Source organism: Triticum aestivum, chromosome 2A, assembly GCF_018294505.1.
Source record: "Triticum aestivum cultivar Chinese Spring chromosome 2A, IWGSC CS RefSeq v2.1, whole genome shotgun sequence".
NCBI classification, from domain to species: Eukaryota; Viridiplantae; Streptophyta; class Magnoliopsida; order Poales; family Poaceae; genus Triticum; species Triticum aestivum.
In genome coordinates, this window is record NC_057797.1 from 175,430,052 (window position 1) to 175,502,140 (window position 72,089).

Sequence of the window (72,089 nt, forward strand, 5' to 3'; positions counted from 1 at the left end):
CAGTTGGGCCATCGCTGCCAAGACCAACAAGAACCTTCTCCGTTGGCGGGAGGAATTGGTGGCCTCCATCGTCCCAGGCCTCCCACACAAGCAAGAGTAGCTAAGAGCATCTCCAGCCGTTCGGCCCTCCAGGACGCCAAAAAAGCACTGTCTGGGGCGAACCGGCGTTTGTTTTTGGCATGGGGGCAATTGCGTTCCTAGTCGTTGCCCCCGGTCGCCCTCAAAATCACGCAAACTCGGTGATCTGATACGAATTTGGCACAAACTCGATGCTTTTTCGTTGATATTTGTACAAAAACAGAGAAACATACAAACTACGCGCCTAGCCGTACTATGCCGCGGCCATCGCCCGCCTTCTAGATGCCAAGGAGCCTGTAGAAGTGGGTGTAGTCATCGTCGTCGCCACCCTGCACCCCGCCGGAGCCGCCGCCGTCCCTACTGCACCCCCGACCAGGGTCACCGAAGCGCCGGGGGTTGGACGGCCCGGGCTCGTCCTCCTCGTTGTTGTCGAGGAAGACGACGCCACCCTCCTCGCGTCTGCGGCGTGGGCGTTGATCTCCGCGTACGCCCAGCGCTGGCACGCCACCTGCTCGCGGACGTAGTCCGCCTTCGCCCACTTGAGGGCGGTCTCGGCGGCGGCGGCCATCTCTGCGTCCTCCAGCTTCACGGGGAGTAGCCCCGGCTCGGTTTTCGGCCGGACTAGGTGGAGGGAACATGGGGAGGGGCGGCCGCCCTCGTTGATGACGAGGGCGCCGCTGTGGGTGCGGCGCCCAAGCATCGTCTCCTGCGGCTCTGACTTGACGGGGCGAAGCGCCGGTGAGCCGGAGCCCGACGATGAGGTCCCCGCCTCCATTCGCCACGGCGTCCAGGAGTTGCCACGGCGGCGAGATAATGATGAGCGCGGCAAGTACTCGAGGCGCGGCGTATTGTCGGTCTCGATGTGGTCGAGGACGGCCTCAAGGGTGCGGCCGAACACGCCCCACCACTCTCGCCACCCGTCGGCGTTGAGGCAGCCACGGGGGATGATGCCGTTGGCGGAGGCAATCTGGTCTTTGCGGCGGCACTCGAAGTACATCGACCACAACGTGTGGCTGTCGGTGGCGTACCTCGGCTCGTTCCGTTGTGCCTCCGTCAGCGACGAGCGGATGCGGGCGATCTTGGCCCGTGCTCAACTTCCATGAGCCCGGCACCCGCATGTCTGGGGGCGCCGGATAGTCGGCCTCGTAGAGGAGGCGCTCCTCGTCCCCATGGAGATGGTGTCGGTGTCAAAACCGGCAGATCTCGGGGTAGGGGGTCCCGAGTTGTGGATTATCGGATCAATGGTAACAGGAACGAAGGAGACGATGTTTTACCCAGGTTAGGGCCCTCTTGATGGAGGTAAAACCCTACATCCTGCTCTTGTTTATATTGATGGAGTATCAAGTACAGAGTTGATCTACCGCGAGATCATATGTTGTGGTCTAAAACCTGAGGGTATGATGAATAATGTCATAATGATCTATCGACTAGCCTGGCCTCGGCTTATATAATGTACCGAAGGCCTAGGATAACAAGAGTCCTAGTCGAATACGTTGGTGGAGAGGAGTCATTGTCTTGATCATCAAGTCTTGTGGAATATTCCTTGAATGCGGCATGGGCTCCCGAAGTGGCCCATGAGTAAACCGCCATGGGGGTCCTTGGCCTGATCCACCTGGTCGGGTGACGACGTGGTGAGTACCCCCTAGTCCAGGACACCGTTAGTAGCCCCCTGAACCGGTCTTCAAGTTGGGGACGCTCCTCGATTCTTCCGAACAGCTCTTCATCTTCGGTCATCGGTCTTGAAAATTGGTTCAACAAATCTTCCCATCTTCGATCTTGAGGATCGCCGAAGTGAGTCCGAAGAGTTTACATATCGGGTATCCGAGGAGCCCCTTTAAGTTATAGGCCATTATCAATGCCTTGTTATTTTTACGCCCACCTCGGGTTTGAAGTGTTTCCCGTGCGGTGGTGTCCTCTCGCGTCCGAGCTCCAACACTGGACTGCATTCCGAGCTTCAACGCCGGAATGTATCCAAGCTCCAACGTTGGACTGTATCCGAGGTGTCATAGATTACCTTGGTCTTGAAAAAGTTAAAAGGGTTCAAACGAGATTAATGCTGGAGATGCCCTCTATGGAGCCAGCCACTTGCAACCGAGCTTTATGTCGGACTGCTTCCGAGGTATCTTTTGCGGTCAAGCACCAACGTCGGACTGTATCCGAGGTGGTGCACCACCCCGGCTGTCAGTGTCAAAACCGGCGGATCTCGGGTAGGGGGTCCCGAACTGTGCGTCAAGGCCGGATGGTAACAGGAGACAAGGGACACGATGTTTTTACCCAGGTTCGGGCCCTCTCGATGGAGGTAATACCCTACTCCTGCTTGATTAATATTGATGATATGGGTAGTACAAGAGTAGATCTACCACGAGATCAAGGAGGCTAAACCCTAGAAGCTAGCCTATGGTATGATTGTTGTATATGGAGTTGATGTCCTACGGACTACAACCCTCCGGTTTATATAGACACCGGATAGGGTTAGGGTTACACAGAGTCGGTTACAATGGTAGGAGATCTTGAATATCCGCATCGCCAAGCTTGCCTTCCACGCCAAGGAAAGTCCCATCCGGACACGGGACGAAGTCTTCAATCTTGTATCTTCATAGTCCTGGAGTCCGGCTGAAGGTATAGTCCGGCTACCCGAACACCCCCTAATCCAGGACTCCCTCAGTAGCCCCTGAACCAGGCTTCAATGACGACGAGTCCGGCGCGCAGATTGTCTTCGGCATTGCAAGGCCGGTTCCTCCTCCAAGTCCTTCATAGAAGATTGTAAACACCAAGAGTGGTGTCCGGCTCTGCAAGATAAGTTTCCACATATTTCCATAGAGAGAATAATATTAACACAAATCAAATCTGCTGACGTATTCCGTAGTGCGTCATCACACTACGGCCAAGTCCTTTACTCGAATCGTTTTTACTTTTCCACCTCAGCACGTTTTGCGAGGCGGTTTCCTTGGCACGTCTTGTCGAAGCAGAGATCGTGTACCCCCTTTTATGGGATTCTCATCAATACGGACGTGGGTAACCCAACCGCGCCCTTTAACAAGTTTCCTCGATTGAAGATGAGTCCCGAACGGTTACGGGGAGGGCTCTCGGTATTCAACGTCTTATAAAGAGACCAAGGCCTTACTCCTTTTTTCAATCTCAAGCGAGTTCGCCCGTCGCCTCGAGTTCCAACACCCTAGGCTCCAGATTCCAGGCGCTTCGGACCTTCGACAATGTCCGGTTCTGACCTTCAAGGCCGATGGACGCCCTCCTCCGTCACGAAGGAGGGCGTACTAAAGTTGAGGGCGGCTAAGTTCTTGACCGGCAAAATTTCGCATAGGTTGCCTGCTCCAGGGCAGGTCATTCCCAGTCCCCAGCCCGGTGAGAGCGTGGTGTTCATGTCTCACTTCCTTCGGGGGTTGGGCTTCCCGATGGATCCCTTTGTGAGGGACTGCTGTTTTATTACGGGCTGGAATTCCATGACTTAGCTCCGGAGTCCATCCTCCATATCTCCTCGTTTATTGTCGTGTGTGAAGCGTTCCTCCGTGTTACCCCTCACTTGGGATTATGGCTCAAGACCTTCAAAGTGGAGCCGAAGATGATCAAGGGACGGCACGCAGAGTGCGGAGGCGCTGTTATAAGCAAAAATGCTGATGCTCCATGGCCCGAGGGCTCTTTTCAAGAGGAGCTAGGCTTGTGGCAACGAGAGTGGTTTTATATCACCGCTCCCCGGAGCACCAAGTGGGTGGCGCCTCCTGCCTTTCGCCCGGGTCCCCCACCACGGCTAGCGTCATGGGTCAACAGAGGGTTGGATTGGGGTTTGCCCAAAGACGTGCCCTTGTTACAGAGCCGCATTAAGGATCTCTTGGAAGGAGACCTCAGCCTGGTCAAGGTGACGCAGGTCATGCTGATTCGCCGAATATTGCCCGGCAAACGTCGCTCCCTTCGCCTGTGGGAGTTTAATCCAGAGGGACCGCGAGCTCTCCAGAATTTCATGGGCGCAACGCCCACGGAGATGTATAGACTGTTCTTCGGATCACAAGAGATGTGTCCGGATTTAACCGAGGACGCAGGCCTAAGCTGCAATCGCCGGATACTCAAGTAAGCAACCTTGTGCTCGGACTTTCTATCCGTATAATTGTCATACACTTGCCCCTAAAAGAGCCATCCTTTTAAACAGGAGTGGATAGCGAAGGCAAAGCTAATCAGGTGTCCGACTCCCCTTCCCGAAACCAGGCCAGATCCCGTGCTGGTCAGGATGCTGGAGATAATGCCTTTGGAGGGAAGCAAGGGGGAGGATAAGGAAACTATGGCCTCCTCGAAGGAGGCTGCTCCAAAGGGAGGAACCGACAATTCCTCTCCTAAGGGGAAGAAGAGAGCCGCCTCTGACGACCCGGAAACCATGGCCTCGAAGCGGGGGGGGGGGGGGGGGAATCCTCGTCAGAGGGTCCGACGCCAGGGAGTTCCTCGGCCGGACTATGCCCTCAAGGGGATCAGCCCTCCAGTGAGCCGTAAGTAGAGGAAGATTTTCCTTTTGAGGGATGAGGGATGTCTTTGATTTATATCTGAGAAGATTAACCAAATTTTTACCTTGTAGCTCGGACCTCAGCCCTTCTCAGCAAAGCTCGTCTTCGGGGGATCTCCTTCCGGAGATGATGGAGAGCGGGACGCCTCCCCCTACCGTGCCACCTAGCGAGGCGGGCGACCCTGAGGTGCCGTCGCGGAGGGTTTCTCCGAATCTGGCAGGGACGGAAGATAGCTATGTGGCCCCCCGAGGTTCTCCGTGTCCGGCTTTCGAAAGAGGTCATGGGACAAGTCCGACACTGTCTGGTGCTCGGCCGGAGGAGCTAAAGATTCTGCTGGGGAGAGCTTCTATCTCGGAGGAGCACCGTGCATTGATGGGCACGGTGATTGAAAGGATCTCATCCGCAGAGAGCAGATTGCATGAGGCCGTCAAAAGTTTACTGACGGGTTTTGAGGTACATTAGATAATGTACACTTTTGTCAGTTGCGCATGAATAAGATGCGCCCTGTGTAGATAGTAGCCCCTGAGACTCTGCGCGTCGTCAAGAAATGACGGCACGCGGAGGATCATAATCCCAGGTCTAAGATGTCGCCTTTGAATGTAGGCGGCAGGGTGTCCGGAATCGAGCCAAACTGATGATTTTGCCGAACTAAAGCGGCAACTGGACGTGGCAGATGCCGACATCGCGCTTGTCAACAAGCGGCTTGATGAGGCTCAAGGTATGTAATTCCTCGGGCGGCATCAGGTACGAAGAGTTTTATGCCAGTTTCTTACGATGTGTGTGCTTGACGCAGATGGTGCGGCCGCCGTGGAGAGTCTTAGGGCAGAACTTGCCCGAGCTAAAGAACAAGCCAGAGAAAGTGATGCGGCTGCCAAGAAAGCCCTTGAAGAGCTGAGAGCCGAACAGGCTGCTCATTGCCGAAGCAAGGAAGAGATGGCCGAGATGGCCGAAAAGTTAAAGAGCGCTGCAGACCTTCTTGAGAAAGGAGACCAGGCGAAACAGACGTACTTAGAGAAGGCCGTTGCCAATGCCAAGGATGCGTGCTCTGCGATGAGAGCTGCGAAGGAGGAGCTGCGTCAGGCCGAATAGATTGTGGCTGGAAAGCCCTTTATGCTGCGAAGGAAATTTTGCGATCCGAAGTTTGCTCCGTTGGACCGGATGTGGAGTGTGGAGGATACCTATCTGGATTTGGCAACGAGTGCTGCTGATGCGACCGAACACTTTCGAGATCAGAAAGATCGCAAAGTGGAAAAGCTTTTCTGGTCGCAGTTTCACAATCCAGAGCGTCCACTAGCAGTGGACGATCGTTTGGCTCAATGGGCCGAACTGAATAGGTTGTCCAGACTCGCCATGAAGTACGTCATGGGTCATCTGTGGCCGGGGAGATCGGAGCCGAAGAGTTATTTCAGCTTGGTGCAGCAATTCCTTGACGCAGTGTCGCGTATTAATGCAATGAAGAGGTCAGCATGCATAGAGGGCGCAAGGATGGCTCTTGCCTGTGTCAAGACATACTGGGCAGAGATGGAGACCACCGTTGTTGCGTCCCAAGATTTGGACAAAAGCCGAGTACCCTCCGAGCACTATTTTCAGGAAGTCCTTGAAGGCGCTCGTGTAATAGAGACGCAGTGCTCGAAAGATGCTATGTTATGATAGCATATGTAATTATAAAGTAATATTTTGATAAACTGTAGTGGCCTTTTTATACTTGTGCCTTCAAGTATTGGGAACACCTCCTGTGCGGCCGTTTTAAGATATATATATACAAAATCTGAAAGATGGCAGTCGTTGGCTTCAGCCCCCACGCACATAGTGCGGGGGTGCTCGCAGAAGACGCATTTTCACACTTAACCCAACGTCTTGGTCCTACAAAGGAGGTGATAGCACAGCGGGCCAGGCAACTGGACTATAATGCTTTAACACTTTCACTTAGCCATAGGAGCTTGATAGTGAGACTATTTAGGTAGCCCCTTGGTGGCGACTGCGCTCGCCCGAGTTCGGGGCGCGTATGTGCCTGACCGGGAAGCGACCCTTCGTTAAAGTGGAGGAATCCGATAGATTCCGATAGGTCATCGAGTGGCTGACCAGTCTCACGCTACATCATGACAGTCAGTTTTCGGCTTTCTCTACTGAGGTGCTCGCCCGGCCGAACCGGGGCACAATCGCAGTAGTTCTCCTGGTGCTACCTTAGCCGATAGAGCGGAACGTAAGGTAGCCGAACTCAGGAGCCGGGCAACCCAACATTTGACCAAAGACATGATTCAGAGCTGATGCATATAATGCCAAAACTCGCGACGCCGAACACTCCCGAAGGTGTTCGGTCTTTATGAGTGCGGGCGAAACAACACTCTTTATTAAAAAAGCCCCTAGTGTCCAGGTACGTGCAAAAATTCTGACGTGGCCACATGCCAAGACGCCAGCCTCCTCCTTGGTTATATCAGAAAAAATCAGGGGATGTGTAGCAACAAGAGACAGTAAAAAAAGGTTTACGCAGGGTCTTAATCTAAAAAGAATCCTTTAGGATGGGTCCCTACTGCACGTCTGCGCCTGTGTCTCTGTTGTGCCGTATCCTGGACGGGCATCGCACGACGTTCATCTGTAAAAGAGAGGAGCTGAGTTGAAAACGGGTCGTGCCGAACAAAAGTTTAAAATAAACAAAGTATAAAGTAAAATATATAAAATTGAGCTTTATTGTCTCTTATTGTATATGCATGGAGCCCCTAGTGCGGGGGTATATGGCCACTAAGCCTGCATCAATGATGATTTTGTCCCGAACTCGTCTATCCGCGCTCGTGGTCTTTAATGACCTGTTTCGAAGTTTTTTGGCCGGTGAGGCCATTTTACTGTGGGGCTGTCAAAGCGGCCGCACAGTCCTCCGCTTGGGGAGGTGCACTTTAGTGCTTCCCCTTCAAAGAGATGATGCCTCGTGGACCGGGCATCTTAAGCGTGAGAGATGCATAATGCGGTATTGCATTAAAGCGAGCGAAAGCTTCGCGTCCCGGTAGTGCTTGATAGCGACTTGAGAACGGGACGATATGGAAGGTCAGCTTTTCGCGGCGGAAGTTATCGGCAGAGCCGAATATAACTTCGAGCCAGAGAAAACCCATACAATGGGTGTCCGGACCAGGTGTTACCCCTTGAAAGGAGGTTTTGCTGCGGCGGATTCTTGCTGGGTTTATCCCCATGTGATGGATTGTATCCTGATATATCAGGTTTAGTCCACTGCCGCCGTCCATAAGGACATTTGAAAACTGGAGTCCGCCAATTATTGGATCGAGTATCAAGGCAGTCCAGCCTGCATTCTTGATATTTCTAGAATAATCTAGCTGATCGAAGATGATTGGTTTTGACAACCAGTGGCGGGACCCTTTGGGGATAGGTCGTGTGGTGCGTACCTTTATGGGCGCCGCATGTTTTGTTATGTGAAGTAAGTTCACTATTTTTACTTCTTGTGGGAAGTTCTTTTGTTTGCTGGTACTCTGCTTTTGGGGTTCGTCCTCGTCTTCGCTTGGTGTGTCGAGCCCCTTGTGTTCGGCATTGAGTCTGCCGGATTGTTTGAAAACCCAACAATCTCTGTGGGTATGGTTAGCAGGCTTCCCGGGAGTACTGTGTATCTGACATATCCTGTCCAGGATTTTATTTAAGTTGGATGGATCGTCCCTGTTATCCTGGAGGGGCGGTTTTGTCTGATTTTGTCGTGAGCCTTTGAATCCAGCATTGACTGCCGTGCTCTTCGGACTTTTTTCCTTAGTCCGGCGACGGTCCTTGTTGCGTCGCGGTTTTCCGTTTCCATCCCTAGTTTCGGATGTACTTGGGTCGCTGGGGCTGTACCTTGCCAACCAGTTGTCCTCTCCTGCACAAAAGCGGGTCATGAGGCTTGTTAGTGCGACCATTGTTCTTGGCTTTTCTTGGCCGAGGTGTCTGGCGAGCCATTCGTCTTGGACGTTATGCCTGAAAGCTGCTAAGGCTTTGGCGTATGGACAGTCGACTATCTGATTCTTTTTAGTGAGGAATCTATTCCAGAAATGCCGAGCTGATTCTCCGGGCTGTTGAGTTATGTGACTAAGATCGTCTGCGCCCGGAGGGCGGACATAGGTCCCTTGAAAATTTGCTCGGAAAGCCTCCTTGAGCTCTTCCCAACTTCCAATTGTGTTTTCAGGAAGGCTTTTAAGCCAATGCCGGGCTGGCCCTTTAAGCTTAAGGGGTAAATATTTTATGGCGTGGAGATCATCTCCTCTAGCCATGTGTATGTGGAGGATATAATCCTCGATCCAGACTCTAGGGTCTGTTGTTCCATCATATGCCTCTATGTTTACGGGTTTGAATCCCTCTGGAAATTCATAGTCCAGGACCTCATCGGTGAACATAGGGGGTGTGCGGCGCCCCTGTATTTGGATGTGCCGGATTCTGATGATGGCTTTATTGCATTGCTTACGAGAGCTTGCTTTCTTGGCCCATAAATGGACCTAACTGGGCCATGATGCGAATCTTTAGGTGGGTCGCATGCAGATTTAAGTGCGGCGCCGCTTGCCGCTTTATGGGGTCGTCTATCCGACCGTGTGGCTTTCTTATCTTTTGGATGCGAGGGCTCTAGGGCCACTTCGTCGAATTCAGGCAGTAGCTTTCTTTTTGGATAGCTTTTAGTGCGGCGACCGTCGCCGTATTTATCTGCGGTATTGATTACTTTGCTCCATCTAATCCGGAGTGCATCTTCCGCTGTTTTTAGCTTCCGCTTCTGCTTTTTCAGGCTACGTGCAGTTGCAACGAGCCTCTCATGGAGATTCTTCTGCTCCATGGGTTTATCCGGCGTGAGGTCATCCGGAATGCCGTTTTCGTCGGAGGAGGGATGTTCAGTTTCTCTATCTGTGTTGCCCTGTTCGGACGGTTGCTCTAAGGCCTGCTCGTCGTCTACCGGCTCATCCTGCTCTATGGCTGGGTTTTTATCGAGGCGGGGCTTGGGTCGGCTTTTGCGCCGACGCTTTGATTGCTTTTCGAGGGGTCGATCTCCCGTTCCATCCCCTTTTTCCTCGTTGTCGCTTCCTTTAGGGGTATCCACCATGTACACATCGTGAGATGAGGTGGCTGTCCAATGCCCTATGGGCGTTGGTTCATCGGTATCTCCTGCATCGTCATCCATGCTGTCGATGTCTCCGGAGTCGAAGTTGAGCACGTCGTTTAAATTGTCGACAGTGGCTACCAAGTGGGTGGTGGGTGGGCTTTGAATTTCTTCATCGTCCGTATCCCATCCTCGCTGAGCGCAGTTCGGCCAGGGCTCTCCTGATAAAGAGAGAGACTTGAGAGAATTCAGGATATCGCCAAAAGGCGAGTGCTGAAAGATGTCCGCGGCGGTGAACTCCATTATTGGCGCCCAATCGAATTCGATCGGCAGGGGCGCGGGGGGTTCGGAGTCCGGAGAGGAGTCCGGATCCTCGGAGCCGTGAGTCACGCGGAGTGTGGGGCCGACATTCGGCTCGATCGCCTTTGAGATCGCAGCCCCCGAGGTGACGTGCAACCGCTCATCCTCGATTGACACAACTGGCTCCAAATTAAGGGTCAGAGCTGGTGCGTTTGTGGCCTCCGGGATACTGTTCGGTGACAGAGCTAGATCATGCCCCGCGAGACAGTGCAGCGCGCTTGGTTGTGGCTCGAATCCGTCGAAGATCAAATCTCCGCGGATGTCTGCCATGTAGTTTAGGCTTCCAAACCTGACTTGATGGCCAGGGGCGTAGCTTTCGATCTGCTCCAGGTGGCCAAGCGAATTGGCCTGCAGTGCGAAGCCGCCGAAGACGAAGATCTGTCCGGGGAGAAAAGTCTCACCCTGGACTGCATCGTTGTTGATGATCAAAGGAGCCATCGGGCCTAAAGGCGACGACACAGAGGAACTCTCAATGAAAGCACCAATGTCGGTGTCAAAACCGGCGGATCTCGGGTAGGGGGTCCCGAACTGTGCGTCAAGGCCGGATGGTAACAGGAGACAAGGGACACGATGTTTTTACCCAGGTTCGGGCCCTCTCGATGGAGGTAATACCCTACTCCTGCTTGATTAATATTGATGATATGGGTAGTACAAGAGTAGATCTACCACGAGATCAAGGAGGCTAAACCCTAGAAGCTAGCCTATGGTATGATTGTTGTATATGGAGTTGATGTCCTACGGACTACAACCCTCCGGTTTATATAGACACCGGATAGGGTTAGGGTTACACAGAGTCGGTTACAATGGTAGGAGATCTTGAATATCCGCATCGCCAAGCTTGCCTTCCACGCCAAGGAAAGTCCCATCTGGACACGGGATGAAGTCTTCAATCTTGTATCTTCATAGTCCTGGAGTCCGGCTGAAGGTATAGTCCGGCTACCCGAACACCCCCTAATCCAGGACTCCCTCACCGGCCATGGGTTGATTGTTATGAGTTTGATTCCGAATTGTGCAATGTATTCTCTGCCAAGATGTATAGCCAGTAGCCCTCAAGGTGCGTGTTGGCCTAATATCCGGGATGCACCTGAAGGATAAAATCAAACCGCTGACCCTAGTAGCCCCTGAGACTCAGGTCGATTCATAAAATCAGCCTGAGGATCAATTCCCAGCTCGGTGGCATACTTAGGAATAGAAACACGGTGTAATATATTAGAGGAAATAGTAATCGGCGAACGGGCCCTTGAGAGAGGGTTTTGAAAAGTCACTGTAATATATTAGCTTGATGCCAGATAAGTCCCAGATGGTACCTATTGTTGTCCGAAGACGCGTTGGCGCATAGTCCGGTCCAGCCGAACACTGAGCACTTTGAATTTTCTGCATTGAATAGGCAATGCAATAGCCCCCGAGACACTGGTCGGGTGGCAACACCAGAACAAGAGATCGATGTGCCCCTTTAATATTAGTGAATGATAAGCCCGAAGCCCAGTAGCCCCCGAGCCTTAATGCTGGCAAGGGTGGCCGAATTAAGGATCGATATCCAGAGTAAAATAGCAAATTATGTGTAATGATTCTATGTATCCAAGTACTTTACATCATTAATGCTCGGATCCACACTGTGCAAAACTTTGTTCACCGACCATCGGCTTGAACCTCCTCGGACAGAAGCCGGGGAGTGTTTGTCCTACTTTATAAAGCCGCTATAAGGGCAAAGATTTATGGAAAACAAGGCAATCCGGCCATACGGTTTTATAAACAAAGGTATGCAGAGAGATATGAAACATCTTCCAAAGAAAATAATCCCGCTATCGGTTCCTTTCTTTGGGTTGTCATGTTGATCATGACCATGAAACCTCACCTCCAATCAATGTGGGAGGAAAATATTGAGGATTTAGTTCGGGGAAAGTTCTCGAACTGTATGGTATTAATGAACCAAAATTTTCACTTCCGTCGTTGCCGACCAATTATATCCTTTAAGATCGCTAGCTTTCGGCTTCACCCAGTCTGAGGTGCTAACTCAGATGACCTGGTAGTAACAATCACAGAGGTGCTCCCTTTACCGCCTAGTCAAACAATCGGGGACGTAGGGGTAAGCACATGATCTAGGCAACCCAGCTTGGCCAAAATCTTAAGTCAAATTGATGCATATTTTTGGCTTTATAACGATGATTACGGAAGGCAGCCCTCGTATATTAAATGTGAACGCCAATGATATGTTTACTTTGACTCTGTTGTGACCGTTTATCAGTTGAAAGTGGCCCATCGTCGGCTTCCACCCCCTTGTAGATGCTACACAGTGTGTTTCTGCAATAACAAAATAACCCTTAGCTGACGTCTCGGTGCCCGAAGGTGGTTGTGTTAGCAGAAACGAGGCAATCAGATATGCGGGCTTTATAACTTTCACTTAGTCATAGGAGCTTTAAGTTGGGAGGCCAGTAACTAGCCCCTGGTTAGTGTTCGGCGATAGTCGAGGTCAAGCCATAAACACTTCGCCCAATGTTATGAACACCGTCATTTAACACGGGGTGACCTCTATCGATCTTATAGTTTAATACAGTCATGGGATCACTGACCACTTTACGCTTATTGTGACAGTCAGTTTTCGGCTTTCTCCACTGAGGCGCTTAACCATGCTAGCTGGAAGCACAATCGCAGTGGTTCTCCCTTTGTGCACCTAGCCGAACAAAGCGGAACGTAGGAGGCAAGCACAGGAGCCGGGCAACCCAACTACTGACCGAACACACAATTCGAAACTAATGCATATAAAGCAATATCCGAGAACATTTTGCCGAGGACTCCCCGGAGTGCCTTGGCTTTTGGTGGGTTCGGCTCAAGTCGCAGCCCCCTGTTGATATTGTCGATGCTTAAAAAGTGTCCGGCAGTGTACTGCGGGATTTATGCTCGGACCCAACACCGAGGTGCAGGTCGGCAGGAAAAATGCCGAACTATGGGTCGAAAAAGATTTCCCGAGCTGGATTATTACGCAGGGTACCTCGGTCAAGAGGATGTCCCGCCTCATAAAAGAAAAGCACACAAATAGATCAAAAGTGACATAAGCTTAAAAAACCAAAAAACTTATGCGAAAACTTTACATCCAAACTAAATCAAGTTTTTTGTGCCAATCCAAAAATTGGTCTTAAAATTAGTTTGTGCTTCCGTCGTGCTTTAACATGACACATCCGATCTCAAGACTTCGAGTGGGTTAGCCTTCGGCTTCAACCTCCTATCCCTAAGGCGGAGTGCTTCTCGGGCCAGTTTACTGAACTAAACTCGAGCGGCTTTAGAGAGAAACCAGGCTATCCTACTACTGACCACATACTCGAGTCGAGGAAGGAGTGATAGAAAAAGACTTTGCAACGAACAAGAAGAAAACACATTTATTATAAAATGGCTCATATAAATTTTAAGAGCCCCTAGTTAACATGGGTAAGAGAAGTGTTTTTAACAAATAACGTATGAGAGCATGGTCGAACCGAATACAGATAAAAAATTTAATACTTTGAGCATAAAAGCGACTTAGCTGGTTGATGTGTTCGGCATTGATGACGCGGTCCGAGCTTACGGTGGGACGAGGTCCCAGCCCCCAAGCCGGTTCCGAGGTGGCAGAGCGAAGAGCTTGACGCTCCGAAGTGACGACAGAGCACGGCCGATGCAGGCCGGTAGTGTGACGCCGAAGTACCCGGCGTGGGTTAATGAAGTGATGACGAAGCCCCCGGTCTAGCCGAGGTGACAGCGCTGCCCAATCCGGATCATTTACATGTGCACAGAAGATAGTGCAAGCCATAGATAATAGTAATAATAAAAAATTAATAAAAGTTGCAAGATTAATAATTTATGCAAAGTGAGTAATAAAAGAAATATGGCCCGTCGTCGAACACCCGACGAGGTAGGACCCTCTTGATGATGTCGAAATCCCCGAGGCAACCGAACATATCGGTATGGCAATTCAATCAACGAGGTGATCATGCGAGCCGATTTATGCCAATTGGGACGACGATGTTGGCTTGCCGAAGTGACCGCGTGACGCAGTCGAAGTCGATCACCTACACACATAAAATAGTGCGGTCCAAAAAGAATAATATAAATATATATAAAATCCTTGCATAATTGCTTTTCGCAAAAATAATTTATTTAAAAGAGATGTGGCCTGGCGCCGAAGTCAATGTTGATGCAGGGCGTCGGTGTGACGCGATGAAGGCGTGGCAAAGCCTGAATTCACAGGCCGGTCCGAGTTCTGGATTCGGCATTCGCCGAACTGTATACAGAAACTGACCGAACCACCACGCGACCGTCGTTAATGTGGCCACCATTTGACAGACCTGTGTACAGATGATGGAACAAACCAGAGTTATAATTCTTCAAAAAAAACAAGGCAAGAAAAATTACTAGAATTAATAGCACCTGGTTTATCTGTTGTAGCAACATGAAGAAAGATTACTCCTAAAACTGGGACTAAATCCGCACACCCATTGCCTAATGGGCGATGAAGCGACGGCATGGCGATGCTGGCAAAGGTTGGCTCGCCGAGGCAAAGCCCCCGGTCCAGCTAACGTCACGAAGTTGGTCGGCTGGTGACACCGAAGTCTCCAGAGTAGGCTGATGAAGAGATGGCGAAGCCCCCGGTCTAGGCCGAGGTAAAGGAGTGGGTCGGTAAGGAGACATTGCAGCTGCCATGTCAGCCGAGGTATTGAAGTAGTTCGGCGTGATGGACATCAGCTTGAAGAAGCAACAGTGTAGCCATGCCGACGCTGGTCATAACTTATGACGCGGTCAAAGCCGGATTGATGAAGTGACCGAGCGGCGGCGATGTCGGCGCGCTTGACCCATGCAATCCGTGGGGCGATGGTGTTGGTGATAATTTAGTATTCGTCATGTCGAACTCTTGTTCGGCTTGCCGAGCTGATGATCCGATAAGGTCGGGCTCGGCTCGATGAAGCGACGACCTATCTAGCGCAGGTCGGCGGACGTGGAGTAAAGGCTGGTTTGACACCAGTGTGACGGCGAATATTACCTCCGAAAAGGAGCAAAATTTATGAGCATGTGTTCGTAAACAAAACACAATACCCTACAAAGAGATTCTTCCAAAAAGGTTGTCCAATATCCCGTTCATGACGAAAGATGAACTCGGGTTGGATTCGTATTCGCGCAGAAAACAGATTCGAAAAGTGATGCACTAATCGAAAGGTTTCCGGAGTTTGGACGGTCGGATCGAACTGAAATTTTTAGAGGTGGTAGATATAGGAATTCCGCAGCCGATCAACGGTTGGATATTCCAAAGGACGTCCGAGCTAGATGCTGGACACCACGCTCCAAACTCATCCAGATTCCTATCCAGATTCGACAAGGCTCCGATACATCGGCGATCGACGGAGATTGCTCCATCGGAACGCAACGAAATTTTACAGTGTTGTTGTAGACTCAATTCCGCACAATTCCACTGAAGGAATCGTCAAAGCGGTGCTCGAAGAGGTGGTGGTAGCGGATACAAGCCAAGGTGACCAGTCGAGCCGGTGACGAAGACGCCAACGTTGTAGTTGATCTGCAGGCGAGCCATTGATATTTTGTCGATCACACAACGGAACTCTCAATGGAAGCATCATTGTCGGTGTCAAAACCGGCAGATCTCGGGGTATGGGGTCCCTAGCTATGTATTCTCGGATCAATAGTAACATGAACGAAGGAGACGATGTTTTACCCAGGTTCGAGCCCTCTTGATGGAGGTAAAACCCTACGTCCTGCTCTTGTTTATATTGATGGAGTATCAAGTACAGAGTTGATCTACCGCGAGATCATATGTTGTGGTCTAAAACCTGAGGGTATGATGAATAATGTCATAATGATCTATCGACTAGCCTGGCCTCGGTTTATATAATGTACCGGAGGCCTAGGATAACAAGAGTCCTAGTCGAATACGTTGGTGAAGAGGAGTCCTTGTCTTGATCATCAAGTCTTGTGAAATATTCCTTGAATGCGGCATGGGCTGTCCGAACTGGCCCATGAGTAAACCGCTATGTGGGTCCTTGGCCCGATCCACCTGGTTGGGAGACGACGTGGTGAGTACCCCCTAGTCCAGGACACCGTCAGATGGCGTCAGCAGAAGCCGTTCGCTGTCGGGGTACCGCTCAGCCATTGCTCGTTGGCGGGGGAAGAGGGAAGGAGAGGTGGCTTTTGTGGTGAGACGAGGCTAGAGAAGGTGAGTTGTGCGTTCACCGGCGGGGAGGGCGGCTTTTATAGCCGAAGCGGGGCGGTAAGATCCTGCATCCTGGGCGACGCGTGGCGGGAGCGGGCGGGACGCGTGTCACGGCGCCTTCATTGTGCCCCCCGTGAGGCATCAATGGAGGCTGACCGGCACGACAGCTCGGCAGCTTTGGCATTGATTCCCACGGGAACTGAGGCTAAGAGGACGACGAAGCGGCATGTTGCTGACTCGGCGGGCCCATTCTCGTTCGCCCAAAATCGCTTTCCCCGGCGCCCCCCAGCGCGTCGGATTCGGTCTGGGTCCGTCGACGCCAGTTTCGGCCCAAACCAACGAAAAAGGGGCTCCGGGGCCGTTTTTTGGGCGTCGGCGGCTAAAAGTGACCTGGGAGGGCCTGTTGGGGGCGCGGTCGGAGATGCTCTAAGTTTTATAATTAATTTGTGTACTTTAATTAGTTACATTTAGTTTACTACCATTTCAATGTATCTATAGCAACCATCAAATACTCCCTCCGTTTCTAAATATAAGTCTTTTAAAAGATTTCGCTATAGACTATATACGGAGCAAAATAAGTGAACCTATACTTTAAAAGACGTTTATATACATCTGAATGTAGTCTCTATAGTGGAATCTCTAAAAAGACTTATATTTAGGAACAGAATGAGTATATTTAAGTATTTAGCAACAATAAAAAGCGTATGTAAAGCTTTAAAAAACATGAAATGTTCATAGATATAGATTGTGAGATGATTATATTTAGATATGAAAATTTGCGATTTGCAAGAAACCAACTAACATGCTCTGGTTTTTTCACACAAGTGACGATTTTTCATATTTTCATACTAAAATTCATTTGTGCATTTTACATCACAGAAATAGACGACGTATGGATTATTTTTTTGGTAAAAAAAAGGAGCCGTTTTGTCCTTGCATGACTGCCTAGTGGACTAGAGTGCTCCAGATACAAAAGTTTGGGGTCTCGCGATTTAGTTTGGATACATTTAGTTTCTGGTATCCAGTACGGTATTCATTCAATTGACAATGGCTTGGGTTGAGATAAGACTTTCTTTCATGTGCACAATTCGAGCCCAGAGCTCACTAGAGTACAATCAAATCGAGTAAACGAGGAGTAAATTACTCAGCAATCAGGCATATAACATACTCATGTGAAATGACTCACGGGCAGGTTTATGCTTTTGAAGTTCCTCCATGTTCCCTCTCAACATGCTCCACTAGTAACACCGGATCTTGAAATCCCTTGCTACATTTGGGGCAAGCATCAATCGTCACTTTGCCACGGCTCGGTTGCGAGTTGTTCCCATGGGATTTCTCGGCGTGCTCGATTAGGGCCCCAACAGTGGAAAACCTTGCTGGACACTGAACACATTGCTCCACGAGGCCACCACCACTGCTGCTCGGGGTGACCCCATCCTTAGCCTTCTGGACGGCTTCGCTGGTGGCAATGCTCAGTTTCTGCATTCCTGCTTCTGCTGATGATCTGAAACTTGATGCTGCATTCAAAAGGCTGGAGCTCCACCAGGAAGAACCACTGCCACTGCTGTTTGCGCGTGGTTCAACTTTCTGACTTCTTCTTAGCATGTTGGCAAAGGGGAAGGTAGGTTCCGGTTTTCTTGGGCCCGGGCACTTGTGATCAGGACCAAATCTGTGCTTGAGGCAGTGCTCTTTGCTACAATCTTTGCACATGATTGTGTTCGAAAATGTCAGCTGTTCTCTGCACCCAGGAACTGGGCATTTCTTTTTCTTTGTTGCTCTCTGGTAATTTGATGGATCACAATCAGTATTAACATGAGACTCCCAGGTGATGTTTGCATCTTCATTTGGATTCAGGCGAACTCCTTTAGCACATAGTGGGCAGACGACGACAGTGACATCCTTGTTATTAGCCTTTGGACACTTATGTGATGTATGACTTCGGTGCTGAAGGCAAAAGACCTGAACAATCATACAATAGCCATATTAGCACAATGGCTGGCTGCACTCAGTGATGACAGAACTGTTTAGACTTAAGGTGCCCGTGCATTTTAAAAGGCAAATAATTTCAGAATGCAAAATAAACTGAATTTCCATAAGAATAAATACTACACATTCTGTAAAAAAAATCGAATACAATTAACTCAGCAAAAAACTTCATTCTTCACAAATTACTATACATGACTACCATCCTCAATGCAAATGTGCAATCTTATATTTATATTAAGAAAGTCAGGAAGTGCAGAAGGATTGAACACATTTTGGGTGGAAAGAAAAGGATTATTTATCTCTTATATTTAGTCAGTATTCGAAATTCTGCCACACTTCAAAATTTGTAGACAAATACTTCAGGTAAGCATCACCAGGGTAATATATAGGGACTGCATGTTGCAATGAGAATCAAAAGGGGGGGAGGGGGGGGTGGGGGGTCAGGGGGTGCAACTGAAAACAACACTTGGGACTTGGGTGCTACTGCGGTTATGAATACAACTTTCATCATCAATGCCACCCATACGTGAAAATTGAAAACATATCACTCCTAGTCGATTAAGCTTCTTTTCCTTTTTCCCTCTGTTTCCAGTTTGGTTAGAGTCCAACATTTCTTGATACACCAATAGTTGCTTCTTATTAAGTACAGTAATGCATCAAGTAGTGTGCTTCAGGACACTATTGAAAATCTAATATTTCCTTAATTTTAAAAAAGGCTAGCTCTCATGAAATACATAATCCCTCCGTCCCACAATATAAGATTGCTTTTCAAGCTACCATAGCTTAAAAAATGATCTTATATTATGGGACGGAGGGAGTATTTTATACTTAAACCATGCACACATGTTTGCCTGTTGTTTCTTCAATGATATGCTTTACAAAAGGTTCCTTCTACTTTAGTATATGACAATGGCAGTTACGAACTTAGATCAAGTAGGTTTTACATTCGAGTCCAGAAACATGTGTCCATAAACTAACAACCTAGCACAACGGACTTGAAAATAAATGTTTCATTCAACCAAAGCATTCTTTCGGCATCTCCCAAAAGTTCATGCAGAGCATGTCACTATTGATGAAATACTAAGCAGTTAGCAGTGACGCAATAACTCTACTTCAGCAAGAAAGCGAGCAGAAGCACTGCTTCAAGATGGCAGACGTTGACACCCTATTGCATAGAACTGGGGAAAGAAAGGCTCTTCCCTGCTGCCCAGGCAACAACATGAATGGCTAAGGGACATTGACAATGATAATTCGGTTTCCCTTAGCCCCTCACCATCTCCTGAGGTGAGTTCTTACTTCTTAGTAGGCTGCTAGATCAAAATAAGTAAAACCCAGGCAAGGTCTCCCCGCCCAAACTACTAATCCCAGGATCTACTTCAGGAAACCGCGTCTACAGAGAAGGAACGATTCTCGCGTTCCATAATCCACATAACAATACTCAGACGGGCCCAAGCTCTAAACGCAATTAATCCAATTTCCACGCTAATCAATAGTAAAATTCGGTCAACGAACACAACGGCGGCTCAGAGGGACAGGGGAGGCGGAAACGTACGAAGTCGCATCTGTCGCAGGTGAAGGGGAGGAAATCGATCTGGTGGCAGTCGCCGACGCTGCAGTGCCGCCCCAGGTCAGGGAACTCCGGCGTGCCCATGGCCCGCCGGAACCGCGCGCGCTTCGGGGGATCCGAGCAAACTCGGCGACGCGCGCCCCGTCCGCTCCGACGGCTGCCTCGGTCGCTGCCACCGGCAGGGAAGGGGAAGGGGGAGAAGGTCGCTCGCCCGCACGCGGAAGGGGCACGAAATCGCTTACAAAACGTTTTGACGGTGTGTTTTCGGCCAGGCCCTCGGACTTGTGTGCAGTTTATGCCCGGTACTCGTATGACCGCGGGCCCGTGTTAACAGTTGGTACGCGCTTTGTTTGTGTGTGTGTGTGGGGGGGGGGGGGGGGGGGGGGGGGGGGGGGCTGGGGTCGGTGGTGACCGTAGTCAATCCCTCCCCAACCGGCCGTTGGATCGCGCACGATCGAACGGGTGACATGAAGATAAGAGGGGCAGGTCACACGAAGCATCTCGAAAGCTTATCGTCTCATTCGTTTGTAATCCAGTCGTGTGATGTGGTGGTCGTCGTCTCCTTCCCTCTCTCGGCACCGAAGCTCGCGCCTCGTTTGCCATCCCAATACTATCACGCAGAACATATTGCCACAAGATGTTGCAACAACATGTGCTACAGATGCCTCACCGGATCACAAGGCGACACTGTGTGCGAGGACGATCGTTGCTGCTGCTGGCCAGAGCCCGACATTGCATGACCAGTGTCGCTACTGCAAGGCGGCATCCTACCATTGTGGGCTAATTAATGAGGGACATTGTTGCAGGGGGGCACCGGTGTGTGTGTGGGGGGGGGGGGCTACAAGTCGGTGCAAGAACAGCTTTTGGGCGAACAGTAATGTTGTTGCAAGGGATGGTACAAGGCCTGAGTCTGTCGTTCACCGTGGTGCTGCGAGGGCTCTCTCGACCGTTGCAACATGGGGGATGTTACGACTATAAAGTGAGAGGGGGGTGGTGTGATGGTGTGATGGTTGGAACCTTGGCTATGGCTGGAACCTTGGCGAACCGGTTAGCAACATGGTTCATGTTACAAGCTCCCGAGGGGAATAAGGCTCATGTTGCACAACACTAAAGAGGAGGACGAGGTGGGGTATTGTGATGTTGAGGGAATCCAACGACTGATGATGCCGTGACAAATGGTCGACGAAGCGGCAGTTATTTTCTAGTTTATAGTCGGTCGACGCCTAGTGCCTGGAATGGTTAGTCATTGACATGTTTCTATGCAATGTTTTATGGGAAAGTCTTCAATTCCACCCGCCGATTTTGTGGAAGAAATAGATCGCCCACAACACCTGACAGGTGCCCTTTGTGGTTCCACCCACCATTTTGTTAGGGAACGCAATATTTCAAAAAAAATCCTACGATCATGCAAGATCTATCTAGGAGATGCATAGCAACGAGAGGGGAGAGAGTGTCCACGTACCCTCGTAGACAAAAAGCGGAAGCGTTTAGTAACGCGGTTGATGTAGTCGAACGTCTTCGTGATCCAACCGATCCAAGCACCGAACGTACGGCATCTCCGCGTTCAGCACACGTTCAGCTCAATGACGTCCCTCGATCTCTTGATCCAGTTGAGGACGAGGGAGAGTTTCGTCAGCACGACAGCGTGATGACGGTGATGATGAAGTTACCGGCGCAGGGCTTCGCCTAAGCACTACGACGATATGACCGAGGTGTGTAACTGTGGAGGGGGGCACCACACACGGCTAAGAGAAGACTTGGTGTCCTTTGGGGCGCCCCTTCCCACGTATATAAAGGGAGAGGAGAGGTGGCCGGCCCTAGGGCGCGCGCCATGGGGGAGTCCTAGAATTCGGTCCCCCCTTCCTATTCCAAGTATGAGAAGAAGGCAAGGAGGAAGAGGAGAGAACGAAGGAGGGGGGCGCCGTCCCCACCCCCTGTCCAATTCGGACTGGGCAAGGGGGGGCGCGCGCCACCTCCTGGCCGGCCCTCTTTCTTCTTCACGAAGGCCCATGATGGCCCATTAATCTCCCGGGGGGTTCCGGTAACCCCCGGTACTCTGAAATTTATTCGAAACGACCCGAACCATTCTGGTGTCCGAATGTAGCCTTCCAATATATGAATCTTTAGTCTCGACCATTTCGAGATTCCTCGTCATGTCCGTGATCTTATCCGGGACTTCGAACAAACTTTGGTTCATAAAAACACGAAACTCATAATACAAATCGTCATCGAACGTTAAGCGTGCAGACCCTACGGGTTCGAGAACTATGTAGACATGACCGAGACATATCTCCGGTCAATAACCAATAGCGGAACTTGGATGCTCATATTAGCTCCTACATATTCTACGAAGATCTTTATCGGTCAAACCGCATAATAACATACGTTGTTCCCTTTGTCATTGGTATGTTACTTTCCCGAGATTCGATCGTCGGTATCATCATACCTAGTTCAATCTCGTTACCGGCAAGTCTCTTTACTCGTTACGTAATGCATCATCCCGCAACTAACTCATTAGTCACATTGCTTGCAAGGCTTATAGTGATGAGCATTACCGATAGGGCCCAAAGATACCTCTCCGGTACACGGAGTGACAAATCCTAATCTCGATCGATGACAACTCAACAAACACCATCGGAGACACCTATAGAGCATCTTTATAATCACCCAGTTACGTTGTGACGTTTGATAGCACACAAGGTGTTCCTCCGGTATTCGGGAATCACATAATCTCATAGTCAGAGGAAGATGTATAAGTCATGATGAAAGCAATAGCAATAAAACTAAACGATCATTTATGCTAAGCTAAGGATGGGTCATGTCCATCACATCATTCTCTAATGATGTGATCCCGTTCATCAAATGACAACACATGTCTATGGTTAGGAAACTGGATACGCATTTATATTGAATGTTTACGTTGTTCCCTTTGTCATTGGTATGTTACTTGCCCGAGATTCGATCGTCGGTATCATCATACCTAGTTCAATCTCGTCACCGACAAGTCTCTTTACTCGTTCCGTAATGCATCATCCTGTGACTAACTCATTAGTCACATTGCTTGCAAGGCTCATAGTGATGTGCATTACCGAGAGGGCCCAGAGATACCTCTTCGATACACGGAGTGACAAATCCTAATCTCGATCTATGCCAACTCAACAAACACCATCAGAGACACCTGTAGAGCATCTTTATAATCACCCAGTTAGGTTGTGACGTTTGATAGCACACAAGGTGTTCCTCCGGTATTCGGGAGTTGCATAATCTCATAGTCTGAGGATCATGTATAAGTCATGAAGAAAGCAATAACAGAAAAACTAAACGATCATTATGCTAAGCTAACGGGTGGGTCTTGTCCATCACATCATTCTCTAATGATGTGATCCCGTTCATCAAATGACAACACATGTCTATGGTCAGGAAACTTAACCATCTTTGATTAACGAGCTAGTCAAGTAGAGGCATACTAGGGACACTCTGTTTGTCTATGTATTCACACATGTACTAAGTTTCTGGTTAATACAATTCTAGCATGAATAATAAACATTTATCATGATATAAGGAATATATAAATAACAACTTTATTATTGCCTCTAGGGCATATTTTCTTCAGTCTCCCACTTGCACTAGAGTCAATAATCTAGATTACATAGTAATGATTCTAACACCCATGGAGTCTTGGTGTTGATAATGTTTTGCTCGTGAGAGAGGCTTAGTCAACGGGTCTGCAACATTCAGATCCGTATGTATCTTGCAAATCTCTATGTCTCCCTCCTTGACTTGATCGCGGATGAAATTGAAGCGTCTCTTGATGTGCTTGGTTCTCTTGTGAAATTAGGATTCCTTTGCCAAGGCAATTGCACCAGTATTGTCACAAAAGATTTTCATTAGACCTGATGCACTAGGTATTACACCTAGATCGGATATGAACTCCTTCATCCAGACCCCTTCATTTGCTGCTTCTGAAGCAGATATGTACTCTGCTTCACACGTAGATCCTGCCACGACATTCTTCTTGGAACTACGCCAACTGACAGCTCCACCATTCAATATAAATGTGTATCCAGTTTGCGACTTAGAGTCATCCGGATTAGTGTCAAAGCTTGCATCGATGTAACTATTTACGATGACCTCTTTGTCACCTCCATAAACGAGAAACATATCCTTAGTCCTTTTCAGGTATTTCAGGATGTTCTTGACCGCTGTCCAGTGATCCACTCCTAGATTACTTTGGTACCTCCCTGCTAAACTAATAGCAAGGCACACATCAGGTCTGGTACACAACATTGCATACATGATAGAACCTATGGCTGAGGCATAGGGAGTGACTTTCATTTTCTCTCTATCTTCTACAGTGGTCGGGCATTGAGTCTGACTCAACTTCACACCTTGTAACACAGGCAAGAACCCTTTCTTTGAATGATCCATTTTGAACTTCTTCAAAACTTTATCAAGGTATGTGCTTTGTGAAAGTCCAATTAAGCGTCTTGATCTATCTCTATAGATCTTGATGCCCAATATATAAGCAGCTTCACCGAGGTCTTTCATTGAAAAATTCTTATTCAAGTATCCTTTTATGCCATTCAGAAATTCAGTATCATTTTTTATCAACAATATGTCATCCACATATAATATCAGAAATGTTGTAGATCTCCCACTCACTTTCTGGTAAATGCAGGCTTCTCCAGAAGTCTGTATAAAACCATATGCTTTGATCACACTATCAAAGCGTATATTCCAACTCCGAGAGGCTTGCACCAGTCCATAAATGGATCGCTAGAGCTTGCACACTTTGTTAGCACCTTTTGGATCGACAAAACCTTCTGGTTGCATCATATACAACTCTTCTTTAAGATATCCATTAAGGAATGCAGTTTTGACATCCATTTGCCAAATTTCATAATCATAAAATGCGGTAATTGCTAACATGATCTGGACAGACTTAAGCATCACTACGGGTGAGAAGGTCTCATCATAGTCAACTCCTTGAACTTGTTGAAAACCTTTCGCAACAAGTCGAGCTTTGTAGACAGTAACATTACCGTTAGCGTCAGTGTTCTTCTTGAATATCCATTTATTCTCTATTGCTTGCCGATCATCGAGCAAGTCAACCAAAGTCCATACTTTATTCTCATACATGGATCCCATCTCAGATTTCATGGCCTCAAGCCATTTCGCGGAATCTGGACTCATCATCGCTTCCTTGTAGTTCGTAGGTTCGTCATGGTCAAGTAACATGACCTCCAGAACAGGGTTACCTACCACTCTGGTGCGGATCTTACTCTGTTTGACCTACGAGGTTTGGTAGTAACTTGATTAGAAGTTTCATGATCATCATCATTAGCTTCCTCACTAATTGATGTAGTAATCACTAGAACTGATTTATGTGATGAACTACTTTCCAATAAGGGAGAAGGTACAATTACCTCATCAAGTTCTACTTTCCTCCCACTCACTTCTTTCGAGAGAGACTCCTTCTCTAGAAAGGATCCATTCTTAGCAACGAATATCTTGGCTTCGAATATGTGATAGAAGGTGTACCCAACATTCTCCTTTGGGTATCCAATGAAGACACATTTCTCCTATTTGGGTTCGAGCTTATCAGGTTGAAGCTTTTTCACATAAGCATCGCAGCCCCAAACTTTAAGAAACGAAAATTTGGGTTTCTTGCCAAACCACAATTCATATGGTGTCATCTCAATGGATTTTGATGGTGCTCTATTTAATGTGAATGCAGCCGTCTCTAAAGCATAACCCCAAAACGGTAGTGGTGAATCAGTAAGAGACATCATAGATCGCACCATATATAATAAAGTGCGGTTACGACGTTCGGACACCATTACGTTGTGGTGTTCTAGGTGGCGTGCGTTGCGAAACTGTTCCACATTGTTTAAAATGAAGACCAAACTCATAACTCAAATATTCACCTCCATGATCAGATCATACAAACTTTATTTTATTGTTAAAATGATTTTCCACTTCACTCTGAAATTCTTTGAACTTTTCAAATGTTTCAGACTTATGTTTCATCGAGTATATATACCCATATCTGCTCAAATCATCTGTGAAGGTCAGAAAATAACGATACCCGCCGCGAGCATCAACACTCGTCGGACCGCATACATCAGTATGTATTATTTCCAATAAGTCTGTTGCTCGCTCCATTTTTCCGGAGAACGGAGTCTTAGTCATCTTGCCCATGAGGCACGTTAGCAAGCATCAAGTGATTCATAATCAAGTGACTCCAAAAGCCCATCAGCATGGAGTTTCTTCATGCGCTTTACAGCAATATGACCTAAACGACAGTGCCACAAATAAGTTGCACTATCATTATTAAACTTGTATCTTTTGGCTTCAATACTATGAATATGTGTATCACTACTATCGAGATTCAACAAAAATAGACCACTCATCAAGGGTGCATGACCATAAAGGATATTAGTCATATAAATAGAACAACCATTATTCTCTGATTTAAATGAATAACCATCTCGCATCAAACAAGATCTAGATATAATGTTCATGCTTAACGCTAGCACCAAATAACAATTATTCAGGTCTAAAACTAACCCCGAAGGTAGATGTAGAGGTAGCGTGCCGACGGCGATCACATCGAATTTGGAACCATTTCCCACGCGCATCGTCACCTCGTCCTTAGCTAATCTTCGTTTAATCCGTAGCCCCTGTTTCGAGTTGCAAATATGAGCAACAGAACCTATATCAAATACCCAGGCACTACTACGAGCATTAGTAAGGTACACATCAATAACATGTATATCAAATATACCTTTCACTTTGCCATCCTTCTTATCCACCAAATACTTGGGGAAGTTCCGCTTCCAGTGACCAGTCCCTTTGCAGTAGAAGCACTCAGTCTCAGGCTTAGGTCCAGACTTGGGCTTCTTCACTTGAGCAGCAACTTGCTTGCCGTTCTTCTTGAAGTTCCCCTTCTTCCCTTTGCCCTTTTTCTTGAAACTAGTGGTCTTGTTGACCATCAATACTTGATGCTCCTTCTTGATTTCTACCTCCGCAGCCTTTAGCATTACGAAGAGCTCAGGAATTGTCTTATCCAACCCTTGCATATTATAGTTCATCATGAAGCTTTTGTAGCTTGGTGGCAATGATTGAAGAACTCTGTCAATGACACTATCATCAGGAAGATTAACTCCGACTTGAGTCAAGTGGTTGTGGTACCCAGACATTCTGAGTATATGTTCACTGACAAAACTATTCTCCTCCAATTTGCAGTTGTAGAACTTATTCGAGACTTCATATCTCTCAATCCGGGCATTTGCTTGAAATATTAACTTCAACTCCAGGAACATCTCGTATGCTCCATGATGTTCAAAACGTTGTTGAAGTCCCGATTCTAAGCCGTAAAGCATGGCACACTGAACTATCGAGTAGTCATCAGCTTTGCTCTGCCTGACATTCATAACATCTGGTGTCGCTCCTGTAGCGGGCTTTGCACCTAGCGGTGCTTCCAGGACGTAATTCTTGAAGGAAATATGCCCTAGAGGCAATAATGAAGTTGTTACTTATATTTCCTTATATCATGATAAATGTTTATTATTCATGCTAGAATTGTATTAACCGGAAACTTAGTACATGTGTGAATACATAGACAAACAGAGTGTCCCTAGTTTGCCTCTACTTGACTAGCTCGTTAATCAAAGATGGTTAAGTTTCCTAGCCATGGACATGTGTTGTCATTTGATGAACTGGATCACATCACGAGAGAATGATGTGATGGATAAGACCCATCCGTTAGCTTAGCACTATGATCGTTTAGTTTATTTGTATTGCTTTCTTCATGACTTATACATGTTCCTATGACTATGAGATTATGAAACTCCCGAATACCGAAGGAACGCCTTGTGTGCTATCAAATGTCACAACACAACTGGGTGATTATAAAGATGCTCTACAGGTGCCCCGATGGTGTTTGTTGAGTTGGCATAGATCGAGATTAGGATTTGTCACTCCGTGTTTCGGAGAGGTATCTTTGGGCCCTCTCAGTAATGCTCATCACTATAAGCCTTGCAAGCATAGTGAATAATGAGTTAGTTGCGGGATGACGCATTACGGAACAAGTAAAGAGACCTGCCGGTAACGAGATTGAACTAGGTATAATGATACCGACGATCGAATCTTGGGCAAGTAACATACCGATGATAAAGGGAACAACGTATGTTGTTATGCGGTTTGACCGATAAAGATCTTCGTAGAATTTGTAGGAACCAATATGAGCATCCAGGTTTTGCTATTGGTTATTGATCGGAGATTTGTCTTAGTCATGTGTACATAGTTCTCGAACCCGTAGGGTCCGCACGCTTAACGTTCGATGACGATTTATATTATGAGTTATGTGATTTGATGTACCGAAGGTTGTTCGGAGCCTCGTATGAGATCACAGACATGACGAGGAGTCTCGAAATGGTCGAGACATAAATATTCATATATTGGAAGGTTACATTCGGACACCGGAATGGTTCTGGTCGTTTCGGATGAGTTTCGGAGTACCGGGGGTTACCGGAAACCCCTCCGGGAAGTTATTGGGCCTCATGGGCCTAATGGTGGAAGAGAGGAGGCATGACAAGGAGTGGCACGCGCCCCCTAGCCCAAACCAAATTGGACTAGGGCTAGGGGGCCGCCCCCTTTCCTTCTCTTCCCCTATTCCTTCCCCCTTCTCCTTGTGGAAGTAGGAAAGGGGGGGGGCGAATCCTACTTGGAGTAGGACTCCCTCCCTTGGGTGCGCCACCCTTGGACGGCCTCCTCCTCCCTCCCCCCTTTATATACGTGGGAGGGGGGCACCCCATAGACACACAAGTTGATCTTTTAGCCGTGTTCCGTGCCCTCCTCCACAGTTACACACCTCGGTCATATCATTGAAGTGCGTAGGCGAAGCCTTGTGTTGGTAACTTCATCATCACCGTCACCACGCCGTCGTGCTGACGGAACTCTCCCTCGGCCTCAACTGGATCAAGAGTTCGAGGGACATCACCAAGCTGAACGTGTGCATATCGCGGAGGTGTTGTACGTTCGGTACTTGGATCGATTCGATCGCGAAGACGTTCGACTACATCAACCGCGTTACTAAACGCTTCCGCTTTCGGTCTACGTGGGTACGTAGACACACTCTCCCCTCTCGTTGCTATGCATCTCCTAGATAGATCTTGCGTGATCATAGGTAATTTTTTTAAAATACCGCGTTCCCCAGCAGTGGCATCCGAGCCAGGTCTATGTGTAGATGTTATATGCACGAATAGAAGACAAAGAGTTGTGGGCGATAATAGTCATACTGCTTACCAGCATGTCATACTTTGATTCGGCGGTATTGTTGGATGAGGCGGCCCAGACCGACATTACATGACCGCGTTCATGAGACTGGTTATACCGCCGTGCTTCGCACACCGGTGGCTAGTGGGTGTCTGTTTCTCCAGCTTTAGTTGAATCGAGTTTGACCCTGGTCCTTGTTGAAGGTTAAAACAACACACTTGACAAAAAATCGTTATGGTTTTGATGCGTAGGTAAGAACGTTTCTTGCTAGAAGCCCGTAGCAGCCACGTAAAACTTGCAACAACAAAGTAGAGGACATCTAACTTGTTTTTGCAGGGCATGTTGTGATGTGATATGGTCAAGACATGATGTGATACAGTTTGTTGTATGGGATGATCGTGTTTTGTTAAAGTTATCGGCAACTGGCAGGAGCCTTATGGATGTCTCTTTATTGCATAATAGCATCTCCAGCCGCCTTCCGAGAGCCCCGCCAGGAGGCCTTTTTCATCACCGGCACGCATTTTTTAGCCCAGTCACGCCCCCAAAAGCTCAAAATAGCGCCAGATTTAGCTAAAGTTACGTCTGGCGGTCCCAACCCAACCAAAAGCTCAAATAGCGCTGGATTTAGCTAAAGTTACGTCTGGCGGTCCCAACCCAAACCTAGAGAACCGGGGGGGGCAGCTGGGGGAGCCGGCGCTCTTTTTTGCATGCAAAAGCCCCACAAGTCAGCCTCTCTCCTCACTCTCTCTCCTCTTTTCCTCACAGGCCCACCACATGCATGGCCTCACTCCTGAAGCTCCAGCCACGCCGGGAACCCGTCGCCCTTGTTCGTGTCGCCGCAGCCGAAGGCCATGTCGGGGAGCATCGACGAGGAGTGCGATCGTGGTCCAGGCGGCCGGCGAGGCCTGCCACGGGCGGCCCCGACATCGGGCGCACCGAGCACGGGCGGCACCGAGCGCGGAGGCCACGGGCGGCCCCGCCATCGGGCGCACCGGCCCCGAGCGTGGCAATCACGGGCGGACCTGAGCTCGGAGGAGGCCATAGGCACCACGGACGGCCCCGACCCCGGGCGCGCCGGCCACGGGCGGCCCCGGCCACGACGAGCCACACACCGGCGGACGGCCAGGGCGGGAGGTCAGGCGGCATGTGGAGCGGTTCCTGATGGGTATTTCTCCCATGTAGGAACGACGCGGCACGGCCGCCATGGCGCGCTCTCGTCGGGGCTGCTTCACCGGGCCGGCCAAGGGCCATCTCCACCGCGCCGAAGGGCCACCGTCGGCCGACGCCGCTGTTTCACGCTGTGCGCACAGCCGCACCACCATTCACGCAACGGGAACCGCTCCGCGTCAGGGCTGTCCGTGGCAGCGGGCTCCAGGGTTGGCCCCCTGCAGTGCGGCACGGTCTTCCCGAGAGCGGGGCTGGCGGGGGCGCGGAGTCGGCTGTTGCGGCCGCGGGTGGAGGCGACTCGGCGGGGGCTCGTAGGGCGGAGGCCGGGCGACGCACAACCACAGGCCGGAGCGGCGTGGCGGTGAGGTCGGGCATGACGGAGCGATGAAGTGGGCCGCGGCGGAAGCGAGACCGCAGCGGTGGGGGCCGGCTGAGGCGCGGCGTGGCCATGGCCGGAGCGGCGCGGAATTTGCCTGGGCGGTGCGCGCGGTTTGGGCAGGTGTGTGCGTGGGGGGGGGGGATGACGACTGGAACAAATCTCACACGCAAAGCAAAAATACCGCCGGGACAACCCTAGGAGGCTGAAAAAATGCCTCCTAGGGGGGCAACGGCTGGAGATGCTCTAAGATGCAAGCGTTATATAATTGCTTTACTTCTATCGCTATGCGATAGCAATAGTTGCAAAAGCAATAGTTGGCGAGACGACCAAGATGATGGAGATCATGGTGTCATGTCGGTGACGACGGAGATCATGACAGTACTTTGGAGATGGAGATCAAAGGCACAAGATGATGATGGCAATATCATGTCACATATTTTCATTGCATGTGATGCTTATCTTTTATGCATCTTATTTTGCTTAGTATGCCGGTAGCATTATAAGATGATCTCTCACTAAATTTCAAGGTATAAGTGTTCTCCTTGAGTATGCACCGTTGCGACAGTTCATCGTGCCGAGACACCACATGATGATGGGGTGTGATAAGCTCTACGTTCACATACAATGGGTGCAAGCCAGCTTTGCACATGCAGAATACTCGGGTTAAACTTGACGAGCCTAGCATATGCAGATATGGCCTTGGAACACTGAGACCGAAAGGTTGAACATGAGTCATATAGTAGATATGATCAACATAGTGATGTTCACCATTGAAAAGTACTCCATCTCACATGATGATCGAACATGGTTGAGCTGATATGGATCACGTGATCATTTAGATGACTAGAGGGATGTCTATATAAGTGGGTGTTCTTAAGTAATATGATTAATTGAACTTTAATTTATCATGAACTTAGTACTTGATAGTATTTTTCATGTCTATGTTGTTGTAGATAAATGACTCGGGCTACTGTTCCTTTGAAGTTTAATGCGTTCCTAGAGAAAGCTAAGTTGAAAGATGATGGTAGCAACTACACGGACTGGGTTCGTAACTTGAGGGTTATCCTCATTGTTGCATAGAAGAATTACGTCCTGGAAGCACCGCTAGGTGCAAAGCCCGCTGCAGGAGCAACTCCAGATGTTATGAACGTCTGGCAGAGCAAAGCTGATGACTACTCTATAGTTCAGTGTGCCATGCTTTACGACTTAGAATGGGGACTTCAATGACGTTTTGAACGTCATGGAGCATATGAGATGTTCTAGGAGTTGAAGTTAATATTTCAAGCAAATGCCCGGATTGAGAGATAGGAAGTCTCCAGTAAGTTCTACAGCTGCAAAATGCAGGAGAATAATTTTGTCAGTGAACATATACTCAGAATGTATGGGTACCACAACCACTTGACTCAACTGGGAGTTAATCTTCCCGATGATAGTGTCATTGACAGAGTTCTTCAATCACTGCCACCAAGCTACAAAAGCTTCGTGATGAACTATACTGTGCAAGGGATGGATAAGACAATTCCCGAGCTCTTCGCAATGCTAAAGGCTGCGGAGGTAGAAATCAAGAAGGAGCATCAAGTGTTGATGGTCAACAAGACCACTAGTTTCAAGAAGAAGGGCAAAGGGAAGAAGGGGATCTTCAAGAAGAATGGCAAACAAGTTGCTGCTCAAGTAAAGAAACCCAAGTCTGGACCTAAGCCTGAGACTAAGTGCTTCTACTGCAAAGGGACTAGTCACTGGAAGCGGAACTGCCCCAAGTATTTGGCGGATAAGAAGGATGGTGATGTCTACTACACAACCTTCTTCTTGTAGACGTTGTTGGGCCTCCAAGTGCAGAGGTTTGTAGGACACAGTAGCAAATTTCCCTCAAGTGGATGACCTAAGGTTTATCAATCCATAGGAGGCATAGGATGAAGATGGTCTCTCTCAAGCAACCCTACAACCAAATAACAAAGAGTCTCTTGTGTCCCCAACACACCCAATACAATGGTAAATTGTATAGGTGCACTAGTTCGGCGAAGAGATGGTGATACAAGTGGTATATGGATAGTAGATAATGGTTTTTGTAATCTGAAAATATAAAAACAGCAAGGTAACTAATGATAAAAGTGAGCACAAACGGTATTACAATGCGTTGAAACAAGGCCTAGGGTTCATACTTTCACTAGTGCAAGTTCTCTCAACAATAATAACATAATTGGATCATATAACTATCCCTCAACATGCAACAAAGAGTCACTCCAAAGTCACTAATAGCGGAGAATAATTATGCAACTATGTGAAGACTCTCTAACATTTAAGAATTTCAGATCTTGGTATTTTATTCAAACAACAAGCAAAGCAAAATAAAATGACAGTCTAAGAATGGCAAACATCATGTGAAGAAGCAAAAACTTAGGATCAACCGAAACTAACCGATAGTTGTTGAAGAAGAAAGGTGGGATGCCAACCGGGGCATCCCCAAGCTTAGACGCTTGAGAATTCTTGAAATATTATCATGGGATGCCTTGGGCATCCCCAAGCTTGAGCTTTTGTGTCTCCTTAAGTCCTCTCATATCACGGTCTCCCTAAATCTCAAAAGCTTCATCCACACAAAACTCAACAAGGACTCGTGAGATAAGTTAGTATAAACCATTGCAAAAACCTTATCATACTCTACTGTAGCAAATCACTAAAATTATTATTCAACATTGCATACTAAATGCCTCTGCATATTTAATAGTCCTATACTCAAATAGAATCATTAAAGAAGCAAACATATGCAAACAATGTAAACATAACAGCAATCTGCCTAAACAGGACAGTCTGTAAAGAGTGCAGCAAGATCCATACTTCCCTAACTCCAAAAATTATGAAAGAAAATTACCACTGTAGTAAATTTATCAGAGCTTAATATTCAAAAGGTTTCAACATTTTATCACGTTATGACTTTTCTAGGGAATTATTGCAACAGCAGTAAACTTTCTGTTTTCAAACAACAACATGAAGATTTGTAAAGTAGGCATAGTAAATGCTATCAATGCCACTTTTATTGAAATAAAAGATGCAAAACATTTTCCTAAATAACATCAGGCAAATCCTAACAAAATAAATTGACGCTCCAAGCAAAACACATATCATGTGGTGAATAAAAATATAGCTCCAAGTAAAGTTACCGATGAACGAAGACGAAAGAGGGGATGCCTTCCGGGGCATCCCCAAGCTTAGGCTCTTGGTTGTCCTTGAATATTACCTTGGATTGCCTTGGGAATACCAAAGCTTAGGCTCTTGCCACTCCTTATTCCATAGTCCATCGAATCTTCACCCAAAACCTGAAAACTTCACAACACAAAACTTAACAGAAAACTCGTAAGCTCTGTTAGTATAAGAAAGCAAATCACCATCATAAGGTACTGTAATGAACTAATTCTAAATTCATATTGGTGTAATATCTACTGTATTCCAACTTCTCTATGGTTCATACCCTCCGATACTACTCATAGATTCATCAAAATAAGCAAACAACACGATGAAAAATAGAATCTGTCAAAAACAGAACAGTCTGCAGTAATATGTAGGTTTCTACCACTTATGGAACTCATAAAATTCTCAAATAAATTTGTGGACCTGAGGAATTTATCTATTAATCATCTGCAAAAATAATCAACTAAATAGCATTCTCCAGTAAAAAGTTTTAGCTAATCTCGTGAGTTCTAAAGTTTCTGTTTTTTACAGCATGATCATAAAGACTTCACCCAAGTCTTCCCAAAGGTTCTACTTGGCAAAAACACTAATAAAAACATAAAACCACATCTAAACAGAGGCTGGATGAATTATTTATTACTAAACAGGAACAAAAATCAAGGAACAAAAATAAAATTGGGTTGCCTCCCAAGAAGCGCTGTCGTTTAACGCCCCTAGTTAGGCATGATGATTTCAATGATGCTCACATAAAAGATAAGAATTGTAACATAAAGAGAGCATCATGAAGAATATGACTAGAACGTTTAAGTCTAACCCTCTTCCTATGCATAGGGATTTTGTGAGCAAACAACTTATGGGAGCAATAATCAACTTGCATAGGAAGGCAAGACAAGCATAACTTCAAAACTTTAAGCACATAGAGAGGAAACTTGATATTATTGCAATGTCTACAAGCATATATTCCTCCCTCATAATAATTTTCAGTAGCATCATGAATGAATTCAACAATATAATCAGCACCTAAATCATTATTTTCATGATCTACGAGAATAGAAAATTTACTACTCTCCACATAAGCAAAATTCTTCTCATGAATAATAGTGGGAGCAAACTCAACAAAATAATTATCATGTGAGGCATAATCCAATTGAAAACTAAAATCATGATGACAAATTTCATGGCTATCATTATTCTTTATAGCATACAAGTCATCACAACAATCATCATAGATAGCAACTTTGTTCTCATAATCAATTGGAACCTCTTCCAAAATAGTGGATTCATCACTAAATAAAGTCATGACCTCTCCAAATCCACTTTCATCAACATAATCATCATAAATAGGAGGCATGCTATCATCATCATAAATTTTCACATCAAAACTTGGGGGACTAAAAATATCATATTCATCAAACATAGCATCCCCAAGCTTGTGGCTTTGCATATCATTAGTATCATGGATATTCAAGGAATTCATACTAACAACATTGCAATCATGCTCATCATACAAAGACTTAGTGCCAAACATTCTAATGCATTCTTCTTCTAACACTTTGGCATAATTATCTAAATCCTTATTTTCATGAAAGACATTAAAAAGATGAATCATATGAGATACCCTTAATTCCATTTTTGTATTTTTCTTTTATAGACTAAACTAGTGATAAAACAAGAAACAAAAAGATTCGATTGCAAGATCTAGAGATATACCTTCAAGCGCTAACCTCCCCGGCAACAGCGCCAGAAAAGAGCTTGATGTCTACTACACAACCTTCTTCTTGTAGACGTTGTTGGGCCTCCAAGTGCAGAGGTTTGTAGGACAGTAGCAAATTTCCCTCAAGTGGATGACCTAAGGTTTATCAATCCGTAGGAGGCGTAGGATGAAGATGGTCTCTCTCAAGCAACCCTGCAACCAAATAACAAAGAGTCTCTTGTGTCCCCAACACACCCAATACAATGGTAAATTGTATAGGTGCACTAGTTCTGCGAAGAGATGGTGATACAAGTGGTATATGGATAGTAGATAATGGTTTTTGTAATCTGAAAATATAAAAACAGCAAGGTAACTAATGATAAAAGTGAGCACAAACGGTATTGCAATGCGTTGAAACAAGGCCTAGGGTTCATACTTTCACTAGTGCAAGTTCTCTCAACAAATAATAACATAATTGGGCATATAACTATCCCTCAACATGCAACAAAGAGTCACTCCAAAGTCACTAATAGCGGAGAACAAACGAAGAGATTATGGTAGGGTACGGAACCACCTCAAAGTTATTCTTTCCAATCAATCCGTTGGGCTATTCCTATAAGTATCACAAACAGCCCTAGAGTTTGTACTAGAATAACACCTTAAGACACAAATCAACCAAAACCCCAATGTCACCTAGATACTCCAATGTCACCTGAAGTATCCGTGGGTATGATTATACGATATGCATCACACAATCTCAGATTCATCTATTCAACCAACACATAGGACCTCAAAGAGTGCCCCAAATCTTCTACCGGAGAGTCAAGATGAAAATGTGTGCCAACCCCTATGCATAGGTTCATGGGCGGAACCCGCAAGTTGATCACCAAAACATACACCAAGTGGATCAATAGAATACCCCATTGTCACCGTGGGTATCCCACGCAAGATATACATCAAGTGTTCTCAAATCCTTAAAGACTCAATCCAATAAGATAACTTCAAAGGGAAAACTCAATCCATTATAAGAGAGTAGAGGGGGAGAAACATCATAAGATCCAACTATAATAGCAAAGCTCGCGATACATCAAGATTGTATCACCTCAAGAACACGAGAGAGAGATCAAACACATAGCTACTGGTACATACCCTCAGCCCCGAGGGAGAACTACTCCCTCCTCATCATGGAGAGTGCCGGGATGATGCAGATAGCCACCGAAGAAGGATTCCCCCCTCCGGGAGGGTGCCGGAACAGGTCTAGATTGGTTTTCGGTGGCTACGGAGGCTTCTGGCGGTGAAACTCCTGATCTATTGTGATCTTCGATGGTTTTAGGGTATATTGGTACATATAGGAGGAAGAAATACATCAGGGGAGCCACGAGGGGCCCACGAGGGTGGAGGGCGCGCCCCCTGCCTCGTGCCTTCCTCGTTGCTTCTCTTACGTACAACCCAAGTCTTCTGGGTTGCTTCTGTTCCAAAAATAAGTTCCGTGAAGTTTTAGGTCAATTGGACTCCGTTTGATTTTCCTTTTCTGCGATACTCTAAAACAAGGAAAAAATAGAAACTAGCACTGGGCTCTGGGTTAATAGGTTAGTCCCAAAAATAGTATAAAAGTGTCTAATAAAGCCCATAAACATCCAAAACAGATAATATAATAGCATGGAACAATCAAAAATTATAGATACATTGGAGACGTACCAGATGGCAAAGTGAAAGGTATATTTGATATACATGTTATTGATGTGTACCTTACTAATGCTCGTAGTAGCGCCTAGGTATTTGATACTGGTTCTGTTGCTCATATTTGCAACTCGAAATAGGGGCTACGGATTAAGCGAAGATTGGCTAAGGACGAGGTGACGATGTGCGTGGGAAATGGTTCCAAAGTCGATGTGATCGCGGTCGGCACGCTACCTCTACATCTACCTTCGGGATTAATTTTAGACCTGAATAATTGTTATTTAGTGCCAGCGTTAAGCATGAACATTATATCTGGATCTTGTTTGATGCGAGACGGTTATTCATTTAAATCAGAGAATAATGGTTGTTCTATTTATATGAGTAATATCTTTTATGGTCATGCACCCTTGATGAGTGGTCTATTTTTATTGAATCTCAATAGTAGTGATACACACATTCATAGTATTGAAGCCAAAAGATATAAGTTTAATAATGATAGTGCAACTTATTTGTGGCACTGTCGATTAGGTCATATTGGTGTAAAGCGCATGAAGAAACTCCATGCTGATGGGCTTTTGGAGTCACTTGATTATGAATCACTTGATGCTTGCTAACCGTGCCTCATGGGCAAGATGACTAAGACTCCGTTATCCGGAAAAATGGAGCGAGCAACAGACTTATTGGAAATAATACATACTGATGCATGCGGTCCGATGAGTGTTGATGCTCGCGTCGGGTATCGTTATTTTCTAACCTTCACAGATGATTTAAGCAGATATGGGTATATCTAATTGATGAAACATAAGTCTGAAACATTTGAAAAGTTCAAAGAATTTCAGAGTGAAGTGGAAAATTATCGTAACAAGAAAATTAAGTTTCTACGATCTGATCGTGGAGGTGAATATTTGAGTTATGTGTTTGGTCTTCATTTGAAACAATGCGGAATAGTTTCGCAACTCACGCCACCTGGAACACCACAGCGTAATGGTGTGTCCGAACATCGTAATCGCACTTTATTAGATATGGTGTGATCTATGATGTCTCTTACTGATTTACTGATAACCCGCAAGTATACGGGATCACAACAATTTTCGAGGGTAGAGCATTCAACCCAAATTTATTGATTCGACACAAGGGGAGCCAAAGAATATTCCCAAGTATTAGTAGCTGAGTTGTCAATTCAACCACACCTGGAAACTTAATATCTGCAGCAAGGTATTTAGTAGCAAAGTAATATGCTAGTAGTGGTAACGATGGTAAAAGTTAACTGTAGAAAAAGCAATATTTTTGGTGTTTTATAGTGATGATAACAGTAGCAACGGAAAAGTAAATAAGCGAAGAACAATATATGGAAAGCTCGTAGGCATTGGATCAGTGATGGAGAATTATGCCGGATGCGGTTCATCATGTAACAATCATAACCTAGGGTGACACAGAACTAGCTCCAGTTCATCAATGTAATGTAGGCATGTATTCCGAATATAGTCATACATGCTTATGGAAAAGAACTTGCATGACATCTTTTGTCCTACCCTCCCATGGCAGCGGGGTCCTATTAGAAACTAAGGGATATTAAGGCCTCCTTTTAATAGAATACCGGACCAAAGCATTAACACATAGTGAATACATGAACTCCTCAAACTACGGTCATCACCGGTAAGTATCCCGATTATTGTCACTTCGGGGTTAACGGATCATAACACATAGTAGGTGACTATAGACTTCCAAGAAAGGATCAAGAACTCTCATATATTGATGAAAACATAATAGGTTCAGATCTGAAATCATGGCACTCGGGCCCTACTGACAAGCATTAAGCATAGCAAAGTCATAGCAACATCAATCTCAGAACATAGTGGATACTAGGGATCAAACTCTAACAAAACTAACTCGATTACATGATAAATCTCATCCAACCCATCACCGTCCAGCAAGCCTACGATGGAATTACTCATGCACGGCGGTGAGCATCATGAAATTGGTGATGGAGGATGGTTGATGATGACGATGGCGAAGGATTCCCCTCTCCGGAGCCCCGAACGGACTCCAGATCATCTCTCCCGAGAGAGTTTAGGGCTTGGCGACGGCTCCGTATCGTAAAATGCGATGAATCCTTTTCCTTGGGTTTTTTCTCCTCGAAAGTGAATATATGGAGTCAAGGTTGAGGTCGATGGAGCGTCAGGGGGCCCACGAGGCAGGGGGCGCGCCCTTCGTTAATTTTCAGGTCATTCCGAGAACTTTTATTTCTGCACAAAAATAACACCATGGCAATTCTGCTGAAAACAGTGTCAGTCTGGGTTAGTTCCATTCAAATCATGCAAGTTAGAGTGCAAAACAAGGGCAAAAGTGTTTGGAAAAGTAGATACGATGGAGACGTATCATTTACCGCTATCGTTTTGGGGTTATGCTTTAGAGACGGCGGCATTCACGTTAAATAGGGCACCATCGAAATCCGTTGAGACGACACCTTACGAACTGTGGTTTGGCAAGAAACCCAAGTTGTCGTTTCTTAAAGTTTGGGGCCACGATGCTTATGTGAAAAAGCTTCAACCGGATAAGCTCGAACCAAAATCGGAGAAATGTGTCTTCATAGGATACCCAAAGGAGACTGTTGGGTACACCTTCTATCACAAATCTCAAGGCAAGACATTCGTTGCTAAGAATGGATCCTTTCTAGAGAAGGAGTTTCTCTTGAAAGAAGTGAGTGGGATGAAAGTAGAACTTGATGAGGTAACTGTACCTTCTCCCTTATTGGAAAGTAGTTCATCATAGGAATCAGTTCCAGTGATTCCTAACACCAATTAGTGAGGAAGCTAATGATGATGATCATGAAACTTCTGATCAAGTTACTACCGAACCTCGTAGGTCAACCAGAGTAAGATCCGCACCAGAGTAGTACGGTAGTCCTGTTCTGGAGGTCATGTTACTTGACCATGATGAACCTACGAACTATGAGGAAGTGATGATGAGCCCAGATTCCGCAAAATGGCTTGAGGCCATGAAATCTGAGATGGGATCCATGTATGAGAACAAAGTGTGGACTTTGGTTGACTTGCCCGATGATCAGCAAGCCATATAGAATAAATGGATCTTCAAGAATAATACTGACACTGGCAGTAATATTACTGTCTACAAAGCTTGACTTGTTGCGAAAGGTTTTCGACAAGTTCAAGGAGTTGACTACGATGAGACCTAGTGCATCGGGTCCAATGAAAATCTTTTGTGACAATACTGGTGCAATTGCCTTGGCAAAGGAATCCAGATTTCACAAGAGAACCAAGCACATCAAGAGACGCTTCAATTCCATCCACGATTGAGTCAAGGAGGGAGACATAGAGATTTGCAAGATACATACGGATCTGAATGTTGCACACCAATTAACTAAGCCTCTCTCATGAGCAAAACATGATCAACACCGAGACTCCATGGGTGTTAGAATCATTACTATGTAATCTAGATTATTGACTCTAGTGCAAGTGGGAGACTGAAGGAAATATGCCCCAGAGGCAATAGTAAAGTTGTTATTTATATTTCCTTATATCATGATAAATGTTTATTATTCATGCTAGAATTATATTAACCAGAAACTTAGTACATGTGTGAATACATAGACAAACAGAGTGTCCCTAGTTTGCCTCTACTTGACTAGCTCGTTAATCAAAGATGGTTAAATTTCCTAGCCATGGACATGTGTTGTCATTTGATGAACTGGATCACATCATTAGAGAATGATGTGATGGACAAGACCCATCTGTTTGCTTAGCACTATGATCGTTTAGTTTATTGCTATTGCTTTGTTCATGACTTATACATGTTCATATGACTATGAGATTATGCAACCCCCGAATACCGGAGAAACACCTTGTGTGCGATCAAACGTCACAACGTAACTGGGTGATTATAAAGATGCTCTATAGGTGTCTCCGATGGTGTTTTTTGAGTTGGCATAGATCGAGATTAGGATTTTTCACTTCGTGTTTCGGAGAGGTATCTTTGGGCCCTCTCGGCAATGCTCATCACTATAAGCGTTGTAAGCAAAGTGACTAATGAGTTAGTTGCGGGATGATGCATTACGGAACAAGTAAAGAGACTTGCCGGTAACAAGATTGAACTAGGTATAATGATAGCGACGATCGAATCTTGGGCAAGTAACATACCGATGACAAAGGGAACAACGTATGTTGTTATGCGGTTTGACCGATAAAGATCTTCGTAGAATATGTAGGAAGCAATATGAGTATCCAGGTTCCGCTATTGGTTATTGACCGGAGATGTGTCTCGGTCATGTCTACATAGTTCTCAAACCCGTAGGGTCCGCACGCTTAACGTTCGATGACGATTTGTTTTATGAGTTATGTGATTTGATGTACCGAAGGTTGTTCAGAGTCCCGGATGAGATCACGGACATGACGAGGAGTATCGAAATGGTCGACACATAAAGATTCATATATTGGAAGGTTACATTCGGACACCGGAATGGTTCTGGTCATTTCGGATGAGTTTCAGAGTACCGGGGGTTACCGGAAACCTCTCCGGGAAGTTATTGGGCCTCATGGGCCTTATGGTGGAAGAGAGGAGGCAGGCCACAGAGTGGCGCACGCCCCCCTAGCCCAAACCGAATTGGACTAGGGCTAAGGGGGCCGCCCCCCACTACAAAAAAAGACACTTCCGTGATGATACGTGTTTGTCACAGTAGGTCACGTTTTCTGTCATGCATGTACATCCATGACGATTTTATGACAAAATCAAGATAGTCATACCTGTGCTATCATAGAAGTGTTCCATGACATTACCAAAATTATCATCACGGAACTGTCCACTTCCATGACGATAAATGGCGTGTCATAGAAGTGCTTTCGTCAAGGGTGACCGACACGTGGCATCGACTGTAACGGCTCGCCGTTAAGCTATCGGGTCCAGTTTTGGATCCAATAACCCATTAACAGCCCGGACCAATGGGGATTTTCCACGTGCAAAATTCTCATTGGCCAATGGAACCACGTGTCAGCTCCTCGTTGGGACAGATGTCATCCACTTGTTGGACATGAGACGCCTATGATACGTTGACACGTGGCATGGCCCAATAGAGGCCCATTCCGGTGAAAAGGCCGGCCCAGCTAGAGGCCCACCTTGTTTTTTCAAACACTAGTGGGATGGCCCGTTAACAACCTCCCTTGTTTTGGGTCAAATTGAGGCCCATATCAGATCAGGCCCATTCACAACCTGCCGAGTTTTGGACCAAATTACGACCCATTTCGGATCAGGCCCGTTAACAGGCCACTGTACCTTTGGGCCCATTCTAAGACATGTTTGTATTCCAGCCTGTTAAATGCCCGTTTACCAGTTCGGCCCGATAATAGTTTTGGCCTATTAGCAGCTCGTGGAGTATCTGGGACGTTGTCGGCCCGGTTTAACTTTAGGTCATTTAACGGCCCATGCAGAAACTTGGCTATTTCTTGTCCAAAGTAACTTTAGGCCTCTTAATGGCCCGTAGTCTTCGTGGATAAATTTCAGCCCAACTGGCCTATCGGCCTGTTAATGGCCCGTGTAACAGTTGGGCCTAATTACAGCCCGCGTTGAATCTGCCTTCTTACAGCCCATCTGATAATGGCCTGTGACACTTTTGGGCCTATGGCTCGCGTGGATACCGGCCTGCTTAAAGCCCATAATTTTATTGGGCCAAATAGGCCCGAGATATATTTTGGCCTATTAAGTGCTCATCCTATTTGTGCCCAGCAGTTTCGGCCTGTATTGGCCTATGCATTTTTCGGCTCAATGCTAGCCCAATCTAGGTTTTAGCCTGTTAAAATCCCATGGTATTCTCTGGCCCAGCTGTCCAGAACTTTACTCAGCCTGTTAAAGGCGGGAAACTACTATAGGTTTAGACCTGCTAATGGCCCAAGGTGATTATAGGCCCATGTTTTGGCCCATATGAGTAATGGGCCGGCCTGAAGACCGACAACACTGAGATCCACTGAACCTTCCGGCCTAAATTACAGCATACCGACCAAAGAATAAACCTAGACTATACAATAAAGAAATTATGGCATATTACATCCACTGGGAATCAAAGTTCGCTACCGGTGATAATAAAGCGCAACATGACCGTGGATTACATACACTGGGCATCAAAGGTCGCCACCAGTGCATATAAACACACCGACAAAAGAATATAAAAAACTAAGAGCACTTCAGAAGGCACTAGGCCTGGCAAGGTCGGGCCCCGCAAGCATCCGAACAAGCTGATGAGACCTTAGTTGTGTCAACGATAGATGCTTCATCCCTAGCTGTATGGCACCATAGTGCGCATGGCAGTCCCCTGACATCTTCATTATATCTTTGACTTCAAGTCGGAGCTGAGCTGAAGCAAGCCTTTCCGCTTTAAGTTGAGACTGAAGAAGTCGAACTAATTGAGGCAGCGACTGCACAGAGGTTGTCTCACACCTGCTGGTGAGTAGCTTCAACTCACTGTCTTCATCAAGACAGGACATTGGGGTCATCTCACTGTCCTCAAGATGGTTTCGCTCACTATCTTCCCTAAAGTTTTGCCTGACATAAGAGATACGACTCTGAAAGAGAAATAAGGAGACATGTAACAGGTTTCAAAATTATATAAGCAAATAAATGGATCTGTTCTGCATAAGGAATATGTTTTTACAACTACAATTTAAAACTGGTAGTTGTTGCAAACATCCAATCAGATGTAAACAACAAAGTAAACAGCAGTGGAGGAAATGATGCCTATCCAAATCTATACTAGAACAAAGTTTGAAGGCTTGAGAAGGATGAACTTACATTACATATTAACACGGGCTGGACAAAGCCCTTCTCCATGTTGATGGAAGAATAATTCAATAAATTCCCCAAAGAAAATCCTTTATAAGCATTGCCATTATTCTACATTTTGCAAAGAGTAAATATATATCAAATAATATTGGAAGAAACAGACGATAATGAAGCTCAGGTGCAGACTGATGATACATAATCAAATAACAATTAATTAAGTACAACGTTGCAAGGCAAAAGGTACTGACAAGAGGAATGAAGACATCAATGTGTGCAGTGGCATTGGCTTTACTCAATATTTTGGTAAGAGTAAATGTAGATATGATAATTTGGAGAAAGTGGAGGGCAGGGCAGATAAGATGCAGAGTAATGCTAGACAATCAACTATCTCGCGATGCAAGTACAGTAATATCACCACCGTCCGTTATTACTTGTCGCTCAAATGGATGTATCTAACACTACTAAGTTCTAAATACATCCAATTGATCATCAATTAATTAGATACAGAGGGGGTACATGACAATAGGTACTTACATGAGCAATCCAAAACTTCATAACCATTGTGTTAATTCTACATTTATCGAAGAGTAAATATAGATCTTATAATTTCAAGCAAAGGAGGATAAAGAAGCGAACATTTACAGTGATGCTACATAATCAAACAGCAATGAGTGTAAGTATGCTGACAAAGGGCAAGAGGTACTGACAAGAGCAATGCAGAGCCCAGTATTGTCGTGAGATCCTATCATCCTTTGAGCAAGGAGATTCATCTGAAATTAATTTTCATACAAGAGAGAAGGTAAGGCACATGCAGAAATTTAGGAGTTCAAATTTTGAATTAATATCATAGACAGTACCTGACGCTGGGCTCTCAGCAGTTCTAATAGGGGTTTGGCCACTGGAGTAGGGGTAAAGTGTGGTATAGTTGGGCCTGTGTTTTTTGTGGCTGCTGATCTATCTGATTTAATAGGTATCACTACCTTTTCCAAATACCTAGTTTGTACTCCTTGAGGATCTGCAATCACCCTCTTCCTTTTGGACATCTATTACGAAAGAACAACATTTGACTGGAAAAACATAGTATGACGACACATGGAATAGGTACATAAAATGGATAGGTATGGCATATACTCATATATGATGCTTAAACTAAGCAGATGGTGTAACAAAGTAGAAGTAATGCAAGAGCTCAGATGCAAAATATGTGCGACCAATACAACCTTGCCAAGTTAGAGCAAGCACCTTGATGGGTGAATAAGATAGGCCATCCTCCACCATGCCAAGTTTGTTAGCCAGTGGATTGTTATGCAATATTCCTCCCATGCACCCATTCTCATATTCATTTTGATAATGTTCAATACCTGACATGCATGAAAACATAAAAACAAGTGATATTATCTTTGTAGTGCAGAAGTGATTTTAATCCAATACTTGTTCCCTGTAAACCACTTTGTGCTATCTCTGCAATTCTTCTAAGAGGTGTCATGCATGCTGTAATTTGGTGTGTGCATTAATATAATGTGGCCTACTACTAAAAATATGAGAGCTCTAGAAGTGATGATACTTCGCAGATGACAACTTCAACATATAGTAAAGAAGAACAAGTCGACCTGACCTGACAGATTCGAAATATACTAAGGGAGAATAACTCGACCTGACCAGTCGACCGCAAGAGAAGAGGATCATCTTAAAGAAGAGCAGAAGAGCAAGCATATTGAAGATATTACAAGTCTTTATATACAATGTCGGTTGGCCACCCATGATGAACTAGAGCGCACAGAGAAATACTATTCCTTCTGGTCTCTCCATATGTGGCTCACATGCATTTCGAAGCTAAAGTAGGAACATTTAGCTGACCAATTAAACATCTCTCAGTTTTACTAATATCAACATAATATCAGATTTGAATTTGTAGTCATCATAAAATGGCTGGAGCAGTGCTATTACGACACTAACCACGTAGGCTGATCGTGGTCATCATAAAATGGGGAAACCGTAAGCATGATGAGTATAGTGTTGACCGTGGCAGTGGGGTGGCAGATCTGAAGCTGCAAACCGCGTAAAGGGTAGTTAGCAACCGATGTTTTCTTTGAAATAACAACTAAGATTTGGTATGAACAAGAAAGTACAGTCAACAAGTGACAAAGAAATGCAATTCTGCTGTCTCTCTATATGTCGCGACATGCATTTGGAAACTCAAGTGGGACCTTTAGCTAACCAATTAAATGTGTTTGTTAACTAATATCAGTATCATATCATAATCATATTTGAACAACTAAGCTTTGGAATCTTGAGTGTTGTGTTGTTTAGCTTGAAGGGTGGAGTAATGCTAGTACGATAGAAAGCACCTACGCAGATCATAGTAGAGTAGATAAAAGGGGAAAACCCTAAGCATCAAGAGTAAAATCAGGTAAGTGGAACTAGCTGGACAAGTGGGTGGCCCACATGCTTTTCGAAACGAATATAGGAACATTAGGTGACCAATTAAACATTCTCTGTTTTAGTAATATGAGCATCATATCAGATTCGTATTTCAACACGTAAGCTTTGGAATTATGAGTGGCATGTTGTTTCGCTTGATGGGTTGAGGTCTCGAGGAGCAGTGCTAGCACGACATGAAGCAGTGAAGCACCTATGATGATGGTAGTGAATATAAAGGGGGGGAACCAGATGCTTTACGAGTATAGTGATTGAGGGAGTCCGGGATTAGGGGGTCTCCGGACAGCCGGACTATATCCTTTGGCCGGACTGTTGGACTATGGAGATACAAGATTGAAGACTTTGTCTCCTGTCCGGAGGGGACTCTACTTGGCGTGGAAGGCAAGCTAGGCAGTACGGATATGGATACCTCCTCCTTTGTAACTGACCTTGTGTAACCCTAACCTCCTCCGGTGTCTATATAAACCGGAGGGTTTTAGTCCGTAGGACAACATACAATCATACCATAGGCTAGCTTCTAGGGTTTGGCCTCTCCGATCTCGTGGTAGATCAACTCTTGTAATACTCATATCATCAAGAATAAATCAAGCAGGACATAGGGTTTTACCTCCATCAAGAGGGCCCGAACCTGGGTAAAACATCGTGTTCCCTGCCTCCTGTTACCATCCGCCTTAGACGCACAGTTCGGGACCCCCTACCCGAGATCCGCCGGTTTTGACACCGACATTGGTGCTTTCATCGAGAGTTCCTCTGTGTCGTCGCCGTTAGGCTTGATGGCTCCTACTATCATCGATAGCGATGTAGTCCAGGGTGAGACTTTTCTCCCCGGACAGATCTTTGTGTTCGGCGGCTTCGCACCGAGGGCCAACTCGCTTGGCCATCTGGAGCAGATCAAAAGCTACGCCCCTGGCCACCAGGTCAGGTTTGGAAGCTTAAATTACACGGCCGATATCCGCGGAGACTTGATTTTCGACGGATTCGAGCCCCTGCCTTGTGCGCCACGCGGTCACGATGAGTATGATTTAGCTCTACCATCAGACCGTATTTAGGAGATCGCACCGGCAGCCGCTCCGAGCCTCAATTCGGAGCCAGTTGTGCCATCCATGGATGGGTGGATAGACCTCGTCACGGAGGCCATATCCTCAACGGCGATCGAGCCGAATATCGACCTTACCCTTCAAGAGAGCCGTGTTGCCAAACTGTCGGATCCTTATCCGGCCACGGACTCCGAACCGCCTGTGCCCGTTCCTATCGAATCCGATTAGGCGCCGATCATGGAGTTTACCTCCGCGGATATTTTTTAGCACTCGCCCTTCGGCGACATACTGAATTCACTAAGGTCTCTCTCCTTGTCAGGAGAGTCCTGGCCGAACCATGTCCGGCAGGACTAGGATACAGATGATGAAGAAATTCATTGCCCACCCACCACCCACTTAGTAGCCACTGTCGACGATTTAACCGACATGCTCGACTTCGACTCCGAAGACATCGACGGTATGGACGACGATGCAGGAGACGAACAGGAACCACTGCCCACAGGGCACCAGACGCCCACTTCATCACATGACGTATACATGGTGGACACACCAAAAGAAGACGACGACGAGGAACGGAAGGACGCAATGAAGGGTTGTCCCCTCGAGAAGCAGTCAAAGCGGCGGCGAAAGCGCCGCTCCAAATCCTGCCTCGGCAGAAACAACGATCATATGGACCCAGCGCTAGAGTAGGGTGAACCATCACCGGACCACGGCAACACAGAGAATCAAACCGAACAACCCGACTCTGTCAAAGATAATAGTCCGGACGACATCACACCAGACAGACACCTGGAGCAACAGAATGCCCATAAAAGGCTTGTTGCCACCGTGAGGAGTCTAAAAAAGCAGAAGCAAAGGCTCAAGGTTGCGCAAGACACACTCAGAATCAGATGGAGTAAAGTACTCAACACAACAGCGAGGTACGGTGGTAGTCGCCACACCAAGAGCTACCCGAAGCAGAAGTTGCTACCTGAATTCGATGAGGAGGCCTTAGATCCCCCGCAACCAAAAATTAAAACGGCCATCTGGCCGGATAGACGACCTCGCGGCCAACATAGAGCGGCAAATAACGCCGCACATAAGCCAATACGCAATCCACGCGAGGGCTCGCATCAAAATGACAGCGCAACCAGATCCATCTATGGACCACGCAAGCGCGCTCCAGCATACGATGCAACACAACAAACATCCGGACACCACGGTACACCGAGATACAGGGGTGCTGCACACCCCCTATGTTTCACCGACGAGGTGTTGGACCATGAATTTCCAGAGGGATTCAAACCTGTAAACATAGAGGCATACGATGGAACAACACACCCATATGGCTCGAGGAGATGATCTCCACGCCATCAAGTACTTACCCCTCAACCTCAAAGGGGCAGCTCGGCACTGGCTTAAAAGCCTCCCTGACAGCTCCATTGGAAGCTGGGAAGAGCCCGAAAATGCTATTCGGGCAAATTTTCAAGGGACTTATGTCTGACCTCCGGATGCGGACAATTTGAGTCATATAACTCAACAGCCCGGAGAGTCAGCCCAAAAGCTTTGGAACAGGTTTCTTACTAAAAAGGACCAAATACTCGACTGTCTGAACGCCGAAGCCTTGGCAGCTTTTAAGCAGAGCGTCCTAGACGAATGGCTTGCCAGACACCTCGGCCAAGAAAAGCCGAGAACAATGGCAGCATTAACAAGCCTCATGACCCGCTTTTGCGCGGGCGAGGACAACTAGCTAGCCCAATGCAGCACCAGCGACCCAAGTACATCCGAAGTTAGAGATGGAAACGGGAAATCATGAGGCAACAATAAGAACAAGCGCCAGAATAAAGAAGACATCCCAAAGAGCATGGCGGTAAACGCCGAATTCAGAAGCTCTCGGCCAGGTGAGCAAAAGCCACCCTCCAAAGGCGCCAGAGATGAACTGTCCAGCCTAAACAAAATTCTGGACCAAATATGTCAGATCCATAGCACCCCCGATAAACCTGCAAATCATACCCACAGAGAATGTTGGGTCTTCAAGCAGTCCGGCAAGCTCAACGCCGAACATAAGGGGCAGGATACACCAAGCGAAGACGAGGATGAGCCTTCACTAGGGAACAGAAGAAATTTCCACCAGAAGTCAAAACAATAAACGTGTTACACGTGATAAAGGGGAGAAACAAAACGGCACTCCTAGAAAACCATGCCCCAGGGCTCATCACCGCGGAGCCCTGCCACTAGTCATCTTAATCGATCACCTTCGACCATCGGGATTACTCGGCAAGTATCTGGCGTGCAGGATGGGCTGCCTTGGTATTAGATCCAATAATTGACGGATACCACTTCACACGAGTCCTGATGGACGGCGACAATAGCTTAAACCTGATATATCAGGACACAATCCGCAAAACGGGGATAGACCCAACGAAAATTTGCCACAGCAATACTACCTTTAAAGGAGTAACGCCATGCCCACGGGCTCATTGCACGGGCTCCCTGCTACTAGAGGTTATATTCGGCTTCCCCGATAACTTTTGTAGCGAAAATTTAACCTTTCACATTGCTCTGTTCCAAAGTGTCTATCAAGCACTACTTGGACGCGAAGCTTTCGCTCGCTTTAATGTAATACCGCATTACGCTTCCCTCATGCTTAAGATGCCCGGTCCACGTGGCATCATTACAGTAAATGGAAATACTGAGCGGTCCCTGCGCGCCGACGAGAGTGCGTCTGCCTTGGCAGCCGCACACTAAAACGGCGTCACCAACTAAAGCATTCGATAGGTCGTCAAGACTATGGACACGGTTAGACGAGTCTGGCGCAGCTATATGTAATTCATACAGGTTTGATGGCCACACCCCTATTACAAATACAAGGGGCTCAACGTGCGCAGACAAGTGGAAATTTTTACTCATCTTGAATTGTACATGGTTTCTTTAAACCTACCTTTTTGCACGACAACTTTTCACCTAAGTTCCTCTCTTTTACAGATGACCATCGTGCTACACCCGTCCAGGATACGGCACAACGGAGACACAGGCGCAGACGTGCAGCAGGGACCCGTTCCAAGGATTCCTTTTAGATTAAGACCCTGCGTCAACCTTTTTTACTGTCTCTTGTTGATACACATCCCTCGGATTCTCAGTACAATTGAGAAGGATGCTGACGTCTTGGCATGTGGCCACGTTAGAATAATGCACGTACCTAGACACCAGGGGCTTCTTACAAAGGGCACTGCTTAGGCCTGGTTTACACCATAAAGACCAAATACCTTAGGGAGTGTTTGGCGTCGCAAGTTTGGCCTTATATGCATCAGCTCCGAATCATGTCTTTGGTCAAATGTTGGGTTTGCCCGGCTCCTGTGTTTTTCTGCCTTACGTTCCGCTTTATCGGCTAAGGCGGCACCAGGAGAACTACTGCGATTCTGCCCTGGTTCATCTGGACGAGCACCTCAGTAGAGAAAGCCGAAAACTGACTGTCATGATATAGCGTGAGACTGGTCAACCACTCGATGACCTATCGGAATCTTAGAATTCCTCCGCCTTAACGAAGGGCCGTTTCCCGGCCAGGCATGTACGCACCCTGAATTCGGGTGAGTGCGGAGCCACCAGGGGCTATATAGTAGCCCCACTGTCAAACTCCTCTGGCTAAGTGAAAGTGTTAAAGCATTATAGTCCGGTTGCCTAGTTCGCTGCGCTATCACCTCCTTGATAGGACCAAGACATTGGATTAAGTGTGAAAACACGTCTTCTGTGAACACCCCCGCATTATAAGCGTGGGGGCTGAAGCCGACGACTGCAATCTTTCAGGATATACATATATATACGTAAACGGCCACACAGGAGGCATCATATTACCTTCGGGCAAAAGTATAAATACAGCCTCGATAAATTTAATAAAACATTGTTTTTACAATGGGAATACATGTCACTCAAACATAATATTCTTCGAGCACTGGGCCTCAATCAAACGAGCACCCTCAAGAACTTCTTCAAAATAGTGCTTGACAGCCACTCGGCCTATGGCCGAACCCTGCGCCGCAACAGTGGTAGCATCCATCTCCACCCAGTATGCTTTGACACGGGCAAGGGCCATCCGCGAGCCTTCTATGCATGCCGACCTCTTCATCGCATTGATGCATGGCACTGCACCAAGGAACTGTTGCACTAAGCTGAAATAGCTGTTCGGCTTCGGCCTTTCCAGCCATAGATGATCTATGACGGACCCCATGGCGAGTCCGGACAATCTATTGAGTTCGGCCCATTCGACAAGCTGATCAGTTAGTGGAAGCGGACGCTCTGGAACGTTAAACTGCGACCAAAATAGCTTGTCCACTTCACGATCTGTTTGATCTTGGAAGTATTTGGCCGCATCGACGTCACTCGCCGTCAAATCCAGATATGCGTCTACCGAACTCCACAGCCGATCTAGAGGGGCATACCGCGGATCTCCGAACTTCCTCCACAGCAAAAAGGGCTTCCCATCCACAATATCACCGGCTTCACGCAGCTCCTCCTTCTTCGCTCTCATGGTAGAGCGGGTGTCTTTGGTCGCCATCGTGGCCTTTTCGAGGTCCGTCGCCTTCGCTCGGTTTTCTTCTTCAAGGAACTGGCAATGGTCGGCAGTGTATTTTAACTTTACATCCATCTTGGCCATCTTCTCTTTGCTCTCGCAATGCGCGGCCTTCTCGGCTCTTAACCCTTCGGCCACCTTCAAAGCAGCCGCATTACTACTCCTTGCTTGTTCTTTGGCTCGGGCAAGTTCCGCCCGAAGGGTCTCCACGGTGGCAGCTCCATCTGCAGTCAAAACACATTAAAGATACTGGCATTACACAGCTCTTACTATGTGACATTCACCAGAAAACATCACTTACCCTGTGCCTCGTCAAGCCGCTTGTTAACAAGCTCGATGTCGGCATCTGCCGCATCCAGTTGCCGCTTTAGTTTGGCAAACTCATTAGTACAGCTAGCCACCGGAGCTTCCACCACCTGCACATAAAAGTAGTATGGTTATTACTTGGGACTACGATCCTCTGTTTGCCGCCGTTCTCGGCAACAACCAGAGTCTCAGGGGCTACTATCTACACAGGGCACACCTAAAAATGTGCGGTACTATCACAAATGTATATCATTTTATATACCTCAAAGCCCGTTAGTAGACTCATAAAGGCGTCATGCAACCCGCTTTCGGCGGACGAAATCCTTTCCATCGCCGTACCCATCAATGTACGGTGTTCTTACGAGATGGTCGCTCGCTTTAGCAGATCCCTTAGTGCGTCTGACCGCATACCAGACGGCGCCGGACTCCTTTGTTGGCCCTCTTCAAGAGCCGGATGCTGGGGACTTCGGGTGACTATAGGATTATCTTCTGGCCTCACCGGATCCAGAGAGGCCCTCCGTGACGACACTTCAAGCTCACCCGCTGCTTGAGCGGGGGAGTCCGGGGGAGGCGTTGCGCTCTCCATCATCTCCGGAAGAAAGTCCCCTGAAGACGAGCTCTGTTGAGAAGGGCTAAGATCCGAACTGCAAGATAAATGCTTTTGTTATTTTCCTCGGAAGTAAGGTAGAATATCTTTACTATTAACTATTTTTGATCACTTACGGCTCGTTAGAGGGCTGATCCCCGCGCGGACTTTGTGCAGCAAGAGCACCCTCCAAGGCAGGACCCTCTGTTGGAGACTTCTTCTCCCGTTTGGAAGCCTTGGTTTCCGGATCTTCAGAGGCAGTCCTCTTCCTTCCTCGGAGCGAGAGAAGGTCAGATTCTTCCCCTTGGTTATCCTCCCTCACGGAGGCGCTCATTCCCTCGGTTGGAATTTGTAGCGATGGGGGGCCGCTTTCGCCCTCATTATTCCCCCTTTATCTTCCTTTGAGGGCTCCGGGCAAGGTGCTAGCTCGAGCATCTTTTCCAGTACCGGATTGTCCAAACCCTCAGGAAGGGGGCCGAACACCGAATCATCTTCGCCTTTGTTAGCCAGTCCTGGTCAAAGAGCGATTTCTCAGAATGACATCATGATAAATGTAAGATGGTGTGTTCGGCTAGAGGATTACTTACTTGGTCGACGGTGCGGTTGCTGCTCAGGCCCACGTCCTTGGTAGTATCCGGACACTCTATTTGGGGTCCGAAGAATGATTTATACATCTCCTCATGCATCAGGCCGAGGAAATTCTGAATAGTGCGAGGTCCTTCTGGGTTGAACTCCCACATGCAGAGGGGCCAACGTTTGCAAGGCTGGACTCGACGAACCAGCATGACTTGCACCACCATAACCAGACTGAAATCTCCTTCGAAGAGATCTTGAATGCGGCTCTGCAGTATAGGAACGTCCTTGGCTGGACCCCAGCTCAGCCCTCTGCTAATCCATGACATCAGTTGTGGTGGAGGGCCCGAGCGAAAAGCAGGGGCAGCTACCCACTTGGCACTTCTGGCAGCTGTGATGTAAAACCACTCCTGTTGCCATAATCCGATACCTCTGGAAAGGAACCCTTCGGCCATGAAGCGCTAGCAATTTTGCTTATTAGAGCGCCTCCGCATGCTGCGTGCTGCCCTTCGACTATCTTCGGCTTCACATCAAAAGTGTTGAGCCACATGCCGAAGTGAGGGGTAATGCGGAGAAAGGCCTCACAAACGACAATGAATGACGATATGTGTAGGAGGGAATCCGGGGCTAGATCGTGAAAATCCAGCTTGTAATAGAACATAAGACCCCTGACAAAGGGATCCAGAGGAAGGCCTAGTCCTCAGAGGAAGTGGGGGACGAATACGACGCTCTCATTGGGTTCGGGAGTAGGGATGACCTGCCCTCGGGCGGGCAGCCTGTGTGAAATCTCGGCGGTCAGATATCTGGCCTCCCTCAACTTTTTGATGTCCTCCTCCGTGACGGAGGAAGGCATCCACCGGCCCTGGAGGCTGGATCCGGACATGATTGGAGATCCAAAGCACCCGACCTGGGCTTTGGGTGCTAGAACTCGAGGCGGGGGAAGGATTCGATTGAGCACGGGAGGGAAAAAGTAAAAGCCTTGTCCCTTTATAAAGAGGGTGAATATCAAGCGTCCTCCTCGTAGCCGTTTGGGACTTGCCTAAAATCTAGGAGTCCTAGGCGCGGTTGGGTTACCCACGACCGTATTGATGAGAACCCCGTAATAAGGGGGACACGATCTCTGCTTTGACAAGACGTGTCAAGAAACTACCTCGCGTTATGTGCGGGGCTAGTTAAGGAAAAATGGTTCGAATAATCGCCGAGCCATGGCATGATGTCATGTTGCCAAAACGTGTCAGCAGATTAGATTTGTGGAAATATTATTCTCTCTACGGTGGTATGTGGAACTTATTTTGCAGGGTCAGACACTATCTTTTCATTTAAACTCTTCTGTGGTATATCCGGAGGAGGAACCCGCCTTGCAATGCCGAAGACAACACTGCGCGCCGGACTCATCGTCATTGAAGCCTGGTTCAGGGGCTACTGAGGGAGTCCGGGATTAGGGGGTCTCCGGACAGCCGGACTATATCCTTTGGCCGGACTGTTGGACTATGGAGATACAAGATTGAAGACTCCGTCTCGTGTCCGGAGGGGACTCTACTTGGCGTGGAAGGCAAGCTAGGCAGTACGGATATGGATATCTCCTCCTTTGTAACCGACCTTGTAACCCTAACCTCCTCCGGTGTCTATATAAACCAGAGGGTTTTAGTCCGTAGGACAACATACAATCATACCATAGGCTAGCTTCTAGGGTTTAGCCTCTCCAATCTCGTGGTAGATCAACTCTTGTAATACTCATATCATCAAGAATAAATCAAGCAGGACGTAGGGTTTTACCTCCATCAAGAGGGCCCGAACCTGGGTAAAACATCATGTCCCCTGCCTCCTGTTACCATCCGCCTTAGACGCACAGTTCGGGACCCCCTACCCAAGATCCGCTAGTTCTGACACCGACAGTGACCATGCCATGGCGGATCTGAAGGTGCAAACCGGACAAAGCTACTTGGCAACCAATGTTTTCTTTCAACTAGCCATTACGATTTGGTACAGACAAGAAAAGTACAATAAACAATTTACGATCTATTTTCCGGGTGAGATCAATAACTTAAGCACATATGGAAGACTACCACCTCTCTTGCGACGCCGTGTAGGCCCTTGCTGATTCATTGAGGGTGCTGCGGGTGCGATGGCTATCAGCGGTGGGGTAGAAGACTTTATACGGCAGACGGCCGGGTCGGGGATAAATCCTGTTGCCGTCGACGAGGCGGTCATAGGAGCGACAACAGCAAGGTGGACGACGCTGCCGATGAAGCGAGACAACGCGATGAAAGGATCCTGGTCCGACGCCGTGGATGAGAGACGTCCATCTCTTGCAGTGGACGACGGGGTAGGGGTAGCGGCTCCGGCAATGTGGAGGATGGTGTGGCGGACGGAGGAGGCTAGCCGCAGTGGGGAGGTTGTCGTGGCGCCGACGGTGTATGAATGGGTAAATGGAGGGGGAGGGGATCTCAAACTTTGGGATGCGCTGGTCTGAAATGTGGGAAAGTTACGAACTTATCCCCCATTTAAAATTTCGGACATCATATCGGTTGGGGATAGGTCGGTAATCACGCACCTCCCAAATATTTGTCGGTAACGATTTCAGGCGAGGAGAGGGTGTTTTTGAAGGAAATATGCCCTTGAGGCAATAATAAAGCTGTTATTTATATTTCCTTATATCATGATAAATGTTTATTATTCATGCTAGACTTGTATTAACCGGAAACTTAGTACATGTGTGAATATATAGACAAACAGAGTGTCACTAGTTTGCCTCTACTTGACTAGCTCATTGAATCAATGATAGTTATGTTTCCTAACCATAGACATGAGTTGTCATTTGATTAACGGGATCAAATCATTAGAGAATGATGTGATTGTCTTGACCCATCCATTAGCTTAGCACGATGATCGTTTAGTTTGTTGCTATTGCTTTCTCCATAATTGATACATGTTCCTATGACCATGAGATCATGCAACTCCCAAATACTGTAGGAACACTTTGTGTGCTACCATACATCAGAACGTTACTGGGTGATTATAAAGGTGCTCTATAGGTGTCACCGATGGTGTTTGTTGAGTTGGCATAGATCGAGATTAGGATTTGTCACTCCGATTGTCGGAGAGGTATCTCTGGGCCCTCTCGGTAATGCACATCAATATAAGCCTTGCAAGCAATGTGACTAATGAGTTAGTTACGAGATGATTCATTACAGAACGAGTAAAGATACTTGCCGGTAACGATATTGAACTACGTATTGAGATACCGACGATCGAATCTCGGGCAAGTAACATATCGATGACAAAGGGAACAACGTATATCATCATGCGGTTTGACCAATAAAGATCTTCGTAGAATATGTGGGAGCCAATATGAACATCCAGGTTCCTCTATTGGTTATTGACCAGAGACGTTTCTAGGTCATGTCTACATAGTTCTCGAACCCATAGGGTCCGCACGCTTAACGTTCGGTGACAATCGGTATTACGAGTTTACGTGTTTTGATGTACCGAAGGTTGTTCGGAGTCCTGCATATGATCAAGGACATGACGAGGAGTCTCGAAATGGTTGAGATACAAAGATCGATATATTTGATGACTATGTTTGAACATCGGAATGGTTCCGGGTGAGTTCGGGCATTAACCGGAGTACCGGGGGGTTACCGGAACCCCCCGGGGAGTATATGGGCCTTAATGAGCTTTTGGGGAGAGAGGGAGGGGCTACCTAGGGCAGGACGCCCCCAAGGCCTAGTCCGAATTGGACTAGGGGGAGGGGCGGCGCCCCCTCCTTCCTTCTCTTCTCTCTTCCTTTCCTTCTCTCCTACTCCTACTACATGGAAGGGGGGAATCCTACTCCCGGTGGGAGTAGGACTCCCGAGGGCGCGCCATAGTAGAGGGCCGGGCCTCTCCCTCCTCCACTCGTTTATATACGGGGGAGAGGGGCACCCCATAGACACACAAGTTGATCATTGATCCCTTAGCCATGTGCGGTGCCCCTCCACCATAATACACCTCGGTCATATCGTAGCGGTGCTTAGGCCAAGCCCTGTTCCGGTAGCATCATCATCACCATCATCACGCTGTCATGCTGACGAAGCTCTCCCTCGACACTCTGCTGGATCGTGAGTTCGTGGGACGTCACCGAGCCGAACGTGTGTAGATCACGGAGGTGTCGTACTTTCGGTACTAGGATCAGTCGATCGTGAAGACGTACGACTACATCAACCGCGTTGTCATAACGCTTCCTCTTACAGTCTACGAGGGTACGTGGACAACACTCTCCCCTCTCGTTTCTATGCATCACCATGATCTTGCGTGTGCGTAGGATTTTTTTAGAAATTACTGCATTCCCCAACAATGACATCCGAGCCAGGTTTATGCGTAGATGTTATATGCATGAGTAGAACACAAAGGAGTTGTGGGTGTGGGTATATACATATTGCTTGCCGTCACTAGTTGATTCTTGATTCAGCGGTATTGTTGGATGAAGCGGCCCAGACCGACATTATGTGTATGCTTACGCGACACTGGTGCTACCGACGTGCTTCGACACAGGTGGCTAGTGGGTGTCAGTTTCTCCAACTTTAGTTGAATCAGATTCAATGAACAGGGTTCTTTCTGAAGATCAAAAAGCAATCACTATACTGCATTGTGGTTTTTGATGCGTAGGTAAGAACGGTTCTTTCTCAGCCCGTAGCAGCCATGTAAAACTTGCAACAACAAAGTAGAGGACGTCTAACTTGTTTTTGCAGGGCATGTTGTGATGTGATATGGTCAAGACATGATGCTAAATTTTATTGTATGAGATGATCATGTTTTTTAACACAGTTATCGACAACTGGCAGGAGCCGTATTGTTGTCGCTTTATTGTATGAAATGCAATCGCCATGTAATTGCTTTACTTTATCACTAAGCGGTAGCGATAGTCGTAGAAGCAATAGTTGGTGAGACGACAATGATGCTTCGATGGAAGATCAAGGTGTCAAGCCGGGTGATGATGGTGATCATGACGGTGCTTTGGAGATGGAGATCAAAGGCACAAGATGATGATGGCCATATCATATCACTTATATTGATTGCATGTGATGTTTATCCTTTATGCATCTTATTTTGCTTAGTTCGGCGGTAGCATTATAAGATGATCTCTCACTAAATTTCAAGGTATAAGTGTTCTCCCTGAGTATGCACCGTTGCTACAGTTCGTCGTGCCGAGGCACCACGTGATGATCGGGTGTGATAAGCTCTACATTCACATACAACGAGTGCAAGCCAGTTTTGCACACGCAGAATACTCGGGTTAAACTTGACGAGCCTAGCATATGCAGATATGGCCTCGGAACACTGAGACCGAAAGGTCGTGCGTGAATCATATAGTAGATATGATTAGCATAGTGATGTTCACCATTGAAAACTACTCCATCTCACGTGATGATCGGGCATGGTTTAGTTGATATGGATCACGTGATCACTTAGATGATTAGAGAGATGTCTATCTAAGTGGGAGTTCTTAAGTAATTTGATTAATTGAACTTTAATTTATCACGAACTTAGTACCTGATAGTATTTTGCATGTCTATGTTGTTGTAGATAGATGGCCTGTGCTATTGTTCCGTTGAATTTTAATGCGTTCCTAGAGAAAGCTAAGTTTAAAGATGATGGTAGAAACTACACGGATTGGGTCCATAACTTGAGGATTATCCTCATTGTTGCACAGAAGAATTACATCCTGGAAGCACCGCTAGGTGATAAACCCGCTGCAGGAGCAACGCTAGATGTTGAAACACCTGGCAGAGCAAAGCTGATGCCTACTCGATAGTTCGGTGTGCCATACATTACGGCTTAGAACTGGGACTTCAACGATGTTTTGAACATCATGGAGCATATGAGATGTTCCAGGAATTGAAGTTAATATTTCAAGCAAATGCCTGGATTGAGAGATATGAAGTCTCCAATAAGTTCTACAGCTGCAAGATGGAGGAGAATAGTTCTGTCAGTGAACATACACTTAGAATGTCTGGGTACCACAACCACTTGACTCAGCTGGGAGTTAATCTTCCTGATGATAATGTCATTGATAGAGTTCTTCAATCACTGCCACCAAGCTACAAGAGCTTCTGATGAACTATAATATGCAAGGGATGGATAAGACGATTCCTGAGCTCTTTGCAATGCTAAAAGCTGCGGAGGTAGAAATCAAGAAGGAGCATCAAGTGTTGATGGTCAACAAGACCACCAGTTTCAAGAAAAAAGGGTAAAGGGAAGAAAGGGAACTTCAAGAAGAACAGCAAGCCAGTTGCTGCTCAAGTGAGGAAACCCAAGTCTGGACCTAAGCCTGAGACTGAGTGTTTCTACTGCAAAGGGACTGGCACTGGAAGCGGAACTGCCCCAAGTATTTGGCGGAGAAGAAGGATGGCAAAGTGAAAGGTATATTTGATACACATGTTATTGATGTGTACCTTACTAATGCTTGCAGTAGTGCCTGGGTATTTGATACTGGTTTAGTTGCTAACATTTGCAACTTGAAACAGGGGCTACGGATTAAGCGAAGATTGGCTAAGGATGAGGTGACGATGCGCATGGGAAATGGTTCCAAAGTCGATGTGATCACCGTCGGCACGCTACCTCTACATCTACCTTCAGGGTTAGTTTTAGACCTAAATAATTGTTATTTGGTGCCAGCGTTGAGCATGAACATTATATCTGGATCTTGTTTGATGCGAGACAGTTATTCATTTGAATCAGAGAATAATGGTTGTTCTATTTATATGAGTAATATCTTTTATGGTCATGCACCCTTGATGAGTGGTCTATTTTTAGTAAATCTTGATAGTAGTGATACACATGTTCATAGTATTGAAGCCAAAAGATGCAGAGTTGATAATGATAGTGCAACTTATTTGTGGCAGTGTCGTTTGGGTCATATTGGTGTAAAGCGCATGAAGAAACTCCATTATGATGGACTTCCAGAATCACTTGATTATGATCACTTGGTACTTGCGAACCATGCCTCATGGGCAAGATGACTAAGACTCCATTCTCCAGAGCAATGGAGCGAGCAACAGAGTTATTGGAAATCATACATATTGATGTATGTGGTCCAATGAACATTGAAGCTCGTGGCGGATATCGTTATTTTCTCACCTTCATAGATGATTTGAGCAGATATGGGTATATCTACTTAATGAAACATAAGTCTGAAACATTTGAAAAGTTCAAAGAATTCCAGAGTGAAGTGGAAAATCATCATAACAAGAAAATAAAGTTTCTATGATCTGATCGTGGAGGAGAATATTTGAGTTATGAGTTTGGTCTTCATTTGAAACAATGCAGAATAGTTTCGCAACTCACGCCACCCGGAACACCACAGCGTAATGGTGTGTCCAAACGTCGTAATCGTATTTTACTGGATATGGTGCGATCTATGATGTCTCTTACTGATTTACTGCTATCGTTTTGGGGTTATGCTTTAGAGACGTCTACATTCACATTAAATAGGGCACCATCTAAATCCGTTGAGACGACACCTTATGAACTGTGGTTTGGCAAGAAACCCAAGTTGTCGTTTCTTAAAGTTTGGGGCTACGATTCTTATGTGAAAAAGCTTCAACCTAATAGGCTCGAACCCAAATCGGAGAAATGTGTCTTCATAGGATACCCAAAGGATACTATTGGGTACACCTTCTATCATAGATACGAAGGCAAGATATTCGTTGTTAAGAATGGATCCTTTCTAGAGAAGGAGTTTCTCTCGAAAGAAGTGACTAGGAGGAAAGTAGAACTTGATGAGGTAATTGTACCTGCTCCCTTATTGGAAAGTAGTTCATCGTTGAAATCAGTTCCAGTGATTCCTACACTAGTAAGTGAGGAAGCTAATGATGATGATCATGAAACTTCTGATCAAGTTACTACCGAACCTCGTAGGTCAACCAGAGTAAGATCCATACCAGAGTGGTACGGTAATCCTGTTCTGGAAGTCATGTTACTTGACCATGACAAACCTACGAACTATGAGGAAGCGACGATGAGCCCAGATTCCACAAAATGGCTTGAGGCCATGAAATCTGAGATGGGATCCATGTATGAGAACAAAGTGTGGACTTTGGTTAACTTGCCTGATGGTCGGCAGGCCATAGAGAATAAATGGATCTTCAAGAAGAAGACTGACACCGACGGTAATGTTACTGTCTACAAAGCTCGACTTGTTGCAAAAGGTTTTTGACAAGTTCAAGGAGTTGACTACGATGAGATCTTCTCACCCGTAGCAATGCTTAAGTCGGTCTGAATCATGTTAGCAATTGCCGCATTTTATGATTATGAAATTTGGCAAATGGATGTAAAAACTGCATTCCTTAATGGATATATTAAAGAAGAGTTGTATATGATGCAACCAGAAGGTTTTGTCGATCCAAAAGGTGCTAACAAATTGTGCAAGCTCCAGCGATCCATTTATGGACTGGTGCAAGCCTCTCGGAGTTGGAATATACGCTTTGATAGTGTGATCAAAGAATATGGTTTTATACAGACTTTTGGAGAAGCCTGTATTTACAAGAAAGTGAGTGGGAGCTCTGTAGCATTTCTGATATTATATGTAGATGACATATTGTTGATCGGAAATGATACTGAATTTCTGAATAGCATAAAAGGATACTTGAATAAGAATTTTTCAATGAAAGACCTCGATGAAGCTGCTTATATATTGGGCATCAATATCTATAGAGATAGATCAAGACGCTTAATTGGACTTTCACAAAGCACATACCTTGATAAAGTTTTGAAGAATTTCAAAATGGATCAATCAAAGAAAGGGTTCTTTCCTGTGTTACAAGGTGTGAACTTGAGTCAGACTCAATGCCCGACCATTGCAGAAGATAGAGAGAAAATGAAAGGTGTTCTCTATGCTTCAGCCATACGCTCTATTATGTATGCAATGCTGTGTACCAGACCTGATGTGTGCCTTGCTATCAGTCTACAGGGAGGTACCAAAGTAATCCAGAAGTGGATCACTGGACAACGGTCAAGAACATCCTGAAATACCTGAAAAGGACTAAGGATATGTTTCTCATTTATGGAGGTGACAAAGAGCTTGTAGTAAATGGTTACGTCGATGCAAGCTTTGACACTGATCCGTATGACTCTAAGTCACAAACCGGATATGTGTTTTTATTAAATGGTGGAGCTGTCAGTTGGTGCAGTTCCAAGCGGAGCATCGTGGCGGGATCTACGTGTGAAGCAGAATACATAGCTGCTTCGGAAGCAGCAAATGAAGGAGTCTGGATGAAGGAGTTCATATCCGATCTGGGTGTCATACCTAGTGCATCGGGTCCAATGAAAATCTTTTGTGACAATACTGGTGCAATTGCCTTGGCAAAGGAATCCAGATTTCACAAGAGAACCAAGCACATCAAGAGACGCTTCAATTCCATCCGCGATCAAGTCAAGGAGGGAGACATAGAGATTTGCAAGATACATACGGATCTGAATGTTGCAGACCCATTGACTAATCCTCTCTCACGAGCAAAACATGATTAGCACCAAGACTCCATGGGTGTTAGAATCATTACAATATAATCTAGATTATTGACTCTAGTGCAAGTGGGAGACTGAAGGAAGCATGCCCTAGAGGCAATAATAATTTTTTATTTATATTTCCTTATATCATGATAAATGTTTATTATTGATGTTAGAATTGTATTAACCGGAAACTTAGTACATGTGTGAATATATAGACAAACAGAGTGTCACTAGTTTGCCGCTACTTGACTAGCTCGTTGAATCAATGACGGTTATGTTTCCTAACCATAGACATGAGTTGTCATTTAATTAACGGGATCACATCATTAGAGAATGATGTGATTGACTTGACCCATCCGTTAGCTTAGCACGATGATCGTTTAGTTTGTTGCTATTGCTTTCTCCATAACTTATACATGTTCCTATGACTGAGATCATGCAACTCCCGAATACCGGAGGAACACTTTGTGTGCTACCAAACGTCACAACGTAACTGGGTGATTATAAAGGTGCTCTACAGGTGTCACCGATGGTGTTTGTTGAGTTGGCATAGATCGAGATTAGGATTTGTCACTCCGATTGTCGAAGAGGTATCTCTGGGCCCTCTCGTTAATGCACATCAACATAAGCCTTGCAAGCAATGTGACTAATGAGTTAGTTACGGGATGATGCATTACAGAACGAGTAAAGGGACTTGCCCGTAACAAGATTGAACTAGGTATTGAGATACCGACAATCGAATCTCGGGCAAGTAACATACCGATGACAAAGGGAACAACGTATATCGTTATGCAAATTGACTGATAAAGATCTTTGTAGAATATGTGGGAGCCAATATGAACATCCAGGTTCCGCTATTGGTTATTGACCAGAGACGTGTCTCGGTCATGTCTACATAGTGCTCGAACCCGTAGGGTCCGCACGCTTAATGTTCGGTGACAATCGGTATTATGAGTTTATGTGTTTTGATGTACCGAAGGTTGTTCGGAGTCCCGGATATGATCACGGACATGATGAGGAGTCTCGAAATGGTCAAGACATAAAGATCAATATATTGGATGACTATGTTTGAACATTAGAGTGGTTCCGGGTGAGTTCGGGCATTAACCGGAGTACCGGGGGGTTACCGGAACCCCTCGGGGAGTATATGGGCCTTAATGGGCTTTTGGGGAGAGAGGGAGGGGCTGCCTAGGGCAGGCCGCATGCCCCCCAAGGCCTAGTCCAAATTGGACTAGGGGGAGGGGCGGTGCCCCCTCCTTCCTTCTCTTCTCTCTTCCTTTTCCTTCTCCCCTACTCCTACTACATGGAAGGGCGGGAATCCTACTCCTGGTGGGAGTAGGACTCCCGAGGGCGCGCCATAGTAGAGGGCCGGCCCTCCCCCTCCTTCACTCTTGTATATACGGGGGAGGGGGCACCCCATAGACACACAAATTGATCGTTGACCCCTTAGCCGTGTGCGGTGCCCCCCTCCACCATAATACACCTCGGTCATATCATAGCGGTGCTTAGGCGAAGCCCTGTTCCGGTAGCATCATCATCACCGTCATCACACCGTCGTGCTGACGAAGCTCTCCCTCGACACTCTACTAGATCGTGAGTTCGTGGGATGTTACCGAGCCGAACGTGTGCAGATCATGGAGGTGCCGTACTTTCGGTACTAGGATCGGTCGATCGTGAAGATGTATGACTACATTAACCGCGTTGTCATAATGCTTCCGCTTATGGTCTACGAGGGTACGTGGACAACACTCTCCCCTCATTTCTATGCATCACCATGATCTTGCATGTGCGTAGGATTTTTTTTGAAATTACTGCGTTCCCCAACAGTTTTGCCGCCCACGGTTGGTGCCCACGGTGTATGGACGGGGCTGACAGGTAGGGCGGTTGTGTCACGTCTGAGGGAAGTTACACATCTGCCCCTATTTAAAATATTAGCCTACATCGATTTCGGACGAGGAGAGTTTGTTTTGCCGCCCACCGTGGATGAATGGGGAAATGGTGGGAGAGACACATGTCTTTCGGACGAGCTTGAATCAAATGTGTTTTGCCGCCCACATTTGGCGCCCACCGTGTCTGAATGGGCTCAGAGGCCATTGTGTCATGTCTGATTGAAGTTACTAGTCTACCCCTATCTACAGCAGTGTAAATCCGGTCAATAAGGATGTCAAGTGTCAGGGGTAGACAGTAATTTCCATCTCGCAAACACTTGCTTCGGGCAGCCCACAAATGATAGTGAATCCAATTTTGCCCTGGGCCCTGGCAACTTAATCCAAATCCAATTTTTATTCGATTACAAATATCCACAGATAATTCTATGTTTTGTTATTTATTTCTTCAAAACCTCAACAAAGATTTATTCCACCTTTATATATGATTATGATTTAGAAATGCCATGATCTTTGAATTAGTAGGTTGGATACACTTTGAGTCAAATAGTTATTTCATCCAATACAATATGCTCACACAAAAAACAGTTCACCTTATGTCAATCATACAAGTACTGAGGATTACCTTGCCTAAAAAATTCGGATCATTACAACCCATGGACAACATAGGGGGTCTTACAACATAATCCATTCAGAGACATGACACAACATGCAAGGAAAATAATCTAATGACAATTTCAACTGGTATCTAAAGAAGAACTGGGATTACCCTGGGCTTCAGATAGCAGAAGCAGCAGGACCTCCTCCGTCTTCAAATGCAACATTCTTACTTTCTCCAATTCTTGGGTTGCTTGCATAATCCGTGCAGCTAATTGCATGATTTCCAGCTTCAAGATTGAGATTACCTCCTTCATGGCAGCCAGACCATCTCTTTCAGCCTCTAGTAGAGCCTCAAGAACTATAATATCTGTGCTCAAACTACTCTCCGACGGTGTTTCCTCTGAACTGCTACCATCTGGTAACATGGATGGCGCACTACTTCCATAAATAGATTCTGGGTAAGGATGGCAATGGGTAGGGTATGGGTAGGGTAGAGCAATACCATACCCATACCCGTATAGTCAGTGGGTACAAAATTCTACCCATACCCGTACCCATGGATATGATACTGTACTTATACCCATACCTGATGGGTACCCGTACCCATTGGGTACCCAACGGGTAGAACAAATAGTACACAAGTTGTTCACAATTTTACGCTCATTGATAGCACATTTGACAAAAAAAATCAATTATCTTGGCTAAATAGTAGGTAGATGAGTAAATGACCAATATCAAAATTTAGAAACCATAACATACTATTAAGTGAATGGGAGTAGATGAGTCACATGAAAAATTAATGACTAATTGATGACAAAATAACATTAATTCACAAATGGGCAGGATATGGGTATACCCGCGGGTACAAGACTATACCCGTACCCTACCCATGACTTAACGGGTAGGGTATGGGTACTACCCATGGGTATAAAAGTGTGCCCATACCCTGCCCATGCGGATACGGTACCCACGGGTACCCGTACCCATGGGTAAAATTGCCATCCTTAATTCTGGGGTTGTACATTGTGTCCTAGTGTGAGCCGCATCCTGAAAGGTTTCCGCTGGACTTTAGTAAGAGATGGTTATCACATGATCCAGGCAGTAAGCTTACATGATAAACGACATACGAATTATTGCCGAGCATGGCAAGCTATATTTAAATGGTTTGAAGCAGCATCAGCCGAAAAGAAATTAAAATGGTAAGATGAAACTAGGGATGTAAGTGGAAAATAAACGACATCCGCCAGTCCCATCTAGTTAGTTTTTGCTAGCTCCCTAGTTCATTTTCCTCAAAAAAAACTCTTTTGAACTATCATACCACTAGTGGACTTTAATCGGGATTAAACGGGGCCCAGTTGACATCCCTAGTTGAAAGGGAGTGTACCACCACTATATTTAAGTTGCCAAGGCATCTAAGCAGTTGAAATAATCTGAGAAAGCACTTAACAGTGTGGCCTCATATAAACTACGAAGACAGTCTTGTGATGAAGTTCAGAGGAAAACTTAAGGACTCAAATGAACTAGGCATGCATTTCTTTATGATAGTACAGTAGGCACTGCTGACATATTGGCCAACTCAGGTATAGCGTAACAAGTAACAAACAAGCATTCAAATCAAGCAATACAGCAAAGCAGACAACTGAACTATTTGTAATTCTGTAGGATTACAGGTTGAGGGCACACGCCAAGAAAGCAGCCCACACGCATTACATTTCACATGTTCTAAAACACACTGGCTTACCATATATTTTTGTGAAGCCTCGCTGCTGTTGCAATGTTCTTTGAAGATATAGTCAGCATCCCGTGGTTGCAAATCTAGTTGTTGTAGTTTATTCTGCACCCTCTATTTAGGTAAAATTAATTTTAATCGCATGCACTGGTTCGAATTCATCATCAATGGTTCATCTAAACTAATGAAAGAAAGGTGTGTGCATACACGACAATATATCTGCTTCCCTCTTTTTTTATGCTTGTTCGAGGTGCCAGCCCCAAAAGAACAAATATTTTGCTTGATGGGGTTGGCAGCTCCTGTTGGGGAACACAATAATTTCAAAAAAATTCCTACGCACATACAAGATCATGGTGATGCATAGCAACGAGAGGGGAGAGTGTTGTCCATGTACCCTCGTAGACCATAAGCGGAAGCGTTATGACAACGCGGTTGATGTAGTTGTTCGTGTTCATGATCGATCGATCCTAGTACCAAAAGTACGGCACCTCCACGATCTGCACACGTTCGGCTCGGTGACGTCCCATAAACTCACGATCCAGCAGAGTGTCGAGGGAGAGCTTCGTCAGCACGACGGCGTGATGACGGTGATGATGATGCTACCGGAACAGGGCTTCGCCTAAGCACCGCTATGATATGACCGAGGTGGATTATGGTGGAGGGGGGCACCGCACACGTGTCACATCCCTAGTTCTGGCCTGACCTATGCTTGCTTCCATGTGTGCATCATGTTTAAATTCAAATGAAATTTGAATTGAAAAATTTTCAAAAGCCTCAGGAAACCTCTAAAAATAACCAACATTTAAATCTTCTCAAATGAGTCCAAGAAAATGTTCCTGTTATTCCATAGAAATATTGGTAAGAGGTAAAATTCAAACCAATATTTTTGGAGTCACAGAGATATTTATTTTGGCCATTTGAATTAATCCAATAACTATTTGCTTTGGATTTATATTTAATATATATTAAATATGACTCCAATAATTCTGGAAGTTTGTGAGTGGCTTTGTATATATTTTAGCAAGCCACATAAAAACCTACAAAATTTATTAAAATGATTTAGTTGCTAAACTAAATCAAAACAGAGGAAAAAAAAATAGAAAACAATAAGTAAAAGGAAAGAGCAGAAGAACTACCTGGCGCTCACCTCTTAGCCCACCTGGCCCAACTCCAGCTGGCGGCCCAGCCCGCCACCGCTACCCCCCCTGTCGCCTTCCTCCTCTGCCAGGAGGACGCGCGTGCGGCCGACGCGCGCACGCACGCGCCCCGGCCACCTCCTCCCTCCTAGCCTGCCTGGCTCTCCCTCGTCGCGTCTAGGCGACGCCAGCGTGACCCCCTGGACCCCCTCGCTCTCTCCCTCTCCCTCGTTTCTCTCCTCTGCTTCCTCTCTCTCACTCGCCCGAACGCAGCCGTCGCCGCCGACGAGCTCCCTCGCGGCCACCAGCCATCCCGAAGCCTCTCCGACACGCCCTCGAGCTCCGCCGGTCCTCCCTCGTCCTCCTCGTCGTCTCACGCGACCAGAAGAGCCCCGGAACGCCACCCCCGATGTTTTCCCCCTCCTCGGCCGCCGGAGATCCGCCTCGCCGTCCCGCTCACTCCGACGCTTCCCCGGCCCCGTCGTCTGCACCGGCCAACTCCCCGTGAGCTCCTCTTCCTTCTCCCCCTCTCCGTTCTCTCGTTTGCACGCCGTAGTTGCCGCCTTGCCAACGACCGAAACCCGCCGCCGCCCGCGCTCGTCGCCGGCGAAGCCTCGGTGACCTTTTGGTCCCGTGCGTGCGCCCGTTGCGCTCGCAACGTTCCGTAGAGCAGAACTAGCGTGACAGCCGGCTCGTTTGCAAGCCGCAGCGCCAACCCCGCACCCACCCGTAGCTCCGGCCGCAGCCACGAGCTCGACTCCGGCGAGCATGATCCACCCCAGCCCCTCCCATTTGGCTCTCTGGATGCGCAAGAGCGAGGGCTATGCCCTGGTGCCCTCAGCGCGCGAATCCGATGCCCCTAGCGCAAGTCCGGCGTGCCCCCGCCGTGCTCTGTGGTCGTCGCCGGCTAATCTCCGGCCAGCTGACGTGGCTGGCTTAATTAACCACTAACCACCGCACCGTGTCACAGACAGCCGGGCCCCACCGTCTAACTAACCGGCTAACTAAAATAGATTAAGTTTAATCTAATTGCAGTGGCCCCACGCGCCAGTTTTGACCGCGCTGACGTGGCCGTTGACTGGGCCCACACGTCAGCGGCACTAACCAGCCCCAGTCACTGACCAGTGGACCCCACTGGTCAGGTTTAACCCGGACCAGCCCCTGTTGACCTGCTGACGTCATGATGATGTCAGGCTGATGCAGTAATGTTTTCTGGATTTATTTTTATTCAGAAAATTCCAGAAAATTGTATAAACTTCTAAAATTCATAGAAAATCAACCGTAGCTCCAAATCAAACAAATTATATATGAAAAATTATCAGAAAAATTCAAGGAATCCATCTGTACCATTTTCATGCATGTTTGAACAATGTTGTCCTCTGTTTTGGACAAAACAAATAAAGGGCATTTAAATAACCATATATGGAGTTTGAATTTGAATCTTGTATTCAAACCAACCCCATTTAACTTGTTGCTAGATGCATTAGCCAAAACACATTCATATTGCCATGTCATAGCATGCATCATACTGTGCATTGCATTGATCGTGTTTCTTCTGTGTTTGCCGGTGTTGTTCCCCCCCCCCCCCCCCCCGGTAGACGCTGTACTGATGATGTGATCGTTGACACTGATGAAGACTGAATGTTATCTTCAGAAGTGCCAGGCAAGCAAAACCCCCTTGTTCATTCCGATACAATCCTACTCTCTCGCCCTGCTCTCTCTTTTACTGCATTAGGACAACAACGAGTCATTTGTTACTTGCTGCGGTAGCTGAACCCCTTTATCCTCTGCATGACCTGTCATTGCCACAGTAAATAGATGAAACCCACTAGTATGAGTAGGAGTTGTTTGAGCCATGTTGTGCCTACTCATTCATGTTTGTTTGTCATGCCTGCTATTGCTTAGAGTTGAGTCAGGTCTGATTCATCGGGGATGGATCAGAGGTGTGTGAACTTGTCCTACTGTGTGTAAGCTAAGTGTGTGAACACGATTTGGTAAAAGGTATCGGTGAGAGGCCATGTAGGAGTACATGGTGGGTTGTCTCATTGAAGCCATCCTTAGGAACTGAGTTCTGTGTTTATGATCCATGATTCAGCTACTACCATGCATTGGGCCCTGAAATATGACCCAGCTCGACTTCTTATTCACCCTTGTCCTCTGTCCAGGAGTTGCAAGTAGTTTCTGGTGTTTGTAGTATGCTGGAGGCCGTGGACAGCGCTGACCGTAGGGGTGGGCTGTGATGCGGTAGGCACGTGGCCGGGTGTACCGGATACCCGTTAGGTATCTCGGGAACCCTGCACACATTGTTTGGGGCTGTGAGCGAAACTCCGGCCGGATCTCCTCATGGATGGAACCCGAATAGGCGATAAACCTGGACTAGAGACTTGAGTGATTAGGTAGGTCGTGGTCTACACCCACGTCGGCTTTCGCTTGAAGTCTGCCGAGCACATGTCGTGTGCAGACGCTAAGTGGTGGAAACATGTATGAAGAAGTACACCCCTGCAGGGTTAACATCATCTATTCGAATAGCCGTGTCCGCGGTAAAGGACTTCTGGGTTGCTTATATCAGTTCATAGACAAGTGAAAGTGGATACTCTAAAATACGCAAGATAAGCGTGAGTGCTATGGATGGCGTTCTCGTAGGGAGACGGGAGCGGTTCCATAGTGGTGTATTGGTTGGTGAATATGTGGACTCGTGTGCGCCTCCTCAAAAGAGTTGCTTGCAGTCGTAGTTTAGGATAGCCACCGAGTCAAAGCTGGCTTGCTGCAGTTAAACCCCACCATCCCCTTTGTTGATAATGATGCATATGTAGTTAGTTCTGATGTAAGTCTTGCTGGGTACATTTGTACTCACGTTGCTTAATTTATGTTTTTGCAGAGAGAGACGTCAGTCTCGCTAGAGTTCCGCGTGGTCTTCGACGTTTAGCTTGTTACCTCAGCTACGATCTTGTGCCTCGGCAGGATTTGGTAGATAGTCAGGCTTCTCAGCCTTTTTCATTTATAGATGTCTGTACTCAGACATGATAGCTTCCGCTTGTGTTTTGACTTGTATGCTCTGAAGGTTGGGTCGTAGGACCCATGTTTGTAATATCTCGCTCATCGGAGCCTATTGAATAAAATACTTGAGTTATAGAGTCATGTTGTGATGCCATGTTGTATTTGCACATATCGAGCATATTGTGTGTATGTTATTGAAATGCTTGGTATGTGTGGGATCTGACTATCTAGTTGTTTATCCTTAGTAGCCTCTCTTACCGGGCAATGTCTCCTAGTGTTTCCACTGAGCCATGGTAGCTTGCTACTGCTCCGGAACACTTAGGCTGGCCGGCATGTGTCCTTCTTCGTTCCTAATGTCACGCGATGAATACCGGAGTCCTGTTAGCCCGCTACAGCCCGGTTCACCGGAGTCCTGCTAGCCCAGTGCTACAGCCTGGATTCACTCGCTGATGACCGACACGTTCGATGCTGGGTCATGGATGCCTGTCCCTGTAAGTTTGTGCCACTTTGGGTTTACGACTAGCCATGTCAGCCCGGGCTCCTTATCATATGGATGCTAGCGACACTATCATATACGTGTGCCAAAAGGCGCAAACGGTCCCGGGCAAAGGTAAGGCGACACCCGTGGAAATACCGTGCGTGAGGCCGCAAAGTGATATGAGGTGTTACATGCTAGATCGATGTGGCATTGAGTCGGGGTCCTGACAACACGGCTAAGGGATCAATTATCAACTTGTGTGTCTACGGGGTGCCCCCTTCCCCGTATATGAAGGAGTGGAGGAGGGGGAGGGCCGGCCCTCTACTATGGCGCGCCCTGGGGAGTCCTACTCCCACCGGGAGTAGGATTCCCCCCTTCCATGTA

At 46.6% G+C, this 72,089-nt stretch overlaps 1 protein-coding gene across 1 annotated transcript; it reads right to left on the reverse strand.

Annotated features, from left to right (window-relative positions):
• Nucleotides 1-17,240: 17,240 nt before the first annotated feature.
• LOC123188200 (zinc finger AN1 and C2H2 domain-containing stress-associated protein 16) lies at nt 17,241-20,011 on the reverse strand. The gene is made up of 2 exons (XM_044600238.1): nt 19,722-20,011; nt 17,241-18,142 (listed from the first exon to the last, which is right to left on the reverse strand). The coding sequence occupies exons 1-2, from the start codon at nt 19,818-19,820 to the stop codon at nt 17,378-17,380; spliced, it is 864 nt and encodes a 287-aa protein (XP_044456173.1). The 5' UTR covers nt 19,821-20,011; the 3' UTR covers nt 17,241-17,377.
• Between the last annotated feature and the right edge of the window lie 52,078 nt (nt 20,012-72,089).

Bases quoted from the DNA above. Each gene is read 5' to 3' on its own strand.
- LOC123188200 (XM_044600238.1), bottom strand. From the start codon at position 19,820: ATGGGCACGCCGGAGTTCCCTGACCTGGGGCGGCACTGCAGCGTCGGC. The intron at 18,143-19,721 runs GTACGTTTCCGC...ATGATTGTTCAG, and splicing joins CCTGCGACAGATGCGACTTC to GTCTTTTGCCTTCAGCACCG.